General features: G+C 39.9%; 1 long non-coding RNA gene across 1 annotated transcript; it reads right to left on the reverse strand.

Annotated features, from left to right (window-relative positions):
- Positions 1–18079: 18079 nt before the first annotated feature.
- LOC140341025 (uncharacterized) lies at positions 18080–59383 on the reverse strand. The gene is made up of 3 exons (XR_011922789.1): positions 59002–59383; positions 32453–32518; positions 18080–18542 (listed from the first exon to the last, which is right to left on the reverse strand). It is a non-coding gene; the product is annotated as an uncharacterized lncRNA (long non-coding RNA).
- Between the last annotated feature and the right edge of the window lie 12706 nt (positions 59384–72089).

Consider the following 72089-nt stretch of genomic DNA (forward strand, 5'->3'; position numbering starts at 1 on the left):
CATTGATAAAAGTGTATATTTTAAGTAGAATAAATAAAATACAGGCCAGTGCAATGGTCCAAGACTGGAGAAGATAGATCATCATGGGAGAACTTGGGATATCCAGCAAACCTGGATTGGATTTCTTAAACAAATGTTTGCATTTAGTTGGCAAATATTTGCAATCTTGGCCCAGATATATTCTTGGTTTCCTGGATTACTCAGGTTCTCCCATAATAGTTTATCTTCTGTGGTCGTTGATAAATCAGGCCTCATCTTTGAGCACCTATAACTGAAGGCAAACCAAGATATTGAGCATTGGTGATGAAGTTTGAACCATGTAAACCAAAGAATAAGTTTCTCGATTCTCTTTACGATCATCTACCTTCAGATCTCTCACCGTACAAATCTTGTTTATAGATAACCACTCTAGTTACAAAAGAACTGAATAAGATCTTGGCCATTGCTATGGAGAATAGGTAATTGTTTTTGAACTGTTTATATGAAAATTTTAACATAATTTAGGGAAATTTTTTTTTCATGGATGGATAAAAATTCACATGACGCATTTCTCTATCGCTGCAACATGTGAATATTTTCCCAGGAGCCTTTATCTAATTCCAAATGTTTTTGTTGTCAGTGGTTGAATCAGTTGTGTTTGGCATCAATGTTTCTTTCTGGGTTTTTGCCATTGATTTCTTGGTCTGTTATATGACAGTGCCAACATTTTGTTGCTGATGTATTACAGCATAGGTTTGTTTTGGCATTAGAAAGTTTCACAAGAAATTCATTTAAGTGCGAGGTTTATGGCTGTTGTCATAGGGATGGAGAATTAGGGTCAGAGATATGGGAGATAGGGTTAGATTAAGGATAAGGGTGAAATATAATATTGAGGGGAAGTTTTAGAGTTACATTTGAATTTTTAACAAATACATTATTTTTGATTTTCAGAGATTATTTTAGATGTGGTGAAACATTATAAATAATGCCAACACCTGTACCAAACAGGTACAGCAAAGAGACTACTGTGAGGGTATGTATGGGTATTGAGGGTTAGGGTTGGCGTTAGGGACTAAGGTTGGAGCAAGGGATTAGGGAGCATGGTTTGGTGCTATGGGTTATATTAAGGGTTATTGTGAAATATCATATGCATTATAAATTGCAGAATATCAGAGGTGGAAATTTACTCAACTTTACAACCAGAAAACTTTGGCATTGATGCTTCAGGACCAGTAATGACCTCACGTTGAAGGTTTTCTGATATTAGACCACCAGAACAAATAGGGAGTGGTCACAGGAGGATAGACATTCAAAACTCTACAAATGTAAATGGCAGTGGCACTGGGGAACCATCATTTATTCTCATACAAAGAATTACTTTTCTAAGATTCTTCTCTAACCTAACCTACATGTACTGGTATATCCAGATAGGATGTAGCGAGTGGTAAAATAATATGGGAAGGTTGCTATTGGTGCCTTCTCCTTTTGAGAAGGCTTCATTCCTGGATAGTCCATTGACTTTAATATTTTTTGAAGGCTTTGGCTTGGAAGAAATATGCAAAAAAGAAGCCCTGACGGTGGCTTTCTCAAGGTCAGTGTAGTGTTTGTTTTAAAGCTGAACTCATAAATGCTTCCTTATTTTTTGAGGCACACAATCATGTAAATGTTACTTTACTACCTAAGAGAAAAATCAAGCTTTGTGCCTTGTTTTACTGTTTAGCGTTAATTCTATAAAAAGGGGCAGATAAGTCCTAAACATTTCATTAACTATCTTTTCCTGCTTTTACGAGCTTTTAAAGTACCTATTGTATTCAAAAAAAAAAATCCCAGGATTAGCTTGAAATGTAAAAAATTGTCAGTTTACTAACTTCAGTTGTGTGTGGAATGTTCACTTAGATAGAACCTTTCCTTTTGAACACAACAGGAACTTTAGGATTCTATACAAACGAAAGGGAACATGACAGGTATTTCATACTTCCTAAAAAGTTGATGCATTTGCTGTGTTGTCATACAATATTACACAAAGACAAAGTCATGACTGTCACAACTTTTAGCTGGTAGTCGAGGAAGGTTCTGTCTTAAGCTGCGTACACACCTGCAATTTTTCTCGTTGGAAAGGATCTTTCACGATCCTTTCCAACGAGAAAAGACTGCACGATGCATGAACGATGCTGTACATACAGCACCGTTCATGCTCTATGGAGAGGGGAGGGGGAGAGCGACGGAGCGGCACCCTGCTGCGCGCTCTCCCCTTCCCTTTCATTAGGATCGGTCGTCGTCCATCGTCCATGGATCCGCCAGGACGGTCGTCGGACGATGGACGACGACCGACTGTACACACGGCAGATTTTCGCCCGATAATTGGCCGATACCGATTATTGGGCGAGAAAAATTTGCCGTGTGTACGCAGCTTTAGACTGTAAGTCTCTGCCTGGTCCTATGTTCTACAAAGCCATCTGTCCTGACACTCAGCTCAGAGAGAGCTTTTCCCTTTACCCAGGTGGTCTTACTCTATGTAGTGCCATCTTATGACTTTCAGCTGAGAGTCAACGAATACCCTGCCTTAGATTGCAAGCCTCCTCCCGTGAATATCTGTGGTATGTGCAATACCATCAGTCCAGACTCTTTTTCTGGGAGTCAAGTAGTGTCCTACCTTAGACATTAAGTCTCCAACCCTCTGCCTCTGTGGTCCTTTGATGTTATGGGTCATCTGTATTGACTTTCATTTGAGTCAACGAATACCCTGCCTTAGATTGCAAACCTCCTCCCCTGATTATCTGTGGTCTGCCATCAGTCCTGATTCTCATTTGAGAGTCAAAGAGTGCTCAGCCCTAGACATTATGTCACTACCCCTGTGCCATTGTGGCCTCATATGGGTCAGTACCATCTGTCCTGACCCTCATCTAGGAGTCATAAAGTGCTCCGATTTCCACAAACTGCCTTCACTGCTCCTCTCTACCCTTACCAATTTGAATTAATGTGTAATTATTTTTTTAGAACTGCTTGAAAAATTAACCTATACACTTGGTATCTTTTCTCAAAGCTAATGAAAGCTTGGCTTTTAAGCCATGTGACTTTGTAGCACAACCCTTAAATTCACATCAAAATGTTTGCATTCAAACATATCTGCTCTTATTTACTTATATCATCACATGATTACACCAAAACACCTCTCATAAGAAATATTGCATTATTGTCCTACATATAATGCTAGTCCCCTGTCGTGCTGATCCTTTGCCTTTAGGACTTCAGGAGCTTTAGATCCACAACAAGCATGCATCAAATGAAGGTATTAATTAATGATCTTTGATTTTGTTCCCAATCAATAGGATCATTTAGAAGCCAAAGGCAATCAGCAGCTAGTGTTTTTTAGATGGAGGTCAAGCATAGTGGCCTTTGCAGTTCTCCAATGACAGGTTCCCTTTAATGTTTGCTTTCCATTAGGAAAAAAAATCTTAAAGGATCTGATTTCTGTCTGTAGCTCATTGTAAAACTGGTTCTACCAGCTTTGGCACCTTGATGCACTTTTTGGAGGGAGCAGCCTGAACAATGTACAAGAACCCCAGCATCAATGGGAATAATTGCTGCTGCCCTCGTCCATTTTGGCATGACATGGAGAAAGGTGAAATTAGTGCTTTGCTTTGCACTCAGTGTATTGAGCTATTTGTTAAAAAGGCGTTAAAAAACTATTACATGCCTCATTATACCTGGTCAATTCAATGCCCGCAGCCAAAATTGGTATTTCCAAACAGCACATGCTGTATCTAGTAGCAGAGAGAAATGGAAATGCTGGGGGGAATAAAGAAAAAAGGAATGCAAAGGAAACGAAGAAAAGCTGTTTGGACCTTCCTTTAGATACTCCAATTCTCTTCTCACCCTTGCCAGATAAATCACAAACAAGTCTGTTGAGCACTTACATCTAAGGTGATGCAGAAAATGCCTTCTTTGTAGCTACCAACACAGACAGTCTGGTGACTGTAGAAGACTTTATTCAGGGTTTGTTTTAGGTTAGGACAAACTGGCCAATTGCCCAGGGCTCCCACCTCCTCCATGATCCTAATTGTCATTTTAGCCCAGGGCCCTAGTTTGTCTAAAACTGTCATCTCTCAAATGACAACATGAAAAAGACAGAATGTTATTTTCTCAAACTTGCATGATATAACAATATATTTTATAGATTTCGGGTGACAATAGACAAGTAGAAGTCTTCTCCACATCATCCATAACACTAGGACCTTCTGCCATCTCTCTTTGTAACTTTCCTGATGGAATAAAGCGGCACACACATGTGGTTTGGATCAGCCAAGTCACACAAAGGTTTTCCAAGAAATTGGGAAACCTCTGTGAACTTTAATTGAAACATTCATTATTGCTCCATTGCTGATTCTTGACTTGAAGACCATTTATGCCTTCTTTGAGGTGATCTGTTGCCCTAGCTATGGACATTGATTTTTTTACATATAATATATAACAATTCCTCCTGAACATCTGTGGCTGCCTGTACTGTGGAAACATTCATCCCAAAACTTTACAGCAAAAGCACTCAAGCAGATTAGGTCCTTTTCTCAGCAGCTCAGCTCTCCATGGTTCTCCTCAGAGTTTTTGCAGTGTCTACGTTAAGGATTAAAAGCTTGGAAGGATGATGATTTAAAGCTGGAAGATGAAGGGTGGGCTGATTTGAGCTGCTAGAAATGGAGGAGTAGTGGAAGCTGAGCTACGTCTAAGTTACTGATTGAGGGAGGTCATGGGGAACTGAGCTCCTAAGCATCCTCAGAGTTGTCTTCAAACCTTGCTAAGGGCCTGCTGAATGGTTTTGTATTTGACACTCCCAGAAAGAAGCTGCTTAATGGCCTTAAATTTCGTAAATGCTTCCCAAGTGTGGGACTATTACATAAAGACTAAGACTAAAAATACCTTCAGATACATTGTCTTAGAGGAACTTTTCATGATTTCATGTATACTTGGACAGATAGTCCAAACCCTAAGTAGAGTGGGCTTCCTAAATTCTTGAATTAGGTACAAAAACTTGTTAAAAAAATTTTCAGTGATGGGAAAGCAATTGTTGCATATTCTAACCAAAAATGGATCAAAGCTTTCACCACACAAGTACTAGAACCAACAACTGCTCAAATCAAGCTGAATATGACGTTAAATCCCGTCACACCCAGAAGTTGAGCAAGGAGACAGCTGGTCTGAAGGTCCCCATTTTTACATGTACGGAAAACGCTGATTTTTATTTGAAGAGGTCTTTTAAATACATGTATAAAAAACTTCAACATGTTCTAACCAGCTTAGCCATGTGTCATAAAGCAGCATAAAAGCAGTTGTCCCTTTGTCACTTTTTGCCGCAGGGGATATGTTACCGGGAATGCAGTTTCCTAGAATTCAGGCTTCAGATTTAGTAGGATTAAGTTCCTATAACTGGTTTACTGCACTTGGCACCTAACTAGAAGAAGAGGCGAATTCTTGGCAGCTGTAAGGCAAAGGCCTGTAAGGTGACGTCAAGTGGTTGGCTGGAGGCCGCCCTAGTCAGGCATGGGTTAATACACTTGCATGTCTGCAGAGATGTCTTGATTTCCGTATGAAACATAAAATATAGGAGCTATAGTGTACAATAACCCATTGCAGCCAATGATGTGAAATAATCTATAGCAAATCATTGACCTTTTAATACTGGTGACTATTAGACATTGCAGCTATTTGCTTAAATTAATATTACCATCAAGAAAGAGGTAGTGTGGGGTAACTGTATATCCGCCATTTTTAATCGGCTGCAGCAAAATGACAAAAGCTCAGATTGGTTGTCCTGTGCTTCTGTAGTTTGCTTGCTGGTATATTAATAATGCTGATTGTACTACCTTTAAAAAAATAATTATTTGGGGCTGTTTGGTAACTATTGTCCCCCACCTAGGTGAAAAGACACAAGCAGAAAGTCATTTTTATATATATTCAACACTTTATATATTTTAGGTTTTCTCTTGATTCTATCAATAAATAAAACCAACTGACAATAATATCTCTTTGACAAAGGCCCCGTTTTATTGTTAGTATTACAACCACGTGGTATTGGGTGGATGGCCCTAGAAGTAAGCTGTTGCTAAACAGTTTGTGTGACCACTGCTTTCCAGGTTTGGCAAATTTCATAGTTGGAAGTTTGGGGGTGCTCCGACTTTGCTGAATGTTCCTCTAAAGCAGGTGGGACATTAATGTCCTCCTGAAAGCTTCACTGAACGTTCCTCTAATTAAGATGGGACATTGATGTCCTGCTAAAAGCTTCACTGAATGTTACTCTTTAGCAGGTGGGAATTTGATGTCCTCTTGAAAGGTCATCAACACAACCCTGAAATAGGCCCCGTAAAGACCTGCCTCTTCCTATTTCCAAACCAATAGTAGAAACACATAACTTTCATTTCTTCTGCTGCAAACTGCCACAGACTAGTAATTAGTCTATGTCCTGGCTTTGGAACATCTTCTGTTGCTAAGACACAGAAGGTTGGGTGGGGCACAGTCAATCAGGTGAGCTTCCAAAACTGCAGGCAACAGCGATTAATGGGTTCTTAATGAGTTCTTTATTCTACATTTGATCTCCTTTGTTAATGTGCAGATCAGTTGGTACAGTACAGGTGCATTATGGGGTAGCACTGAAGATTGATAAAAGTTTTTGAATGTTTTTGTTCAAAGTGTGTGCTAACTCATATGGAAATGTACTAGAAACGCAGTAATCGACTCACCAAATTGCCCCCTTCGATTATAGACATTTATTTTAATGCATGAGTAAGAACGACTGATGGGCAAACACATAAGATATAGAGGTATGTCATATTTTTGGTTAGTCATATAAAGTTTAAATAATTGTTTTTTGTAAATCTTTCCACTTAGCAATGGACCACCAATAAAAGCTATAGAAAAGGTAACGAAAACCTATGGTATGGTTAACTCTAAGATGACTGCGCAGTCTGGATTGCAGAGAAATATTGCGAGCCAGACAACAATAGAGCGGCCATCTTGGCTATTGTCTGGCGCGGGATTACTGCGCTTCGATTCAGAGGACAGCAGACATAGACAGACATCCACACCTTAACAAATTCCATTGTCTTACCTCTTCCGTCTTGGCGCTGCCCCTTGGAACGCTGGCGGAACACAATCTCGGGAGTCTGGTACTAAGACACAGGATGAAACCAGTTAATAGTCAGCAAGGGTGATGCAATTCATTACAGATCAAGCTGCCTGAGCACAGCGAAACGGGTTAATAAAGTGAAAATTCTGAAATTGCAGCCAGAACCTAAGATAAGTCTTCGGAGTGACCAATTTAAAATCTTGCTTCTTTTGTTATAAGCAAGCTATCCCATAAAGCCGTTTAAACAACCGGTTGCCCTAATGAAGAACTTGGTCCGTATTATTCATTAATAGCCATTCAGTGTTCGGCTCTTGATCAGCTAAGAGCCGTTCGCACCCCACTAATGTGTCCTCATTTTGCCCTGTCTATATTAGTCTGCAATCTAGGGAGTGGTGGCAGGAAGCAAAGGACATAATTGGATGGCCTGTTGCCATATATTCCCCTTTCCTTCCTAAGAGATGCTTTTCGGTCAGCCTTTTTGGGAGATTTGGCGACCCGCACCCTTTTTTTTCATGCAGGCACAATGCTTACTGACCACCTCTGTTCATTGAGAATTGCAATCAAAATTATTTTGGTTCAATTCTAAATGGACTCTAAACGAAATGTCTGCATTTGTGCAATGTCACCCACCCCGTAAGCTTGCATCGTTGGGTGTCTATCTTACCGTCAAAGTAGATGACATCTGTGTAAAAAAAGGATTTATAAATGTGAATGTGATGCTGGCCTCTTTGTGGGAGACGCATTAAAATCAACAGGCTTTTATCGAGCACTGTCTGAGGGTGATAGAAGATTTTCTGCACAGACAGACGCAGTCACACACGCTGCCTTACATACATAATTACTGTCGAGACTGTCGTAGTCGGAGCTCAAAACAATGGCACCAGCAAGAAAAAAATTATCTTGTGGAAAGTCAAAAAAGGCATGTAGACCCTTCTAATCTTTGGCACGTAATGAATATTGGACAGTCTGGGCGCCCAACACCCAGGCACACCTTGTCTGACACTTGCCCTACACTCAATAGACATCCACTTGCATGATAGGGTACACAGGTAACTAAGACAAGCAAGTGCACAGGTAGACAATGGTTAATGGAGAATGGTAAAGGATCGTCCACAAGATGGTAGCAGACACAGAATATTAATAACCACAGGTAACACAAATGGTAAAATCTAGTCAGTTTTCAAGAACCAAACATCTTGCCACTGAATTGAAAAGTGACATAAAATAACAATATAGCAATACAGATAGCTATAGATATATCGACGACATCTCTCTTTCTTCTGTATACATCATAAATCCAATACTACGCACAGCTCTAAAATTATATAACAAAATCAAACAAACTAAAACGAACAATAAAGGGGAACATAGACGCCCCTTTATGCGGATGCATATATTGCGTATTTGACATATACGCATAGCTTTACCGTGTTGCGTATTTGAAAACTGGCAAGTTGGGGTATCGTCGCACAAATCGAGTATGCGTGTGGCTTATTCATAAGAAACTTGAGCTAATCCTATAATCATTGTACATTTTCAAGCAAACAAGAAGACTAACAATAGCAAAAAAATGATAAATAAAAAGAATGAGGGGTTTCTAGACCGTCGCATGAAAAAGCCGACCGGGCACACACACACCTTTCATAAATCTTGCCTCGTATAATTGCAGTTGGAATGATCAGACCATACAGGGGGGACTACAGGGCTCTCAGAGCATGCTTTGCATTGATCAGAGACATTGACACTCAGTACCTGACCTCCAGATCCCAGTGCCACACTCTCAGCTGCTGTGTGTGTGTATCTCTCTCTGTCTCCATCCTTAGTCTGTGCAGCGAGCACGTCATAAGCGAGTGTATCCCACCCCACCTCCTCCTTTATCTGCCCTCACATACACTCTCACCCTTCTACATGCAAAACCTGACAGCCAGAAGCACTTCTCCTGCTGTGCACTGCCTTGCTGCCGTAACAGGTAGCCGCCTCAATCCATCTCCCCTATTGTGTTGCGCGTGTTGCAGGCCTCCAAAGACCCCAGTCCTGCGTCCGATGGAATTATTTACTAAGGCAGTGCAAACGGCGGCGAATGTGCGCAACCTGCCTTCGCCAATCAGATCAAACCTTTTACGAATTGCTTGCTATGCGTTTTTGCACTACCTTCTGCTGCGCTTTATTAAGTAAGCCCGTACATCTTTCTTGTCTACGGTTCCCAGCAATTGATCCCTTTCTTTCTCTGTATAATCAATATCTCTTGTGCGCCCTATTGCGTGTCCTCTCATGCATTTAGCTTTTTTTTTATTCTTTGCGTAATTTTTTTTTGTTCCCATGCACAGCTCCCTGGTGGCTTCTTGGCTTTTGTTGCTTTGCATTCCTTTGTACCTTTTGTCTGTCACCTGCCGCTCTCCTCCGCTACCTCTTTTGTCTGCTTGCCTTTGCCACCTTAGCCCGTCTGTCTGCCATTCCACGCTCTCTTGCTCCTTTGTCTGCCCTGCTGCTAACGCGTTTCTGTCGAATTTCATATTAACACCTGCCGCGTTGGCATTCCAGCTTCCTATAAATAATCGTCTAAAAAAAATATATATATATACGTATTTGTAGTAAATGGCCCCATCTTTTACCCAGTGCCCCACCTTTTATTGCAGTGTTGAGCATATCGCCTTTCCCCAATGATCCCCCTTACCTGTAAGGCTTCTTCATTTCCTTGTCTCTGACCATCCTGTCTTCCTCACTGCTCTTTCTCCATTCTGTTACCCCTCCCGCTGTCTCTCTCGATTCTCCCTTGCTCCATCTATCTCCCCCCTCCCTCCCTGCTCGCTCTCTCCCCGCCCCTGGGCTGCCTTTCCATTCCAGACAACCAGAAAGCGCAATGCGGCTTTGCTCAGGATGGGGGGGATTTATTAAACTTGTCTGGCTCAAGACAGAGAGAGGGAGGGTCTGTCTCTGTGTGTGGGGTGATAGGATATAGGAGACACAGAGAAAGAAAGAAATATGGGGGGTGCCAAGGTAGTTAGAGTAGCAAAAGTGGAGCAATATTCCAAATCCTTTTGGATCTAAGGCCAAATATTTTACCTATTTTCTTTCAGTGTTGATGGCGCATTGCAGAGCCTCGTCCATTCAAGAGTTAACGCACCATGCTAAAAAGACACATAGGGTCTGATTTATTAAAACTCTCTAAGGCTGGAGAGGATACACTTTCATCAGTGAAGCTGGGTGATCCAGCAAACCTGGGATGGATTTCTTCAAAGTCATTTGCTATTTGCTAGCAACTGTTTTGAATCCTGAACCAGATCCATTCCAATTTTGCTGGATCACCCAGCTTCACTGATTATGTTAGCTTTAATAAATCAGGCCCTTTAAATGATGCAACTTTTTTGGAAACATGCAAAATGCGTTGGTGACTGTTACAGGTGGTCAATATCCTCAACACTTTTTTCATGTATACATCTCGTTGTGCAGCATCTGTAGACTGCTGCGTCATTGGCTATATGAGAATCTCTCTCCGTCTTTTTGGCGGTGTTATGTTTGTTTGACGCTGCAAATAAAACTGCCTTGTATGTTCTGTGTCTGTCTGGAAAAGGAGTGTGTTGCATGGATGTGCATGTTTGTCTATAAATCTGGGTTTTTTTCTCTTTTCTCTCTGTCTAGACGGACGTTTGGTTAATTTCCGAAGGTTTGCAAATACATCTGGCGATCTGAATGAGTTACTATTTGTGAATCTTGGTTTTTAGGAATAAGACACAGGTAGTGTTTGAAAATGAAATTGCAGTCCTTTGCTTCTTCGGGGATGTGTGTTGGGGCAGTGGGAGGTACGTCTGCTATTTATCGCCTATTTCTCTGTCTTATACTAGGTAATTGTTCTCCTTCTCTCCTCTCCTATCATTCTTACCTTTCCAGCTTTTCTTTCTTCTATTCTTTCCTTCTATTTCTTTACTCATTTCCCCATATTTCTCCCTCATCCCTCATCTACAGCTCTTCCTTTCTTCATTCCTTGTCCTCCTAATGCCTCTCTCTTTCCTTTTTCTTCCTCTTTCTCCCTTTTCGTTCTATCATTCATTCCTTCTCTCTCTCCTGCCCTTTTCCTTAATTCTTCTCTAGACCCATATTCCTTCCTTGCCTTATTCTTCTCTCCTTTCATTTTCCTTCCTCTTCCCTTTCTTCATCTTCTTTCCATTCTTTTCTTCTACAATCTTTCTTCCTCTCTCTCCCTCTCTTTTTTTTGTTTCTATCTTATCCACCAGTCATGAATATAGAATTGCATTTCTGCAATCTAAGACAATGTGCACCATGCAGTTAGCTATAGTAACCAATCAGTTGAGAGCTTTTCGATAGCCGAAAGAAAGCAATGGGGGAAAGAAAGGAATTAATACGAGGAAGATAAAAAAAAAAAAACTAGTTTAAGACAGATGAATTAAAAATGGAGGATTTCTTATTGCCAGTGGTTGTGTTTTTAAGAAGTCTAAACATCGCTCACTACAGGACACATTATTATGGCAACTTATGGGTTGCTATTGGTGGTGGAACTTCGGGTCCAGCTACAAATGGTTGTTCTATGTCTCTCCTTGTTTTCATTGCCATTTTTAAATATATGATCTTTTTCTATTTATATTCCAATTGGAACCAGGAATAAAGTCTTTTTATTTTTTCATCCAAGGATCTATGAATATCTATGTCTGCCCCTGCTGAAAGCCTAGTGATAAATTTAGCTGGCTGCAGCTTTACCACGCAGGTCCGCCAGGGGGCACTACAGGGATGTCTGAAAAGAGAAGTTTGAGAAAAGGTACTCTGGAGGTCGCCAGCAGGATGAAGTCTGGTGATAGCCCTGTGTATAGATAGTATTAGGACAGCAGGTGACGCTGCAGCACCAACAAGCTGGCTTAGTGATAGAGCTACACGAGGCAGTAATAGAAAAAAAAATCCGCCTTCTACTGCATGGCAGCACAGACACAAAAGATTAAAAATGATTCTGCAGTCTGGGACTCAACTGTTCGGAGACAGCACAAGCTAGCAAAGGGCGCCCCCAAAATAAATAAAACTTTCTAATTAAAAAGTCTGACGGCAAGAAATCACAGCTGGCTTCAGACTGCAGAAGCTCACAATGTGAGTTGCGATGAGTGGTGAAAAAATGAGCCCCGAATTTCATTTATCACGGACAATGCAGCATTTTGCTGTGGTCTTTTTTGGCATAGATACGATATATGATAGGTAGGACATTGGTTTCCCATGTGGGCAGAGCACAGAGGCCTAATGATCTCAAATTTTGTTTAGCTCCTCAACCAGACAACCTTCACAAATATCCTATATCTTTGCGGGTAGGGTCAGGAGGTTTGTATAGGTAGACGTACCACTTGGTAGTTTGGTTCACATCTTTATTATATGGTCAACATGTTTCGGGGGACTAGGATTTCACCTCTACAGGGCTTAAGCTATGAGTCATGTTAAAAATGGAGGTGGTTTCTGGGTATCTGTAGCTTTGTGGTGGGCTATTCTTGCCCAGAAGGCAAAACCTTCTTTCCTCTGTCCGAACAGGCACATCATGAAACCCAAAATACCTGGACATCGACTCTACTTACAATTCAGTTCAAAGCTTAATTCTTTTTTAAAGCCTTGAAGAAGAGGGAGTCCTAACCCAAGGGGACTCATCCCGATGGGTGGCGAAGAAACGGGCACTGAATTTCATTTCGATTCATGAACAATGCAGTATTTTGCTGCGGTCGTTTGTGGTGTAGATATGATATATAATGGGAAGCCATGGACATTAGACAATGGTTGCCCATGTAGGCAAGGCATGGAGGTCTAATATTCTCCAAATGTTTTGAGCTCCTCAACCAAACAGCCCTAACAATTTTCCTATACCTTGTATACCTTCCTATTTCCCTTGTGGGTTAGGGAGCCTTGTATAGATAGATGTACCACTTGGTAGTTTGGTTCTTGTTTTTATTGGCACTCACAAAATGCTATGACCAAGATGTTTTGAGAGATCAGTGCTCTTTCTTCAGGGCTTTAGAGTTTATGCTATGAGCCATGTTGAAATAGATGTGGTTTTGGGGTATATGTAGCTTTGTGGTAAGCCTTGCCTAAAAGGCAAAACCTTTTTTCCAATTGGTCCCAAACAGGTACATCAGGAAACCCAAAAGATCTGGACATCCAGTATTCAGTTCAATGATTAAATCTTGTCTAAAGTCTTGAAGAAATGTGGGCCTTAACCCTAGGAGACCCATTGGGCCAGATTTAATAAAGCTCTCCATGACCAAAGAAGATAGACTATCATCTGAGAGAAGCTGGGTGGTCCAGCAAATGTGTAGTGGATTTCTAAAAAAAATATTTGCTACTAGTCTTTGAAAGCTTTAATAAACAAGTACCATTGTGTGTATCATTTTGTAAATGCCAATAAAGAATGAACACTGCTTAAATGTGGAACTCAAAATTATATTTATAAATACAACATTTTCCTCAGCCTAAGGCCAATAGATGGCCCCAACCCATCCCGCCACCATTGAACCCAAAATTTGGATTCCAAAAATGAGCCAAACCACATCTCAACATGCACACCACTCACACCAAGCAGGACAGTATTTTTACCTATAGCAAACCTTTTGATCTACACTGTAAAACTTACTTTTTAATGTATCATGCAATGTCAGCTGAATGGGTGAATCTGTTTTTTTTTTTTTGGTCCTCTCGTTCAGCAAAGATCATGTGGCCAAATGGCCAGAGTTTTGGTTATATGACCAGCACTTAAGAAAACCCAAAGCGCTTTTCTCCAGGAATGGAAAGTATTTAGGACCTTCTCCTAATCATTATAAATTCTCCCGAGCAAAATTTGAGTATTGCTTAGAGTTGTTGCCTTAAGCTGCGTACATACTTCCAATTTTTATCATTCAAAATGAACGACGAACGAACGACGAACGATCGATTGGGCAAAAATCGTTGTAAAAAAAGTAACCAACGACGCCGACGAACGAGGAAAGTCGTTGGAAATGAACGACCGGACCGGGGGATCGGATTGGACGACGATCGTTGACCATCGTTCGTGTGTACGATCGTTCATTGATCGTCCATGGTCTGAGCATGCGTGATGAACGAACGTTCCTGTGGTGCACGTAACTTCCTGTATCGTTCAAACGATCGCATCTATTGTGTGTACAATATCTACGAACGATCGTGTCGTTATCTGTATGTACAGGATCGGTGCTATACGATCGTTCGCAGATATCGTGCAGGATCGTTCGTCGTTCGTTTACCAACGATAATAATTGGAAGTGTGTACGTAGCTTTAGTCTGCATCAAAGTCGAACTTCAGTCAAAATATTTTATCTGCCAGATTGGCTAAATATGCAATGGTCTACAAAAATGGAAGCTGTTTGGGGCTTAAAAGTACTGCAAAGTAATACAGATCTTTTTGTTATCTCCCCATATTTGGTGGACTATATGAATACATAATATTAGATATAAGACAATAGGGACTATTTATAATGGAGAAGACAAATGGTACCATTTTTCTGTTTGCCCCATTATAAAAGTGGAAATAATTGAAAAGATCACCACATTTTATCAGAATCACCATTGTTTGAAGCTCGCCATCAACAAAAGATGAATAGTGAATTTTTATATAATAACAATCAACTCAATCACCACTTTCACTGCAATTCACTGGATAGCATTGCCATTTGGAAATTAAAGAATGTTGTAGGACACAATGGGAATCAGCTGCACTTAAAACACACTAAACACCTCTTTTTCCGCAATCACAACTTTATAAAAGCCACTTTCTATCACTTTCCATCTAAGAAAAAGGATTTGAAGTACAGAATACACATGTGTGGACAGTGTTTCGTGACTTCCAGCCAATCATGTACTAATCAGAAAATTGATTGATAATTCAGTAAAGTGCAAAATTGGCAATAGATCTGCTTGTGTAAACTCAGCTGATTAGCTGCAATGGTGCCTTTTCTTTTCTGTCTATGCACTTCTGTACAGATTATGAGATCTGATATAAATATGAATTTGAGTATTTGTATTAGTTGTGTTTGATACTTTATTTACCAAAAGTTTTCAAAAGATTAATAACTAGCCAGTTATGTAGTTTTTAAAAATAGATTTAATTTTCAGACTCTTGAAAACTTCTGTACATGATGATTGGGAAAGGAAGGGCAGCACAAGGAGCCAATTACATACATGTGTGTTTGCAGGGAGGATTCTGGTAAGACAAGACAGCAAATAAATGACCTCATCAGTCTGTCCAATCTAAGGCTGAGGGTTGGGGGATGACCAGGCTGCTTTGCTTAAAGGCAGCAGAAAAAATCAGGTCACCAGTCTGGCTGTGATGTGTAAATCTCAGGATGAAGAGAAATGCAAGTCACTTAGCAGGTAAAACAGCTTCTCTATTTACATTCCATTTGAAGTCATCTCATGCAAAGCAGTATATGACATTCTAAACTGCTTTAATTGTCAAACATTGTGTTTAGAAAAAACAAAAAAAGTTTAATAGAGCGGTCATGTGGCCACATTGGCCTTACTGCCCTTTCTTTTTGAAAAATGGCGGTGGTGTCCAACCATTTTAGTGACCTGCCTTAATTAAATGTAGATTCATGTGCGTGTATTAATGTAAAAGGTTAGGATGCAGAGGTGTGAATGGGACCTAATCTGTATTTGTAGGCTAAACCTTTCTTAGTTTTAGATGGTGTGAGGAAGGGTTGGACTTCTCCAGAATAAATGGTAATATGCCAATGGGAACACTTTCAACGGGGACAACTATCTGGGGAATTTACCTTTGGAAGATTCCTTTGATTTTCTTGGAACACAAAATGAATTGTACACATACAGCAAAACTATCTAGCTTCGTGTGGAGGAACTTGCATGGTCTCCGTACTTTATTAAACATCTTTGGAATGAATTGGAACACCAACTGTCAGCCAGGTCTTCTCATCTCACATCCATACCCAACCTCATAAATCATAAAAAAAAGTTGGGCCTAGTGTCGAGTATTTATAAACACTTGAAAATTTGTTGAAAAGCCCATATAGTCAACAATGGTTGGCCTTGTGTTAATGCCTAAAGTCTTTGAATAGAATATCGAACAAGCTCATAAATACTCTCCTTCCTCCAAGTCTTATCAGTCCTCATTATCTAAGGTCCTTATTGTGTGGCTGCTTGGGTCCTGTGCTACCACCAATCCAGGTGGCTTCCAGTAGGGCTCCTTATTCTCCTTTTTATAATAAGGTCTTCTTTATGTATTCCAATAGTGGATATTATTTCCATGGAAATAAATAGAGATTAAAGGATGGCCATTAATAGGATAAGTGTACAAAAATGAAAACTATATAGATAATCTTCAGTATGGTCTTGCATTAAAGCCAAAGTCCAATCCATCCCCAGTTTGTTAAAGGGCTCAACAATGTGACACAAGGTTGGTGGCAGGTAATGATCTAGCTCTACTAAGTTCCCAAAAAAGGTTGTTTTACATGGCCTGATAAGAAAAAGGTCTCCATGCCAAGGGCTAGCCAAACACGCACAATAAAAAGTATAAATATATCCTGCAAGAATGTATTCTAATGTGAACAACATACAATCCTAGTTCTGCTGTTGTCTTGGAATTGAAGACTATAGGGCACAATTCCAATTTTTTTTTCCGCTAATGAATAACCAAAGGGTTCCCTCAAATTAACAACAAAACTGCAAACATCAGGTGTAGGGATGGGGTAGTATTTGTGAGTACCTTACCACTATTAGCTTAAGGGGTAGCAAATGACAACATTTTGGTATATGATATATTTCCGTTTATGGGAAATGTGGGGCAGATATTTAAACCAAGATTGATTGTTTTTGAAGTCCACAACCCTGGCAAGGTGATTTCCCGCAACTTTAGTTCCATCACGGGGTGCCATGATACAAGCTTCCTGGTTCCTCTGTCTTGACTGCAGTCTCAAAAAAATTCCAATTGAAAAATGCATAGAACCTAGTATAATAATATGGCCTGATCCATAGTGTCTTAGAATTCAATGGAGTTATACCAGCAATGCAATCTGCACAGCTAAACCAATAAGTTTAGGTCACAGCTTATCAATGGCTACGAAATCTAACATGAGACTAAAGAAGAGATCTCATCCCACCACAGTCGTAGACCACCGTAAGATCTTAAAAAATGCCTCAAACTAACCCAAAACAAGCAAAAAAAAAAAAAAGAGAAAACATTATTTAGGCATAACACACCAAATTATGGAACATGCTTAAAACTCAAACATTTTTGATTTTACATCATAACCAACTGTTACACATTTTACCATTCTCCCCAATTAACTTACATCTTTGACTTTGGCATTTTAATTATTTATACTTTGTGCTTTAATTGTGTATTTTTTCTAGTGATATGGCTTGGTTTCTGGTAGCATTCCATGTTCGTTGTGAATATTTCAGCTTCGATGTCATGGCAAAACCCCAGGGAAAGATAGGAGGCTGTACAGTTATCTCCTGTGATGTTATCCTCAACTATACAACCTACTACCTCATCCCGGAGTTCACCTGTCTATGAGAGCCAAGAAAGGATTTGACCATTTGATTTGGAAGGTGTGCACGTATATGAGGAACCTTCTAGAAGTAGCAGAATCAATAAAAAATTTAGCAGTAGGAAGACAAAGATAATCCATAAACCTCAATCCTTCAAAATGTCATGACCAATACTGTATTTGACTACAGCAAGTTGAGTATCATATATATGAAGCAGTACCAACAAAATAGTTATCTAGTCAACATGTAAGTTTTCTTTGTCAAAACCAAGTAACAAGATTAAGTGGTATGGGACTTTCCGTGCCGCCGTAGCTAAGCCGACACAGACCCGCACACTCGAGCTTGTGAGAAGGGCACAGCACAAGTTCGGATCTACGGGTTTATGGCAACCAGCAGAAGTTCTACACTATACACAAACTAGCTTGTACATGTACACAATAATAAAAATTCACAACCAAAAATTAAAAGGTTGTATGTTTTATCTACAGCAGGTGCCTATATAATGAAAGATGGCACACATTTTGGATCTGCATAACTGCTCGGATCAAGTCATCTTCATTCTTATAAGCAATTTTCATATTTTGGCCTCACAAGAAAGCTATAGTCTATGAAACAGAAAATAAAGCATAGATCTGTTTGCAGCTGCATAATTTGTAATGTGGAAAGCATGATAATTCTTGCAGAAAAGAAACTGTATCATCATCATCGGCTAAAATTCCCTGACAAAATTGCTTTTTGTATCCTCCGTTTACCTTATCCGCTGCTTCCTATTACCCTGGCGTTTCTATGTGTCCTCTCCCCATGCTTGCTTTGGAAGTAACGGCCATGTTAAATGCTGCCTGGTGGGGGTGGAGGCACTGGGCCCTGTGCCACGACACTGAAGGCGGTGTTGCGTTTTCGCGGCCTCTCTTTCCTTCCTCCCCATCCCCCTGGGCAGTCTCCGTCGCAACTGAAAGGAACAAAGGAAAGCAATGAGCAGGGAAATGCAGGACACACATTGGCACAGACTGGCACATTAGCTTGCCATCGGTGGGCCTACAAAGATACAATTATATATTTTTTTCATCTTCCTCCGTACCAATTTCTAATTTGCCTTTTTCATATTCTTCCATTTTCTTTCGAAAGTGATCATAGATTATGCTGCGGCAGTCTCCAGAAGTACAGTTTCTTCATTTTAACGACACAACTAATCGTCTACTCTAACATCCTCTGGCGTTTCATTACTTACCAGCCACCTCCTAGATTTTCCAATTTTTGCCCAGTCATCGTTGTTTTTTTCGGTACTTTGATCAAACTCTTACCTTCTTTCCGTAACCCAACCAACCTGGGGCTTGTTCAGTATCGAAATTCGGCCTTGCCGTCATCTGTCCGCGTGCCCAGTTGTTTTAATTCATCTTTTTACTCCTCCTTTTTTAACACTGTGTTCTCGCTTTTTCTTACTTTTCTCCACCCATGTCCCCACTTTATTCTACACTTCCTATCCTTTGCGATATCTTTATATTTTTCCTCCACAGCACTTTCTTCAGTGTTCACTGTCCTTTTCTCCTCTTGTCTTGGGTTACTGCCCTCCCCTTCTCCACCCTTCTTTCTTTTTTCCTTGCTTTCTGTTTGTCCTTAAACATTTTTCTTTTCTATCCAGTATGATACTAGACTTTCATTTTTGAGCTTCAAATCAATACAAGGAGCCCTGTGGTCCCACCAACCCTTGCTGTGCCTGCCAATATTAACTAGACATGTTCTGTATTTTTGTAGAATCCATGACTTTTTTATAAAAGTAAATATCCAAGAAACTAACCAAATGTACAACCGGAGCAGTCTCGTTATTTTAAATGTTGCCTGTTCTTTATTGCTAATTAGCCCACTCGCAGAATGGCCAACGTCAACCTCCAGAGTATCCTGGCACACTACATGTTAAATTAGAAGGCATTCCCGAACAAGGAAGATTGCCAAACCTCTCAGCATGTGCTTGTCGGAGCAGAGCCCAAGAACATTCTCTAGCGCTAAAGCTCACTAACGGATAAATATTGTTATCCTTCAATTATATTATGCATTGTATTATACGTGATCATATTACATAGCATGGTACAATCAGATAAATGTATTCACGTACATAAGTTACTGTCCCAAAGGTGATTACTGTCTCAAACTGACCATAATAAAACAAGATGTTTTGGTTTGAAAACCATCCAACCATTCCACATTTAATAATTTCCCCCAGCATGAACATCATCCTGTTCAGAATTCTCAAACTGTGGTTGGTCATGTACAATCATCATGACCTTCACCATGTATGAGTACTTCCTGGAGTCCCGTGTTAACAATTTGGCATCAAGGTCTTTGAAGACTACATTAGTTGAATCTCTACAAAGTCTTTCCTTCCTACCACCCCCACCCTCTTCTCCTTATGAGTCAGTGGTGCAGACCTCCTTCTTAGGCACATGCTTCAGCTTGTATAAGTGCGGGGAGTACAGGAAGCATTTCTTAAGCTTTGAGCAAGACCCTAGCATCTTTGTTGAAGGTCTTAAAAGCATTGAGTTTTAGGATGTTTGAAAAAAGATTAAAATGTAGACCTTGCATTTAAATGCAAGGTCTGCTCATGTGGCTACCACGAGCCTCTGTCAACAAAATTTGCATTATTGAAGAAAAAAAAAACAACACAGTGAAAGAAAATGCAATAGAAAATAAGGCTTTACTTTTGGGTTCCAACCATTTTTTGCTTCATGTCATTGATATCACAGAGGGATCTCGGGAAAGAACTCAAGAATATGCTTGGGAAATACTCAAGAAAGGACTCTACATTACTGTACAGGAATGTCTTGTCATGGGATTTGGGATACTTTTTCAGGAACTCACCAGATGATCTACTGACATCATCTCTTTTAGGTGACTCCAGCAGAAGGGGGACTTTTTTCATATTTTCTTAATGCAGCATTTTAATTGCAGGTATGCTGTTATATGCTAACAGCATATAATTATTTAGATATATATACCTGTGCGCCAACATTTTAATACCCTGTAAAAATCTGCCTTCATGCTGAAATATAAGGGCATATTAACTTACTGGGTGCATATTCTATATATACATCCCAAAACAGGTAGACACCTGTGGGCATGTCGGCAAAGATAAGTGCCTGTATTTTTCAAATTACAGGTAAGGGTGTATTCTTGTATAAGTCAAGCTACAGGTATGTTTCTATGTATGTCTTTTTACAGGTAGGTACAGTTGTATTCCCAAAAGGTCTTATTTTAAGTAGACAGGGTTGTGTTCCCATATTTGTCTTATTAAGGGTTGGCACAGGTGTTTTCCTGTAAAAGTCTAGTTTCCCAGGTGTATGCCTATATGTGTCTCATTGCTGATAGACAAAAGTATATTCTTGTATATGTGTTAATACAAAAACACATAGGTGTAGTCCCACAATATGCATGCCTCTTTAGAGTTAGCTACAGGTGTGTTCCTATATGTTCTTGTTACAGGTAGGCACATGTACGTTCCTAGAGGTTCTCTTTACAGGTGGACACGTGAATTCCAATAGGTTCTTATGACAGGTAGACACAGATGTGTTCCTATATGTTCTTGTTACAGGTAGACACAGGTATGTTCCTATATGTTCTTGTTATAGGTAGACACAGATGTGTTCCTATATGTTTTTGTTACAAGTAGATGCAGATGCAGTCTTATAGGTTCTTAATACAGGTAGACACAGGTGGGTTCCCATATATGTCTTCTTACAGGTGGACAGAGGTGTAATCTAATAAGTTATCGTTACAGGTAAACAGAGATTGTTCCAGTATATGTGTGTACCTGTATGTGTTTTGGTATACTGAAGCAGTAGTATGTTTGTTTGTAAATATTTTCACATATAATGCTTTTAACGCAGAGACACAGGTATGTTATTGCAGGTAGACCGCTATGTTTTCATATTGTTCTCTTTATAGGTCTTAGGTATTTTCCTAAACAGTTTTCAGTACACACAGGTGTGCACTCACTTAAGCGACTTTGTAAGTACACACTTGTGTGTTTCTACATTACAAGTAGACAATTGTACTTCTTTATATGCTTTTGGTAAAGGTAGGCACGTGAGTTCTAATATATGTTTTGTTACAGCTACACAGGTGTGTTCCTGCATATGTCCCATTACAGGTAGACATGTGTGTTTCTGTATGTGTCTTGTTAGACACAGGTGTCCTGTAAATGTCTTGATACAGGTAGACTCAGGTGTGCTCCAGCATATGTCTTGGTATAAATATAGATGCATGTGCTTCCATATATGCCTTGTTAAAGATAGACCCAGGTGTGCTTATGTATACATTACTGATACAGGTAGACCCAGGTGTGTTCCAACATGTGCCATGGTATAGACAGACCCAGGTGTGCTCATTACAGATAGACATGTGCACTCCTACATTAGGCTAAAATATGTATGAACAGTGCCATTGGCTTACATGGCTTACAATTTTTTTTAATTACCAATCTTCAAATTAGTTGCCTTGCTAGGTATTGTTCGGCGGTGTATGGTCATGATTTCAGTCCAATGTGGGAAAAAATTGCTCAAGGTACGCGATTCTCAAGCAATAACTTTAAAATAAATCCATAATGCTTCTGTCTTTGAACATGTCTCACCTTGTTCTGTTCTACAGAACTAATCAAAGTTTGGAAGACTTTTCTTCTTGGAAGTACAGTTGATAGAGCTGCAAGAAGACAATCCAATCTGGCTACCACAGCTGAGGAGCGATAGCAGATTTATTTCCAATTGAGGGAATGGATGGTGGCACGGAGCAGCGACTGAAAGCCCTTAACATTGGTTCAATCCTTGTTGCTATGGGAGCCGAATCATAGTCATCCACTTAACAATGCATTGGGCACATGCCAGATTGTCTCCTCCTATGTGTCTCCCTCCTTCTCTTGCTCCAACACTCCCTCCCTCCCTCCTCCAGGGTCTGTCTGTCTCTAGCTTCTCGCACCTCTGGTTTTACAAAATATCGCACCTTTGTGTCTGGCACGTTTTTCCTGTTCTATCTATTTTTTAAAAATTATCAACACATATGATATCCCTTAGCCAAAATCTATTTTAATGAGTTGCCTTCTTTAGCACTTTATATTGCCTGATTTTCGCAAACCCCGTCCTTTTTGCGTACCTTTTAGTCAAATTTCTGTACGTTTTTTTTTTCGCTTTTTTGTCTCTCGCCCTTCCCCATTGCTTGCCTTTCCTAGGCTTCCCCTCCCTCCCCCTCTCATTAATTCACAACACGCAGTACTGCGTCTGATGCCAGGATACCAGGCTGGCACCTACCACGATCCTCGCCATGCAAGGTGCCACAGAAAATCATTTCTATTTCCGTACGTTGTTAAAGCCATTTTATAAAAAAAAAATGTAATTATTCTGCACTGAATTTTCATGCTTTTTTTGTCTGCAGATGCCAGCCTGGTGAGTACCTTGGGCACGGCTAGCAGCAGATCGTTGCATGGGTTAATAGTACGTAATCGTAATGGTCCTGTTGAGATTACTTGGCACGTTGTCATAAGCCGTTAGCCCTTTATGAGTTATTGCGGCTGCTGCAGTTGCCACAGCAAATTCTAACCGCTTGGTGTGCCCCCGCTGTTGCGCCACTCATACATGACTGTCAGTGTTGTGACAAGAATGACTATCTAACCATGACCTGCAATATCTTCTCCTACAGCTGCTGGCAATCTCTCAGCAACTGTAATGTTTATAAAACCTTGGTGATACACAATGGTTCGCGAAGGCCTATTCTCTATTTTCCCATAATAACCGTGATGGAGTACAAAAGGCAGTCAAGCATCACCAAGTGAAATCGAGTGACTTAATTACGGTTTATACTTGAATGTGCTTAAAAACTGATGAAGACTGCTTCGCGCACCATGGCAAATGCTGTAAAAAAATATCTGACTCAAGCGACGTGAAGAGAAATAAAAATGGGAGGAATGGGGAAGATGTGGGAAACCAATGAATTATGAACCCATATTGCAATAATAAATTCCAAAAAATAGGCACCATAGGCCTGACTCTGAAGGAAGAGCAATACAATAGCTATGAATATTAGCACATATAGCTAAATCATTTGGAATATTTCACTTCGTTGTCTGATGAGAATTGACAGATTTTTCAACCAAATTCGGCACAAACATGGGCAATTCAAAATGAGCGTATGATGGAAGAATGCAAGAGTAGAGATTGCCTTCTCCTGGCACATCAATTAGTAGCTCCTGAGACGTAAGAGGCTCAAGTTCTCAACCTCAACTCAAGCTTCAAGCTCAACCTCAAGATTGGTCTTACCTTCATTAGTCTGTTGTTACTTTGATTTAATGGTCAGTTCGATTGACGGAAGGCTTCATAATGGTAGAGTTAAGATTTAAACTAATTTAAACTTGGCTGTCAATATTTCTAGATCATGTTGACATGAGGTTTTCACTAAAAGTGATGTATCATTATGTATTTATTATTCAAGAGTTCAATTTAAATTGGGTGAAAAAGGTCCACCACACTGAAGAGTAGAATTTACTATGCACATCTGGTCACGTGTAACTTGTCTGTAAACCCAATCAATAAAATTATATGTTGGCTTAGCAATTTAAATATCCTTATTAAATATTCAGGTTTATTTAAAATAATACAAGATGATATTGATGATAATGAAGATGATGCCATAAAGGTCCTACAGATACCTCCTGCTATAAGGTGGCAAAACTTTTACCTAGTATCGCAATTGTGCTCCGGTGTTGCCACCCTTTCCCACATGTTTCCAATGGAGACTACCAGAAAGCCATTTCTATCAGTCATGGTCAATGGGAAGTCCACCCTCGGAATATCATGGAAATATCACTAGAATAAGTAATTCTAGATGAAGAGAGGGAGTAACTGCAAAGAGGCTGCCAAAGGTCGTGAATATGGAGATGCATCCAAGAATGAAAAAAGATGATAACTATTCTGTTTGAAAACATAGCAACTGTTTGACGAATGACCGACAAACTAAAGATTAATTGATTTGGGCTTACATCTACTATTAAAAAGTCTTTCTTTAAAGAAAATTGGACAAGGACAAATGTTTCAACAATCAAAGTTTGGGTGTATAAAAAATTAGGACCTTCTCAGAACTTAAGACTATTGGGACGTGGGGTAATATATTTCCCTACATATGTATACGGGTGTTTGGTAAACCTATGTTGTTACACCTTAGGTAGCTTCAGTCAGATCTTTTAGCCTAAAATTTTTTTAACTTTTGTATGTTTGTTATGAGTTACAGTTATCACCCTCACGAAAGGTAAAAGGAAATTCCAATCAGTATCATGAGGCTTTCATATGGGTCATAATCTCAATATAGTATCATATATATGTTGTTAACTGCAATAAACTACAAACTATTGTTGATCTAAAGACTTGGACCTGGCCTTGGCTGGAGACCTGTGACATATTGCCTCTTGTCCAGCAGCAGCCGACCTAAAGCTTTGAAATTTGAAAAATGTGCAAGCTTATTCATTCTCAATGGGCTGCCCAAACTTCCCAACCATTACTAAAGAAAAAACAAAGAAGGGGACCATAGCAAAGTCAGTGTGGACATTTAAACTCCAAAGTCATTAGGTAATAAAAGAGATCACCATTTTCACCATAATGCTTCTATGGCTTCTCCAGATAGAGATAATAAGATATTTAAATAAAATGTATATCTTTGAATAAAATTGGCCTAAATGATTTAGTGTTGAAGCCCCCCCCCTGCTTTGAAATCATTGGACATTTTTGGGAGCTATGACCCTTCCCCTTATTGCACCATCATGTTCCTGAACCATACCTGCCCATCTACAATATACAATGCTGCACAACCTGCTACCTATGCAAATAAGAGGGATGCAAATAAGTTTCACTTGTTAAAGTATTATTTTTCTTTCCTTCCCAGTCTTGAAATCTACACAGCACTGCCCTTTTATCAGGGGCAGGAGCCTTCATTTTCCAAAGCTTACTAACACTCATGTCTCGCTTGTGAATGGACAGTGCAAGGAGAGGCAGCATGGTGATGAGCTCATAGGCCAATTACGGAGACCTAAACTGCTTGCATTAAAAAATTGTTATGGAGTAATGCATTAATTGCACCTTTTATATCACCATTGAATTTTTATTTAAACTAAAGCTTCACCTCTATAAATGAATATTAAATCAACTCCACCAACACAAGATAACTCTGATGTGTTTGTATGGAACCAAGAAGATGCAGACCTCTCCTCTAAATCTCTATAGACCAAGACCCAATGTGATATTGCACTGTCCTTTTAACGGCCCGGCTGTCATCATCAACAATACATAAAGGGAAGGAGGGAAAAGTACTCTTACATCAATCCAGCCAACAAACAAAGGATGATTGAAGCCTTCAGCGATTTCCCAGATCTGCCAAATTAAAATATGTTTTTTCAGTTTTTTTCTATATATCTCCTCAACTTTTTATTTCTGAGCAACAAATCCTCCACCCAGGAAAAAAAATGCTTGGCTGGGACTGTGTGGTCCAGCATTTAATGTTGTTGTCTTAAGAATCCGCCAACAGTCAATCCCAGGGGCGGTATGACCCTTATTTTTAACAATCCGTTCTTTTATAGCTTTGGCTATCCTGTGTTGTGTATTTTATGAATATTTCTTTTTAAACCATAGTTAAAAAAACAAGCATATTGGGCCATGCCAAAAAATTTTAGGTGGGGCAAAATAGTCAACTTTAAAACGGGCAGTACACAGAGCTGCCTTGATTTTTTAATGGGTATAAATACATTTTAGGAAAAAAAAACATATCTTGGCGCTAATACAGGTGCATAGAGATTTGGGAAATATAACGAGAAAGAATAAGTAGAGGTAAGTGTTATGTGAATTACACTTACCTCTGTGCCTTTCTATCTGAGGTCCAGAACAGCCAGTGTGATAGCAGTGTTGCCAATTTGCTCAATGAGTATTTTCATTGGCTCCCAGATTGTACTAGAGTTGTATTAAGGAATGCAGCCCTCCTGCCATGATGAGTGCAGCCCACATGGTCCTGCACCCAACTTCATCCTAGATCCAGCACTTTTTTATTGTGCAAGACCACTTTTGTTTAAAAAAAGAGTTTTAGCCCCATTATTTCCTATGGGTAGAGCAATAGTTTGTATGACCACTAGAGGCCACCTTAAGTATAGCTCCTAACAGAAAACAACCAGACCATGACACTCGTGTGCAAGTTAAAAAGGGTTGTACTATAGGATTTTATGGATCAGGGTTGAAGGTAGGTATCAAAACAAGCTGATTCTAGAGGTAAAGTCACATTAAAGTGCACCAATGGTGCAGCTGTTTTTCAGACACTAATATGTGAATATGCAAATCACAAAACAAACTATCTTAAAACGGCTAACAAAAGATAGAAATAATAACCCATCAAGGATAAAAAAACAAAACCAGCTTTTGCTGCAATATTAGACTTTAATCTAGAAGTGTCCCCTGCAGTACTTTTTTCTCCCACTAGATGTTCTCAGTCCAAAGGCTGAATACTTTATTCTATTTGCTCTGAGTCAAGGTCATCCTGGAGTCACCCTAGACATTGAAAGAAGAAGTGGAACGGGCTCATCCATCTTCAAATATTTTATCTCTTTCTATCAGCATATGTCCTGTCAGCACATAAACTGATTGGTTCCTTGTGCTACTTCTTCCTCTCACAAAGCAAATAGCTTATATCAGGTCACTTTTGTGTACTTAAATTGCATTAAAAAGTAAATGTATTACATTGATTACAGAGCTGCTTTAATTTTTGCCTCTTATATCAGCCAGTAGTCTAGCTTTAAGCAGGGTTGCCCAATATAATCCTTGCAAGCAGATGGCCATCAGAGGGAGCTTTTATCTGGATATGTAATATTTTAGTAAAAATATGGAACAGCCAGCAGGTACAAAAGGTGAAAGTGAGCTTATAAATTATTTTTTTTGTCACAGTAAATGCTTTAAATGCCTGTACAAGCATGATAAAGCAAAATATATAAAGAATACTAAAATCAAAAGTTGGCCATTCCACTGTTCTGCCCTACCATTTGATATCGAAACGTAAGTTAGGCCTTCATTTTTTTTATTGCAAATTTTTTTTAAATGACGATCATATATATATTGTCTACATTGAACAATGTCTAGTTTGTCATAATTTAAATAAAGATTGAGATAAAAAACTACATAAAAAGAAGTACCTTGGGCAGCAGTGCAGTAAATGTTTCTCAACAGTTGGGGATTTCCGATGACTTGTTGCATTGTCCAAATAATATTTGCAGCCGTCGCAAAAACCACTCCCACCGGGCCCCACTTCCTGTCATAGCCAATGCCAAACGTTTTTTCTTTTTTTTTTCGTAAGGTGAAAACGAGTATCCTGAATTCCGATGAAAGAATGTGGCGTGAAGATGCTGTTTTTGGTTTACTGCCCGTTATCATAATTACTGGGAATCTTTCTCCATGTTTTCTTCGTTGTGCGTCTCGTTATTCTCTCTCTCTCTCTTCCCCCCACCCTTCTCCGCATGCCACCGGCTGGTGTGTCAGACTGCCAGGGGAACCAGCTCCCTGGCAACGCTGTGCCCTGGCACCTCTCCCAACGCTCCCTGACTCAAGCTGTGTTTAACACCTTCAAGCCTGAGCTCGCTCTTGCGCCGTTACCAGGGCAGCTGTGAGGGCGTCTGCCAGAGGCGACACCACCCTTGAAAATGTGCGATGGTAAAAGGATAACCAAACTTCTCTGGAAGAATTTGTATGCTTTGTCAAACATCAAGAGGACTTCAATAATTCCAGATCAAAGAGCTCAGCAACACACAAAAAAAGGACAGGACGCTCTATCTGTTGGCTTGTTCATCCATCTATATCTATCGTCCTATCTGCCCAATTTTGCCTTTTGATACGTCCAGTTTATCTGATATGTCCAGAGGAGGACTGGGGACCCTTTGGTCTGGGGGGAAAACATAATCAGCTAGCCTTTCCACGGGTTTAGGGACAGGTTCCTGTACCCAAAAAGCGCACCATGCCAATTGTGCCAGAGTAAGTGGTGCACATGGTGAAGGGTCGGTGTTCTGAGAACGTTCTTTGTGGCTCTTGGCCTTCAATCACATGAAACCCCAGTTCAGAAAAGGCAAAATTATTGCAGGTCAGAATGTGGTAGCTATATAATGCCCACAATGCGTCATTGACTATGGGCTCTTCGTAGAATAGTGACTGAGTGGATAAAGTCTCCCACTCAACCCAAGCCTTTCTCAACCTAACAACCCAACATTTCCATTACTAATGCCCCAGAAAGGTGTAGTAGCACCCAAATTTGACACTGAGCCTCCATGAAAAACCTAAAATCCCATAAATAAAAAGGGTGCGCCAGGGAAAGTCAGGCTTGAAAGGAAATGATGGGATGACGTTTCCCAACTAAGAAATGAGGCATGTGCTATCTTATTTTCTGCAGCTTCTAATTCATATTATGGAAAGATAACAGTATGCAACCAAATCAAAGTAAGCAACTTCCATACAGGAGATGAGCCTACACAACCATGAAAGACTGAAGGGAAAGCTAGAGGGCAGATGTAAAGATGTCAATTGTCCCATGGTTCCAATCTGTTCTCTAAGGCTGCGTACACAGGTGCAATAATTGTCGTTGAAAACGAACAATCCACGAAAGATCATTCAATAACTGGTAACAAAAAAAGTGCACAACGACGCCGCCGAACGAGGAATCTGGCTGGAAATGAAGGACTGTTCCAGCGGATCTGATTGGACGACCATCGTTCGTAATCTATTGTGAATACGGTCGATCTTTAGTGATTGTGGATTGTTCTGTGATACAATTTCTCCTGTACATGTCACTTCCTGCATCATTTGAACGATCGTTCAAACAAACGTTCCTAGTGTGTACATAGTTGGTTATATTTAACGTTCGTATCATTACAGCATGTACAGAATTGTGCAGAATACGATCATTCAAAATAATCTGGAATGATCGTTAATAGTTCATTTTCAAATGATAATTATTGCACGTGTGTACCTAGCCTAAGAGTGGTGCTCTCACTAATAAATTCTCTATCATAAAAAAAGAAAAACTTCAAAATTCAGAGAGTGACCCCCTAACTGCCAAGGCACTCAGACTCAGACACTCAGGCAGATCAGTCCCTGGATCCCACCACCCATGTCTAGGAGATTAATATAATACTCCAAATTTATGGATGTATTCATTGTCATTTCTAAGCAAGCCATTTTGCAATTTGACCTCTCCATTACAATCAGCAATCAGCTATGAATTGCTAAAAGTGCCCAAAAATTCTAAAATTTCCTGTAACCATAGCAACAGTAATCATTTTGTAGACGGCATTTCCCAGAATCTTCACACCCTGTACTGCAGCGTCTGTGAGTGTCTCACTGCTTCTCCCTGGTTTTCGGAATACGAGAATTCCTAAAGCACCAAACCTTAGCTTTATAGTATTAAAGATTTGTCACTGGTTCAGTGGTTACATGGCCAAAGTGATCCTAGTAATGTAAGATATTTTATTGCAATGCTTGAGTTGATTCTGTATCTGTAGTGCAGGTAGAATCTTCTGCCTTGTATTGATGTTGAAAAAAACAATTGTATTGATATGACCTATCTCAGTATGCGCGGTGAAGTGGGGGGAATGCCTACTACGTCTCATGAATGATTGTTGTATGACCATGTGAGTTTGTGAAGCATGGAAAGGAAGCTTCGCCATTTCCCTAGGGCGCAGCCGTTGATTGGGAAGGAATACCCATCCCACCAAATTGATTTATCCTCCAAGCTGAATTCTGAATTAGTAAAGGCTGGAAGAATGATCTAGTCCAGCTTTTCTCAACCTAACATGGGGGATCCATTGAATTTCAGGGAACCCCTGCTATTATTACTATATATACACAGCTCATAGTATTATAGCATGGTGGCCATTGGAACGAATGTCACCCTTACAGAAGGGCAAAAAGATCATTGGTGTTAATTAAATTTACCTGAGGAGCACAAATAGCTAATTTTATTATTATTATACAGTATTTATATAGCGCCATCATATTATGCAGCATTGTACAAAGTCCATAGTCGTGTCACTAACTGTCCCTCAAAGGAGCTCACAATCTAATATCCCTACCATAGTCATATGTGATTAATGTAGTCTAAGGTCAATTGTTGGGGAGAAGCCAATTAACCTAACTGCATGTTTTTGGGATGTGGGAGGAAACCAGAGTACCCGGAGGAAACCCACGCAGACATGGGGAGAACCTGCAAACTCCATGCAGATAATGTCCTGGCTGGGGATCGAACCTGGGACCTAGCGCTGCAAAGGCTGGAGTGCTAACCCCTGAGCCACCGCGCTGCCCTCAAGGAACCCAAGGGTTCTACGTAAACTGGTCTAGTCCAACTGTAAGCATCTCGTGTGGGCAAATGTTCTAATATGAATGTAACTCTATTGTAATATTATCACAATTCCTTATTTTGTTTTTTTGTAATGTAAAATGTTTTCTAACAGTTACTTGGAACAGAAGCCTATGTTTATTCTTCTTTTTGACTGATTTTGGTCTTTCTTCATTGTTTCTTCTAATGCAGCCATTCGCAACAAAGGCTCTATGGTACTTTAAGGTTCCGTTAGATCAGCTTTTTTCCACCTGTTTAAAATGGGGGAACCCTTGAAATAACTTTCAGGTCTTGGGGGACTCCAGCTATAATTCATATATCCACAGTTCCCAGTACATGGCGATGGTGGTAACTGGGATGAATGCCTCTTACATAGCTGGCCGGTGGGAAAAATGTCACCCTTACAGATAGCTAAAAAGATCATTGGTGTCACTTAAACTGACATGAGGAGTCCAAATTGCTCATTGCTCATTGAACTCCTAGCAGCCTCTCTAGGAGCCCTAGGGTTTATAGAACCCTGTTTGAGAAACACTGTTCCAGAGGTTGCTAGGGATTCCTTGAGCTGTAGCTGATTGACCTCCTATTTTATGGTTCCTGCATGGTCATCACATGGCAGATCAGTGGCATTCAGATCCCCAATGTAACGGCATTCTTCTTACAGGCCACCAATACAAAGGGCATTTTTCCTCTTGATTGACTTTTATTTTAAGGGTTCCTCAGAGGTAAAAAAAAAAAGATTGAGAAATACCAATACTTGGTGCCAACACCATATGGAATTTATGATATCATGAGATGTCTTTGTATATTCCAATTCTGATGAACTTGCAATCTTGAACTAACTTTGTAGACTACATTTCATGCCAATCCGAAAACAAAGTCAATTCTATTTATTAGAATTACTGCTCACATTGTACTCACATGATTGCGGCATAATATTTGCAAAAGATGCAAACACAAGCTAGCTCCTTGTTAAATGTAAGTGTGAAATATGTTTGCTTATAAAGAGTTCTTAGAAATCAGAATTCAACTTTAAAGTGTACTTGCTACGTGCGGGGCAACATATATGCCCAGACCTTGGGTTACGTCTTTTATTTTCCATAATTATTCTAGTGTAACCTAGTTATGGTGTCTGCATAATGTTTAAGGAATTTGTAGTGCAGCAACTCTGGCCAGAATTCAGATCTTCATCACTAAAACCACTGACCTGGAGATAAACGTTTTAAGTTCCTTAATGCTTGCCCCAGGTCCCTGACCTGAATTAGGAAAATAACCCTTAAACTTGCATTTCAGTAATGGCAGCTCTATAAACTTGTTAAGTAGGATACAAATCTAACCGAAACTGCCAAGATCTCAAGATCTTGGCCTGCATTGGACAACTTCTTTGCCCCGGTCAAAAAGTTCTTAAAGTAGAAATTCAAGGAACTTCTGCCCTCTAGTGGTGAGATTGCTAACTACACCCCAAACATTGCATGCATTTACCTGCTTTGATGGGGATTCACTTCTGAAAGACATTTACTTGGTCACATGACTGATTTCTTCGGCCTGCTGAAAATAAAACAAAAAAGGTGTCACATTCTGGTTTTGCAAAGCATAAAGACATAGCAAATAATTAAATGGTCAATTGTGAGATTTAAAATGCTTTTACTGAATTATATTCTATTAAACAAATATTCCATTATCCAAAAGGGACCTCTGACTCCAGACCTTACAGACTTCCTATGTGAGGGTATAAGACAGGATTCAGACACCTACATGGGATGACTGTAGGGTGTGCAGTTGGAGCTCCATTTGGAGAAAATCCTTATCTTTTTCTTATGTTTGATAGAAGCCAGTCTAGACAGGTCATTTATTGGCATTGATTCCTGTTGGAATTATCATTTTTTGCCTCATCCTCCTTTTTGGTAAATATAAAAGATTATTTCCTATGATACATAATTACCACCAACATCTTCATTACCATTTGTAACCTGGTGGCTTCAAAGTAGATCCAAATCAGGAAATTGCCATAAACGTTCTTACATATTAATAATTAAATGTTGTAATAAACTTCTTTAAATCTGTAGTTTTCGTTACAATATTAACTGGTATTCCTGCTATAAAGGTTTTTGTTCAGGTGCTTTCATTATGAGACGACAATGTTCCACCCTCTGGGTGTTTGGTTGCCACCATGTCACATGAACCCTTTGATTAAGACTACAGGGGGTTATACACCTTGAGCAGGCGTAATCCCATATTGTCTCTAGAAGAAAAGGAAGTAAAGAAGGATGATGTTAACATGAATCATTTATCTTTATATATAATTATTTTTAAATAAGCCTATTGTCAAGTTATGGAAGGACAATGGTAGGAGAAACCATCTGCTGGCTTCCTATAGTGAGGTTCCCTGCTTGCTCACACCTTCAGTGTGTCTCACTTCCTGCACCAAGAACAATATGATGATATTTTTGCTTAGAAAAACCTCATCAGGGTGCGCAGCCTGATTGTGATTTTCTGGTGCCCTTGGGACACCACCCTGGATAGACCATGGCTTCAGCACTTCCAAGCCCCTAGTTAGATCATCAGGTTCTCCACCCATTCCAGCCAAAAGTCCATCACCCTTATAGAGTGATCCATATAGTACAGCATCTTATCAGGTAATACTATACCATCACCATCGTGATGGTTCAAAGACGGTAGGGTGGTTTGCCCCTTCATCCTGATAAGAACATATCAACATAACAAGTCCGAGAAGCCAAACATTTTATGATGTTTTTAGCACAATGCCTCTCTTTAGAATGTCTGGCCTTCGGGCTAGCTTAATAGGCAATTTTTAAAACCTTGTCCAGTGTGTTATACAGTGAGCACATTATTTATTCTTGTTTGCATCATTTTTTGTGTTTCACGTTTTAAGTAACAGAGTATGAAGGTACTTTGGGGCTGCCCTAAAGATTGTGGGCCTTATGATCAGTTGCTCTTCCCTTAGTGAGAGTCTGTCTTTGGGAGAGCACTCAACCCATTACTGAATCGTCTGGTTCTGACTGGCCCAAGAAGATTTGGATTCTCTGGTTTTGGCCAGGTGGGTCAAGTTGACCCAGTTCTCCGTCTAGAGGATTACGCCCCAGTAGGGGGGGAATCAGGGTCCCTACCTCGTTTGATAAGGACCATAGCATCCTAGTGCAATTTTTTGTGTTTGTGTTTTAGAAATAATCACTTTTGTTCATACACGAGGGTTTTTTTGTTTTCTAGAGCAAGCATTGTGGACTTCCACAGACACCCCATCAAAAACAATTATAAAAAAAAAAAAATGATCTGCCTATAATACCTATAGCGGAGGAGTGAAGCTGAGGACTCAGGTACAAAGATCACATTATTAGAGGCGATTGATTATAAAATGTCTGTAGGGGAAGGTGTTACGTCAAGAAACTAGCTTCACCTAACACCTGCAGTTCATAAATGAAATATCATTGTTGGTTAGAATTGCCCTTTAATTAAGATTACCATGATTACTTTGAGGTTGTATCAATACCATGTGACACTTCTGAGATCATTTAAAATTCATTGACAGCTCATATTTGACCTCTTTCTGGCCTTAACTTGACCTGCTTTTTTAAAAAATTCCTATAGACTTGTATGGGAATGCAAAACCAGATTGGCATGAACAAAAGCCCATCGACACTGTCCCGAAATGCATAGTTGTTAGTGCTCCCTCTGGTGGCCCAGGTTAGAAACTGCACCCACTGCTTTCCCAGTGGAAAGCATGTTGATGTGCCACCTGGACCGTTTCTCCGCTGGTTTCCATGGCAACAAGCATCAGCCTCGAAACATGCAGTTTGATTGCTCAAATGTTGGACGTGGAATGTCAGATTAGGCAACACTTATCACTCTGACATACAGCCTCGAAGCCTTTTCTTGTTTTCTTTTTTTTTCTTTCATTCAAGCACAGCAAATAAATTCCTAAATATAATTCTCATCACTGTTCTTCACCTGGAACCCAAATCTGTTTATTTTAAAGAGCATATTAATAGGACTGTCGATCACCCTACGGCTTCTTCTTGGCACTACTGGCAACGTGAGTAAAATGATTAGAATAAAAGACATATCAAAGTTTGTCAAAACTAGACTCAAATAACAAATAAAATATTGTGGATATCAGCAGACAGACATGAATAATCAGGTATTACATTTTTGGTAAATGTAAAGTATGAAGGTATGCTTAGATCTGACGTGTACCAAAATCTCCCTCATGTGGGATCCAGTCCTTTGCCTTTGCAATGGCCTTTTTTGTATAAAGGACCTTTTTTGTATTAAAGGCCTATTTAATGCACATAACATGTCGCCATTTTCTTGGAATGGCATCTCAATGCCCAATGGAAATCCACCAAGGTTAGTGCTAGAGAAAAAATGGAAGTATTGCGGTCACCTCATTCATAAAATTAGTGCACAATTGACATGAGCATTATTTCTATGACTAACCACCAAATCATCAATTAGCTGGTTATCTATAAAGTATACTAGAGGTTTTTCTGCTACTGCCGCATTAGTATTTACAGATCTCCTGACAGCATTCACCCCTTTGATAGCTATAAGCCACATTGAGGATTAACGATTTTTGTTTCAAAGATCCTAATTGCCACTTTGGCCATTATCAATGGATAAGAGATAGATATCATGGCTGCAATTGGAATAAATGAGCCACGTAGGTCTTCAAATATGGTGATCAGGTGGAAGAAATGGGTGCTTTGCTTACAAACTTTGTGCTGAAGGTCTCCCTTTTTAGGGAAGAATGAACAGGAGATACTTACTGAAAGGACTATATTCCTCATTGTTGGTTATCCAGCATGGTGGATCGATAAACAGCATTGTGGGCACACCTATGCCACTTCTAAATTTTCACCCAAAATGATCAAGTGAACGACATTGAAGATGACTGTCTTTATCAACTATCATCTGTGCAGCCATTTAGGGAGGGCTTTACTGCTGCTGAAATTCTTGGGAGTCAACCAATAACCAAAAGATCACCTAACCGGAAACCTAACCTAACCTCCCATGTTAGTAAAAAAGTGCAAATATTCCAAAACTTTATTCATAAATCAGGGTTCTAAATAGATTTATGATGGCTGCTCTGTACTATGCTGATAGAGACCATAGAGAGGAATGTATTCCATGTTCTTTTGTACTAGAAATGAACTAATGGTGGAACCAGAAGGACCAGGTTCATGCTATGCATCAGGAGATCAAAGAACGATAGGCAGGAGAGTGTAGCACACAATAAGCTCTATTTATTAGCTCAGCATTTGACTTGTTGAGCCAAAAAAAGCACCATATTTTGTGCTCAAACCTCAAGTTTGAGCGTTTTGTGTCCAGCAAGCTCTTGTCGGCGGTATTATATGTTTGTAGACAGTCAAGTCCTTCAGCATTGCTTGCACAGAATACTACTGAAGTGCCTACATAAAGCAGCTGTGTTAGCAATTTTTTCTGTGTTTTTTTACAGTAAATTCTGTTTTGTTTAAAAATATTGCTCACCTCTGAAGTCTTTGTTTTAAAAGAAAACAACAGGCAGATATATATATGAAGAATGCCATTGAATACTGGCAAAACGCACATAAAGCTCACAATAGAGGTCTGGTATGTGCTGAGATGAAGGAATGTGCAGGACTGTGGCCAATCTGGACACTCAAAGACCCCGAACTCCAATAAAGAGTCAAAGATGACATCCACGTGGGCAAGGCAACCTAAAGACGTTGCATCAAAAGAGGTTAGTTCGTCTTTAAAAGGACACCAAACTCCGATAAAGAGTCAAAGATGACATCCACATGGGCAAGGCAATCTGAAGACATTGTATCAAAGAGGTTAGTTTGTCTTTAAAATGAGGCAATCAGAAATAATCCTTAAAACCATCTAACTCTATAGCAGGAACAGACACTGCAATACAAAATATGAGGCCGTCAACATGTGGTCACTATTCCCACTGCAGACACCTTTATATTTCTACAGCTAGGAAAACATTTGACCACCAAGCTGGTTAAAAAACATGCAATTCTCCACCCACCGTGTGTGTTCACCAAGCATTATTTTACTCCAAAGCACAGACAGTCACAGACTGAGGTTTACTTGTACTAGGCAGGCCATGTTAGTCATGGAAAGGCAAAGATGAATAAAATCACTAAGGAAGTTGTAGAAGGGTGGGAGCTATAAAAACAAGAAGTGAGAGTTGTTTTACTCAAAGCTTTCCTAGTGGTACCCAACCTGAAGACCAGCAGAGTGTACCTCCCACAGGAACGTACCGGACACAGCTCTAATCTCTCCAGCTCTGAAATAGCAAACTCAAAGTTTCCATAACATGTTGCTCAACACTTGTTAGAGAAATGATCCGTATCCAAAATTATACTGGGAGTGGTATGGGTAGTACTAGGGGCCAAAAGGGTGTTCTCACAAGCAATATGATTCTAGGAAAGAGCAGAATCAGAATAAACATGAGCTTTTGCTTCTTCCATATCCAGTCTCTGGCTGTGGGGAGGGGATGTGACCAACCTGTACTGCTTAACTGCAGAAGAAAAGTGAGATCACTAACGTAACTGTACTATTGGACAGTACATTTGTGGACATGATCATAATATGATTCTCTAACTCTCTACAGATAAAACACTATTTCTCCAACATGACTAACCACTGGACATGATCAAAATTCAATTCTATTACACTCTACCGATAGCACACTATTTCTCCAACATGACCACGACCACTAGACATGAACATAATACACTGCTATTACATTCTACACACAGAACACTACATCCCCCAAGATAACTGACCACTGGACATTATATAATTCAGTTACACTCTGTAAATAGAACACACTATGTAAAACACTACACCCCCAACATGGCCGATCACTGGACGCCATCATATAATTTTATCATTGTGTTAATGCGGAGCTGTATAATCATGTCCACAATGATTTACTTTTGGCTATATTTTTATTGTTAGGAACACACAGAACTCCATCAATCCATCTCATATAACCACACAGAAATGACTTTATACCAGCCTTTCTTAACCCTTTTACCCCAGAGGAACACTTGAAAATTTCAGGTCACAACTAACCCTCTATATAATTAATTAATTATTCATTGAGGGTGTCCCCATTACAGTCTTAATCAAGAAATTATGGCCTTTGCCATGTTAGTCAAAATACAACCATTATAGACAGATAAAATATTACTGGGTAACCCATTAACAGCTACTGGGGAAACCCCAGGATTCCACAGAACCCTGATTAAGGATGGGTATTTGTTACATAGAACACTACACTCCCACACATGATTAACCAATGGACACCATCGTAATACAATTCTATGTCACTCTATACAAAGAGCACTAAACCCCCCTAACATGGCTAACCAATGGACACCATCATAACACATTTCTTTGACATTCTATACAAAGAACACTACACCCCCAACATGGCCAACCAATGGACACCCTCGTAATACAATTCTATTACACTCTATACATAGAACACTACACCCTTAACATGACGGACCACTGGACATGAATATAATTCAAATCTTTTGCATGCTGTACAGAGAAAACAACACCCCCCAATATGACCAGTTAGACAGTGGCTGCTGTAAACTTTAAGTAAAAACGAAATAAAATTGGATGAGTTAAAAGAATTATTTTCTCTCCTTTCATTTTATTAGAATTCTCAACCTATTCACCAGTTATCAGCTGAGCTGCTCTATTTATTCCTTTGGGTGTGTCGAGACAACTCTTATAGCCAAGATTCAAAACATTGTTTAAATTCTCTAGACAGTTGTGTGTAAATATTACATAATCAGGCCTATTCTCAAAGCCAGTGAAATGAGCAGGAGTCAGGTATCATTTCATAAAAGTGGGGATGAATATTGGTCACTGGTTGGTGTTGCTTCACTTGCCATTTTATTCTTCTTTAACATTGGAAGCCATTTTCTTCCAAAATGTCTTTACATACACGTTAACTCCATGGGCTCAACTCATATACTCAAATACGTATACTTTAAAAAAGTGACAATTGTCAGTTGAGTCCAATGAAATCTGAAAACAGCAGTCACGTGATTGAAAATAGAGTGCCTACGGCTGGTGTTAAAGCTTTGTGAATTGATCCTATTGTTCCATAATCACTCTCCTGCTGCTATAGAGCTGTTGAGATGATCTTGACTCCACTCATTGGATGGTTCTCTTGAAACAATTTACTGGGTTTTTAAATTAATGTAAATTGCCTGGCCTTGGAATTTTAGAAGAGCTTCGAGAGATGGAAGTCTGTTAATGTACACCCATTCACACAGCATAAGCTTTAAAGCCCAGCTCCAGGCTATTTCTGTTATACTTTTTTTAACACTTTGCCTCCAAAATGACCATAATACAATTCTATTGCATGCAGAACAATATATATAATATTATGTATGTAGAACACTACACCCCAACATGACCGACCACTGGACATCATCAGAACCAATTCTTTTACATGTAGAATAGTTTCAATAATATTTATGTAGAACACTAAACCCCAACATAACCGACCACTGGACACCATCGGAAACCAATTTTATTATACTCTATGCTTAGAACACCACACCCCCAACCTACCAACCACTGAACATGATTATAATTCAATTCTATCACATGCAGAATAATATATATATGTAGAACACTACACCCCAACATGGCTGACTACTGGACACCATCACAATACAATTCTATTACACTCTACATGTAGAACACCACAGCCCCAACCACCGTACATCATCATAATACAAATCTATTACACTATGTACATAGAACACTACACCCCACGCCAACACGGCCAACCACTGGACATGATCATAGTACAATTTCTATTACACTCTTTACATAGAACACTACACTTCCAACTTGATAAACCTCTAGACATGATCTGTGTCCTGTGGTTTATCATGTTGGAAGTGTAGTTTTTTATGTATAAAAGCAACAACATATCACACAGTGCTGTACAATAAATAGAAGTTGTAGATGACAAACCTGCATATTAGACAAAGACAAACAATGACACAGAATCTTAATGTGTACCCAAGCAGGTCCTTCTTGAAGTGGGCATGTCGTATGGACACTTCCTACTGTCTGTCCATTGGTGGGATCCTTTTTTGGAATGGAGGAGAGGACGGGGTATTGATGATGCCACCAAGAGAGGACAGGTTGAGACTAGCGGCCACATCTGGATCTTCAGACCCTCCCACCTGAAATCAGTTTTGCCAATGACCCTGGATAACAAATGTAGGCAAGCATTTGATCATTCATGAAGTAAGGGTTAGCAAGATGGGTTAGTGGGGTTTGGAAGGAGTTATGGGCAGATCATTTTTGGCCTTTATGGGCTTTAAAGTGGAACTAAAGCAAGTCAATACTCAACTGTGCCTGGTCAGCCGTAGGCCCATCATTTTTTCCTATTTTCTCTTCCCCAATCAGATCTTCAGCTATCTTGATCGGCTAGGCCAGGATGACCTACGTCCTGTGCAGGTGTGCAGGAGTTCATTCAGTCCTGGCACCCGAAATAGAATTCAAGATTGCCAGGTATATCTGGCAACAAGTGAAATTTGCTAGCTGGCCAGCAATCAGAAAGGTAAGTATAGATATTGCAGAAGAGAAACCTACCTCTTCACTAGTTTTAGAAGTGGAACTTTAGTTTAAGTAATTTAGTTACCGTAATGTAAATGTGATGAATTATATTTTTCCCCAACAAAAGTGTTTAACACAAAATAAGCTGTTTGTAAAAATATTTGTGTGTAAAAATCCTTGGTGCCAAATTAAACAGCAATTTTCATGTGTGAAATGCGATCCTTATCTTATCAGTATTGCTGGCTTTGACAGGTACTGCGCTCATCACAATGCAGTGCAAAAAGAAAGTGAGCATGCAGAAGCCCTAACCTATAATAACCCCCGGTTCATCCCGGGTCTCTTCCTTCCAGTAAAGTGCACTAACCGTATTATGCATTTCTCCTTTTAATTTGATTGTACAAACGATGCTCTCATACCATATTTATTATATAGACATAAAGCTTTTATCTCCCACATACAAAAGCCAAACCTCATTTTGCTGGATGGCTTGGTTATTAAAAAGTAATGTATACATATTTAATACACTTGATACTTTTACCATATCTATATTTCATGCCATGATATTTTGTCTGCATTTACGTATTTGAAATCTACAATGTATATTAAAAAAAAATGAAGATTAAAGTGTACCTGTTGCATTAAAACTGGCATCATGGATGAAATTTCAGCCATTAGGTCAGACATCACGGGTTCACTTTTAGGTTAAGTAAAAAAAGGTTAAAACAAGTTGCCTGATCTTACTTTTCTTCCTATGATTCACATGAGATTTGTCAATGGAACAGGCATCCTAGTTGGGGGATTATGCTCATCTCCTGTTCTGGGGAAAGTTGTAATGTTTTGGAGTTCCCAGAACTTTCTGTCCCCTTGAATAGTCAACATGATAAATTAAGGTAAATGTCCATTTCTAAATCAATAAAAATAAGTGTATGTATGCAGGCTTTGAAATTTGATCATAGAGAAATTGATTAGAAGGTTTTAAAAGTCTACCAGATACCCACCAGATCCATATTAATTGTTTTTGGTCAATTAAATTCAGAAATAAAGAATTATTTATTGTTGATTCTATCAAACAAAGAAATGACCAGGTCCATTGAATGGGAAATCGACCCATGTGTGTCCAGATGCCCTGCTAGGACTTTCTGTAGGATTTTTTTTGGAGGAGATGGGAGATCAGCTAAGTAAATGAGAGGATGACTGTTTTTAGAATTGGTGTCCCATCACCACCTATTTCTGTTGTTATCAGGACAGATGCAAAAGGTGAAATCTACCTGACAGGTCAAAAGTCATTCACGGTGTCCCGTGTTACACGGTGAAATTATGGAATCTTCTGATGAAATGAAAGCACATTTTCTGCATTACCTATTGGTGTGCTGGCAACATATTTTATGGATCTTATCAACACTATTAGGGGTTGGTCATTGCGCCATTGGAACCAGGTTTGAGCTTGATGTACCTGTAATGTGGCCACAAATAGCAATAAACTTCTGGAAGGGGTAGACATGAGGCACTGGATGTAGATTAGATCACTATATTTAGTAAAGTAATAAAAAAACTCTTGAAATACATGAGCTTGCTGCAGAAACTCTTAAACACGACAATGCTGCTAGGGACTGTTTGGATAACTGGAACTTTTTAATCAAGGTACCATCTAAAGTTGCAAAGTCCAGGCTTTATGCACCCAAAATTTTCATATAGAAAGAGTAGATTATAACTAATAACCTAATTTACTGCAGTCTGTTAGCGAAATACTAAAAATCTATGCAGATCCTGGCCCTCATGAACTGGAGTTGGACACGGTGCTCAAACCCCTTTAAGGCGGTAACCAATCTATTGTTACTAGAATCAGTGAGCCACAATGAAACTTTCCTTTAGAAACCTGAAACACGTTGGTTTGTCATTTTGAAATGTTGGATATTTGGTCTCCTAAACTTTTGGTTTGGACCTCCTCTTCCTTTAGCTCTATTAGTAAAACTTCCACAGAGGTTTTACTCTTTCCTCAAAAGACCTTAAGAAGGTGCTCCCACTTGTTTTACCATCTAGTATCTATAATTTCAAAGTAATAAAGTACAATAAGTAAAAAAATATACCTGACCCCAATCTTTGATGTATAAATACTACTAGTCATACTTGAAAGGGAATGTTTACTCCAAAGACAACTGGTCCCTGAGTAGCCTGGTACACTCAAGCCTAAGCTTGGCAGTATATGAATTTGCTATTGGCTGTTTGGATTATTTCCCCCTGCAGACCATGAAGGGTTTTGGACCAACCCAAGCCATGTTGTATTGGCTGTTTTGGACCCATTTATTTTATGTGAAGGCTCTGACTTGTTTCTTTTATTATCTGATGACTACATAACACTATGCTGGTTTGCTTATTGTCTGTCTATCCTTTCCTCACTTTATTAAAAAAAACCTTTTACCAGTACTTTATATGATTGACTTCAAAGTTCAAACATGGCTTTCTAGATCCTTCAACATTCTTCACAAAGTCATATCAGCAGAACAAAGACGCCGGTGTGCACAGCCTCCTCCACTTATGTCTTTCTTCAGAGTCACTACATGAGGGTGGATATGACCCATGATTACACAATTCAGACCTTTCCTTCAAAACCCTCCTTTGACATTTTAATTTCCCAATATCGACCTTCTGCATCATCATATTGAGCCATACTTGTTAATCTTACAGCCCACACAAAGTCCTTATGGAACCACAGGGAATGAATGTCATGTGTATTCTCAGTTCTGATCAGAGGTGGGGGTGGCTGGTACCTGCTTGTTTTTGGAGACTGAAGCACGATGAATGACTGTACGTCTCAACAAAAGGAAACTCCCAAAAGTTTGTATGTTACAGGGGAAATCCCTTCATTGCAGACTGTCTTCAATATTGTTAGGGGAAAAAAGTGTCGAGATAGGGGATGTTGGTGTCTGATGCCCATAGTGAGCAATCTGAATACCAAATTCGTATGCAGAATGGAAGGAAATTTCTTAATGATGTCTACGGTAAACCCTTTATGTCCCGCACCTCCTCTTACTGTATATAGACTCAGTTCTTTCTGATTTTCAAAAAGAGAATGTTGTCTAAAATGGGAGATCGGTGCTTTTACTTTTCAATACAGGGAGATCCCCCGCCCAGGGATCCCTCATACTGTCATACTGATTTTCCCTGTATGTATCATATAAAACTCTATCTGAAATTGTAAAGTTTCAGTTTATGTCTTTTATAGTATTCATTTTATTTCTTATCTGCTTAAGTCCTTATTGGAGGATTCCCCTGTACTCCTGTTCTGGCAGAAAGCCATTTTTTTAGATTCTTCCATATGTTGGTTTTCAGGACAATTACAAAGAATAAATTGCCGTAATAGGGATACAGATAATAAATAATACCCGAAACTGTGGTTTTAACCCTGGGGGAGTTCAGGTGATTTACATGGAGCCTAAATTGTATTTAGATCCAAAAAGCATAAAATCTATATATATATTTTCTTTTATAGTTTTTCTTTTTGTTTTACCTTCATCTTTGTAATCATGAAAATACCTTAAGACCCCTCTCTTTCTATAGCGGTAGCCATAGCTGTCTCCTTAATGGCTAATATTTCTGTCATCCTTGGTCTCCAATAAAAGGGGGCTAACATTCCCTGTGCTTTCAGTCTATCTCATTACAAGAACGCAGCACTTACAGCAGAAACAACAGAAACAACTTCTGCACTTTCTGAAAAAGTTTTTATCCCAAAATTAGAAAAAGAATGCAACTATTTGCCTGAAGATAGACTATCATAGGAGAACCTGTGTAATCCAAAAAAAACCTGAAATAGATCTCCAGGATTGAAAGCATTTGCCAACTAACAACAAATGCATTTCAGGAAATCCATTCAAGGTTTGTTGGATTACACAGGTTCTCCCATATTAGTCTGTCTTTTCCAACCTTGGAGAGCTTTAATAAATCAGGCCCAGTGTTCTTGGATTTAGAAAACCCTTAAAGTCATGATCTGATGCAGTCTTGATAATTTAAAGTACCTCTTAATGATTAGAAATTTGCTGATAACACCAAACTGGTAATATTTCCTTATATTCCACAATGTTTAAAAAAATTCTATAGATTTCCATTGTAAAATCTTGTCATTCATTTTGTATTTATGATAATAAGCAGAAGGTTCAAGTAGTCCAGGGTTCTGGAGGGGTATGGCCCAAGATCACAGTAGGGCTCTATTTATAAAACAGAGAACCTGACATTCCCTGAAACATCTTCCAGGTCGATGTGTTTCAATGGCAGTAATTGATTTCCACCAGGGAATGTTTGAGGGAAAGTCCGATTGCTTGTTTTATGGATAGAGCCATGAAAGTAAACCTATCACAAATCTGGGTTAGGCAGACGAGCCATGTCAAGACATGCTGTCCTCTCTTCCTGAGTCTCTCCATTGTCCGTTTCGTTTGTTGGGTACCCTAAATGAGCAATACAGAGTCTTTTCTTTCCATAGAAATGTAAAACGAATGCAGCTACCACATCTAGGGACTGGTAAGCTTGCATACATAAACTTTTTCTTCCTGGCTTTCACTATCCTGTAGTTACCCTGCTTTGATTTCATCTCTTCCTGCCCTGCAGGACCTCCAGGTGTCCGGTTGTGTCATCTCTAATACAAAGCTCTTGTGTTGGGCACCTTCCATTGTGTAGGAATGTCCCGTCCTCCCCCACCCAGTTGTCGTCTGCATGAAATATTAACTCTTTGGTAATAATTAACGTGTATGTTAGGCCCTGTGCAGGAAATGGTGATATGGAGCCCATTCATGGAGAGGAGGGTGATGTATGTGAAAGGGGCTGGGGATGTGACCTTGCCTGGTGGCCGAGGTTCAGAGTTACATACAAGGTAAACAAGGTATAGTTTGTGAAGGGAAATCTGACTTTCTCCTGTCCTAAGTCAATATAACCAGAAGGCATGTCTGTTACTAGGCCTCGTTTCCATGGCAGCAGACGGGTGTCTAACCTTACGGTAACCCTGGTGCCCTTTGTCACAGTGACCTGCCCTCCCTGTCTATACATTACATGTGCTAAACAGGGCCAGGTGCAGATAAATATCTCACTTTTCCACAGCAAAAATCTGAGGACTGCGTGTTTTAAAGAGGACCTGATATGCCTGATTAAAGCTATGTACACATACAAGAAAATCAGAATGATAGTAATTGTCTTGAGTATGACAACCCAACTTGGCTAGTTCAGTATCCTCCACCTGTAGTATCCTTAAGAGTCATTAAACGACCATTCAGGGATTACCGATGTTATACCATATGGACAAGAACGAAGCAGAGTGCCTCCTGCTTGTCCTCCCCTTTCCGTTTTCTAAAGAACTGAACATTTGCTACACCGTTGCTTGAAATGATCAAGAACGACCTTTTCCAGCAAATGAAATTGGTTGCCTATAGGCATCTTTGCACCCTTTAAAGCTAACGTGTTGCGGTGACATTAAAAGGAATGCACATGCGTTGCAGCACACATCAACCCACCCCTGCACTGCGGACCTGATTTATTAAAGCTCTCTTAAGCTACGTACACACTTCCAATTATTATCGTTGGTATCTGCGAACGATCGTAAAGCACCGATCCTGTACATACAGATAACGACACGATCGTTCGCAGATATTGTACACACGATAGATGCGATCGTTTGAACGATACAGGAAGTGACGTGCACCACAGGAAGTGAGCGAACGTTCGTTCACCGCGCATGCTCAGACCATGGACGATCAATGAACGACCGTACACACGATAGATGGTCAAGGATCGTCGTCCAATCCGATCCGCCGGTCCGGTCGTTCATTTCCAACCACTATCCTCGTTCGTCGGCGTCGTTGGTTACTTTTTTTACAAACGATTTTTTCCCAATCGATCGTTCGTCGTTCGTTCGTCGTTCATTTCCAACGATAAAAATTGGAAGTGTGTACGCAGTTTAAGACTGGAGAAGATAGACTATCATGGGAGAACCTTGGAGATCCAGCAAACCTGGAATGGATCTGGTCCAGGATTGAAAACATTTGCTAACTAATAAGAAATGATTTTAGGAAATCTGTTCCAGGTTTACTGTATCACTGCATTGTGAACTTAGACGGTGCTGGGATGCAGTCGAAAATTTCTGGGCCCTGTACTATGTCTAAAAGTTCCTGCGTTGCAAATGTCAAGTTCTTTGATTTGGGTCCTGGTATAGAAGTACCCCTGGTCACCTCTTGAATGGCTGCTCTGCCTGGGGGCTCCAGGGTGGGTGACAGCCTGCCAGCTGCCATACACCACCATGCTCAAAAAAGAATAAACATCTTGTGGGGGGGGGGGGGGGATTGATGGATGGATGTCAACCAGCCCCATACTTTGTCTATAGGGTACTATTGCCCTGTAGCTACTTGAGGCAGTTACGAAGCATTAACCTGCTCACTTTCTAACCCTCCTGTTCTATAGAGTGTGGAGGGGGGAGGACGAGCATGTGACACCCAATGTGCTCTAAAAAAAAGTCCAGCAGTCATTTCCACTTAGTTGTTCATCAATCTGCTAGTTCATCAATCTCAAGTTCAGACCAGCATGGCCATTCGTCTCGTGTGACAATCATCCATACAATTTGACTAATCAATAAAATCGCCTAAACATTTACCCACAGTTGCAACACAATTAAACGTGAAAAATGGTGTTTAACTTCAACCGAAATCAAAATTACCCCATCAAATGCAGCAGAAAAATGTCATTGCTCTCAAATCCAGCAATTTTTTAAATTTATTTAAAACTGTCATTTTTCTGCACGGTTTGTACCGTCATCTCGTGATCGATCGGACTGGTAGGTAGAGGATTGCTTACTTTGTGTAGATTGCTTCGAACCATGCTTGTGATTATATTGAAAGTAGGTGAAATTGACTGAAAATTGCCATGTTTGTGGTCATATTTAATGTGAACAAGCATGCAGTCAAAGAGAAACCCTGGATTTGCATACTGATTTCGGATCAGCGGTTCACATAAGTACCAGGTTACTAGCGCTTTCAAACAGTGGTCTGGGTATTTTTTCATGATATGAAAAACCAGGGAAACTGTTTTATTTTTCTATAAAAGAATTTACATGTCCAATAGAGGGCAATTGCAGCCAATCAGAAGGCTGGGTTTTGACCTACACAGAATAAATTATTTTAATAAATTCTCAGCTATTGTATAATTATTTTTCACCCAGAAATATTAAATGAGGTGTAATAGATTCTTCAAAAGCAAAAAGGGAAGGGGGGGGGTTATTTTATGTGTTTGATAGGTTAAAAGGCAGGAACAGGTTGTATTGGTTTGGGGATAATGACATAAGCTAATTATAGGGGTCAAAGGTTAATGAAGTAGGGAGTGAAAGCATGAATGCCTGAGTAGAATTCAAAGAGAAAACAATTAGAGAGCCTCCCCCCTCGGAATAATCAATAGCAGCGGAACAATGGCGCTTCTCATGAGGGCTTCGCCATTATCCATGCTGTCCGTCCCGGCTCTGTCGCGACTGTCACATCCATCAATCAGCGGTGTAATTTGCTGCAGCCCCATTCACGTTCCAACATAAAGCAGGGAGCGCTACGCCACCGCCTTCAAATCTCTTGCTGCAGTGGAGGAAGACTGCGCGCTAAGGGTCCATATCAAGGCATTGAAAATTCACTTTGCAAAGAATAGTCAATCACATGCAAGGAAATTTAAAAACAGTTTATTAAAAAAATGACTTTCGTAGATCACCACATGGTGTCTATGGCACTATGTCAACCATGTGCATCCCTGAAACTGTTTCACCTACCACTTTTTTTATCCAATAGGAGTGTACTTTATGGCCACCTATGCCCTCCCATTGGCTAGGAGATGATAGCTGGCGGGGCTTAGCCCAGGAGTCAAGAAAGTCAGAACTAGTTTTAGAGAGTTTCAATATTCTGTTAGTAATATTGGGGGATTATTGGACCCAGGACTAGTTTCAGAGGGGCCCATTGTTCTGTGTATGGTACTGATGGATTTTTTTAATGGTATTTTATCAGTATGTTAAGCTGTTTGTCTGGAATGCAGCTTTAAACTCGGTACCAATTTCCAGAACTGTATTTAGACCAAAGAACATCCTGTTTTCATTACAGGACTTATTTCCCAGAGAGTTTGGAGTTAAGTCTGACGATAACCCCTCCCACTTTGCGGCCGTGCGTTTGGCGACCCTTCTTGTGAGTAATTTGGGAGTGAATAACTCTGCAACCTCTAATGTGGTGATTCATCTAAAAATCATTTAAGTAAATCCCCGCTAATGTCACCCATTACTCGTCCATCCATAGGAATGAACAGACTCCCATTGACTGGCCAATCCCCAAATGTTTCTGTAAAAGCTTATTAACGGATTCCCGCAAAAGTTACTTCAATGCTGAAACCACAAAATGCTTTGCCGGGAGGCTAATCCACCGTCTTGTAAATGTCAGCTGCTACCGGGGGCTGCACAGCACGCTTAAAGCCCGATTCTTCTTTCCCATCCCCAACCTGGTACAAATAGCCCTTTTCCTATTTATAGTTTGTAAAACAATTCATGCCACAACACATCACCGCGCTCCTGTGGCTCCACCCAATGTGACTTTTATGAATTAATTGTGAAAAAGTTGGGCGGAAGTTTTGGATAACTCATAATAACCTCCATGCCTAATGCATGAATACACAAGTACATTGCCTGACCAAAAAAAAACCTCCAAGCTGGTGGGTGAAGTTTTATGATCTGGGGTGCCTGTAGGAGCAGTGTTATGATCTAGGGTGCCTGAAGGCAAAGTGTTATGACTTGGGGTGCCTATGGGGGAGTGTTATCATCTAAGGTGTCTGTGAGGGCAATGGTATGATCTGGGGTGCCTGCAAGGGCAGGGCTATGATCTAGAGTGCCTGTGTGGAACATGCTATGATCTGGGGTGCCTGCGGGCACTGTTATGATCTTTAGTGCCAGTGGGGGCAGTGTTAGGATTTGGGGTGCGTGTGGGGGCAGTGTTATGATCTGGGTTGCCTGTGGGGGCAACATTATGATCGGGGTTGCCTGTGGGGGAAGTGTTATGATTTCAGATGCTTTTACCGGCAGGGTTTTGATCTGGGGTGCTTGTGTGGCACAAACTATGATCTGGGGTGTCTTTGGGGGCAGGGGCAATTGGTCAGGTCTAGGTCCAGCAATGTTATGTGTCCAAAATTGATCAAATGATGACCAATAAGGGAGTTTATTTATGAATTGAATAGGAGTGTCAATCAATATCTACATACCTTTGCACCTCATTGAGCAGTACAGCTAATACAGGCATAATGTAATGATCAGTTTTCCTCTGATATTGAGTGGTACATGGTGATAAAACAATATTCCCGATCATGGGAAATATTGATTGTTTCCTGGAACGAGCTAATCTAATAGTGTATATCTAGCATAATATATGCAAGGAAGTTCTGTAGACCCTGGGTGCCCATTATACTTGGGTTTGGGTCATACCTTGGTAACATTAGGTATCGTGCTGTAGTTTGGTGCTTTTGGAACCTACTGTTTAGGGCCTCTGGTCCTCAAGCTCATGACTTCTTCTCTTCACCTGGGATCACAACCCCCCCCCCCCAAAGCTTTCTTCAACATCTAAGATCCCCAACACACATATAACCCTAACTTCTGAATACATTTTTACTGACCATACTAGTTTGTGCAGTGCTTGGCATTCTCCGCGGGGATGTCCTGCACTGGCAAAAAGGGTAGCACTCATGCCCCTAGTACCCAGCCTACAGTCTGAGGGCCATTTGGGGCCCTTTTTGTACAACAGAGCTATACGTAGATCACAAAGAAGAATACCTATTGCTTTTGCTACATAGTGCCTTCTTTAAATCAGCACATGACCTGGAACAGTATGAGAAGTGTTCCTGAACTGTGACTATGCATCATATGACTTGGTGAAAGCCTCGTTCTGTGTTAGCAGCCACGAATACTAAACTACCTACAATGCCAGAACTCAGGCTAGTGAAAGGAAAAACATTAGATTGAAGGGTGTTGTTTTTTGCTTTCAGGTTTTCTTTGTCTGTTCTGTCCATTCACCCTGTTATTTGTGATGTACTTTGGACTGCTCTATTCTGTATACTATGCAGCACTTGGCATACTGTAGATTCTTTATATGTTGTGCTATATGTGGCACTCTGCTCTATACATGATGCCAAATATGAAATACTGTGCTGTCTGTAAGTGACATTTTCCAGACCACTTTACTTTATACACTGTGCTGTACATGACATACAAAACCACTCTGCAAACTTTCCCAACTAATCCACTTTTCCATCAATAATATTCCTTGGACCTCTCTACTCTGTACACTGTACTAGGCATTAATTACTATGAACTTTTCTGATTATACTATTATACTGTGCTGTCACAAATTCAGTACACTGTCTACACCAGGGGTGTCAAACTCTGGCCCGCGGGCCAAATCTGGCCCTCAAGGTCCTTTTTTTTTTTTTGGTCCCCCAAAGAATTCAGAATATGAACTACATCTGGCCCGCCGGCGTCTACACCGTGCTGTACATGACATGAAAAAACACTCTGCAAACTACCACTCTACTAGTCCACTTTTCTATAATAAACATTCTGGACTTCACTCTTTATACTGTTCTGGATTTAACATTTTATGTATTGAAACAATATTATACTGTGCTGTTACTGATATATATTCCAGACCACTTTACTTTGCAGGTTGAGTTGTACATGGCATGTAAAACCACTCTACAAACTCTCCCACTCAGCCCACTTCTCTATAAATAACACTCTGCCCTATTCTCTACACTATGCTAGACATAAAACAATATTATCTTTTCCAAATATTATTCTGTAAGTGACATTCTGTATTCCAGCCCAATCTAATTTCTAAATTGTTTGTGGGAGACTCTCCTATTCTATGCACTGTGCTATATGGCCATTTTCCAAAATCTACTAAATCCACCTTCTAAATTATTCTCTGTACACTGGTGGAGATGTAATACTCAAAGCTGCCCAGTGTGCTATATATGTTATAGTGCTACAGTTTTGGTTTATATACATATATATATATATATATATATATATAGATATATATATTTTTTTCTATTCATTTTTCTATTCATATTATATATTTCTATATAAATGGGTATTTATTGGGTATATAAAAGTTAAAATATTTTATATTTAAAACATACAAAATGTTTTTTTTTTACTTTTATATACCCAATAAATATATATAAATGGGTCTATATATATATATATATATATATATATATATATATATATATAAATGTATTATTTTTTTTTTTTTACTTTGTGTCCTGAAGAGTCTCAGCAGTCAGTAACTAGATAATCCTATGCTGTGTACTCCAGATGGTTAATGTTGGCAGTGAATGGAGAGGTATGATAGCGGAGATTAAAGGGTATTCGAGGTGACGGAGTGAAACTCTCAGGGTATGTAGGGTGAATTTGGTTGTTATGTGAGAGGCCGGCAAATGTCAGCTGAGGATGCAGCTCCCCTGAGGCCTCGTGCTTCTTATCTCACCCTCGTTATATAGAGATAGAGCGAGTTTTATTTCTGCTTATTTCAAAGTCATTTGTGGCAACTGGGAATGTAAGAAGTGCCTATGGAACATTAAGGGGGGGTCTTTGTAAGTGCACACTAGAGCGCTGTTATAGCATAGTACAGGGTAAGGGAGGCCATACGTTTTTTTTTTTTAATATTTATAACTTTTTATGTAAAAGAGAACATGTAAACTTCTACTGAATTACATTACTGTATTTTTTAGTGTTACATTTTATTTGTTCACTTTTTTTTACCCTCGTTGCATATTGGCATATCAGATTTCCTGCAGCCTCCTAGCAGCCATTTTCTGTCTACCTATACTCCTATATAATATTTTTTTGCTGTTGATGGTAAGCACTGTGATACAATAAATATTGAACAGCACATCGGCTTGTGTGGCCATTAACAGGGTGACAATGCAATTGTGAAATTGGAACAAGGTGTTGTCACTGTATAACATGAAGTAGAGACTCTGGGACCTTCATGGCAGGATTAAAAGATGAAGCTGCACATTGAAAATGTCTGGATGGAGACATTGCACAGAAGATGCACTAGGCATTTCAAAGAAGGATGGTAAAAGGAAAAGGTAGTAGCATGAGTTCTTCTGCATTGCATGGTGTGGGGTGTAATGGGCTGCAATTGAGAATGGGCCCTAAATGGGTCTCATAACCCTATAGGCTGACTTTCTTTTTAACCATCCAATCAGCAAACAAGGGGTTGGTCCATGACCAGGCTGCTTTGTATAGCTGCACTGGAGAAAAGGGAAGTCACTGACCTTTGGCTGATGGGATTACAAAAAATGCAAAGTACAATTATTCATGGGGAATATTCTGTTTTACCTGTTAAGCTTTTATTGGTTCTCCACTGGGGCTTCCTATTTTTTTAAAATCAGACCAACATGGCACTCACTTCATTTTGTAATAACTTTTTTAGGTTCCCTATGGGGTCTATTTAAAAGGTCATTCACACATATGTGCTCAATGTTCTCCCAGCCCTTTTAGCCGGGCGCACCACCCAGCACTTTTCAGTAACAACCCGGCTCTTTTTGGGTGGTTACTCAAGAGATGGGTCACAATACAGCTGCTGCAATGTCTTCCTATCCAGCTTAAAATAAATTCTGGGTTGAACACTGTATGCTTATTCAGCTTATAGATACGTGTCTGGCACTACTGCAAAGTGCATTGCCCTGCAGTGAAGGTACATTGGCTTGCTATCCAAAACAAATGGCAAAGCATCACACTAATGTCACGGATTGCATTAAACAATAAGTTGTTGCTGCAATGCCAATAAAATGACCCTTATAGGTATATAATGTGTATACAATTAAGACAAGGCGGATGCCACAACCTGCATTCAAACTGACACAAAGGCTTAATGGAACATGTGTGTGAATGTAGCAATTTGGTCACATAGACTTCCTCCAGGCCCCCTGCATTGTCCCTACCAAGAAACATTGTAACAATGACTATTTTAGGACTGTAGGAGGATCCCCTCTGGGATTTGGTGGCTGAAGTTAATGTGGCTGCAGAGTAAGCAAGGTCAAGTCCAGTGTGCTTTAAAATAATCATGCTTATGATTTATGGCCCATGTGTAAACATTTACACAGTGCTTTCTCTATTTAGATAACAAGCCTAATGCTAACACTGGCCTTTAGAAATGTTTCTCACTGACTGATTGCAAAACAAATATTTAGAATTATCCAGCTTGCTTGCAGTTAGTGTACATTCACACTTCTGCCTTTTGGTGTCTTTGGTTAAACCTGTCGCCAGCTTAAACATAATTAATTACCTTGAAATGTGCCGTTAAACATGCCTGCCATAGGAAGAGTCAGTTCCTTTTCACAGATTTTCTTTCCTCCATTTCCCTTCATGGGCAGGTCTGTGCTGTTTCCAACTCCTGCACCCCATCTTTCACTACCCTGAAGACAGAATATTATTGGGCAGCCATTCTCAACCCGGGTTCTTTGGAACCCCAGGATTCCTCAAGGTGTTGCTTGGGGTTCCATGAGCTGTGATCGATTAACCTTATATCTGATAGTGCTCACATAGCTGCAAGCCACTTGGTGGATCCTGTGGCATGATACCAATGTTCTTTTCAGCTGTCTATGAATTTGGTACTCTTACCACCAATGTATGAGGGGATTCACATTGGGGGGGGGGTAAAGGTTATGTTTAAAAGCTGTCTGTGTTGTCCCAGCTGGTGTGCCCCTGCCTTCATCATCCTACATAACCATTAACATAACAGTCAAGGGGAATACAACAAAACAACTTTTCTCAACCTTTTTATTCTTGAGAAAGCTTTGAATAATTTCCAGGTCTTGAGGAACCTCAATTGTTATGAGATCTTTAGGAAAGAAAATCTAATTTTCTGGTGGTCAGTAGGAGGAACACACCCCCCCTCCACCACCTACAGTAATGGCTAGAATAATACCTTAATAAACACCTAAAAACATCATTGTAGTCATTCAGTTGTATTTACCAAGTGGTGTTGGTCCCAGAACTATGCAGGCATTATCCAATAGGACATCAGTCAGCCACAGTTACTGCAACTCTTTTCAACCCTGAAGGAACCCTGAGGTTCGTTTTATATAAGCGTCAATCGTACTTTAATACTTTTCTGTTGCCAGACTAAGTATGACATTCAGAGTCTACTCTTACCAGTCCAGAATAATCTTACGTTCTAAGAACTATATCTTTCTCCCAAGAACACATTGATGCAAGAGATTGATGGGAGTGGACCTCCCATCCTAGACAGTTTCGTTTGGACCAGGGGTCCCAATTGAAAGTCTTCCCCTTGCCTGTTTTAGTGACAGCTGTAACATTTTAGATTTAACTTCATTTTTGTCCCAGTGCCAATGGTCACCAGGACAAATGGAGGACAGGAATCTTCCCAGCGGGACATGAAGGGTGGTTTTAAGGCAGGACAAACCAGGCAAATGTCCAGGGCCCCATTGATAGAATGGCAAAGGGTATAGGGATCTGGAATGCTGTGAACTTAGGGCCCTAATTTGTCTAAAACTTTCCCTGCGGCAGAATGTTAGGTAGGGTGTTGGCTCAAGGAAGTCAAGTAACTCAAATATGAAATCCAGATACATAGAATAAATAAACTATGGCCCATCAATTCCACAGTTTCAGATTTTCTCTGGCGTGTAACTGTAGGGCTTTTTAACACCCGTGCATCGAGGGCAAATAACCAGCAACAGTGCGTTTCCATTAATTTTTCATAGCACCACAATGCACTGCAGTGTACAAGAACAATAGGAACGATCCACGCTCTTTGTTGCATTAAGAAAAGTGTGTCATGCAGTGTTGAACCATTTAAAAACCTGCATGCAATATTACAAGGCAATGGTGAAAAACCTAACAATATGCATAGGGATTCTTTATCTCTGTAGATGGGGGTATGGCTGGGCTGGTGTGTTAATAAACAATCATGTAGTGATTTCTTTCCAACACCACATCAGCATACATAAAGAACCGCGTTCTTTTTGAAGAAAAGTATATATGAATATGGAGTTCTGGGTGAAACACCCACAATAGATCTCAGACCCAACATTGGCAACTTCCCTGGGCCTTCTGTAGGTCCTTCATTTTCTACATTTTCTTTGCCCTGCTTATGACTGTTGAAAAAACCTAACATTTTCACAGTGGGTAGAAAAAGATGGGGTTTCTACTTTGATATGGAAACTCCAACGAAAAGCTGAATATTGCTTTAGAGATCTAAAAAGATGAGCACCATCTTGGGTTCCATATTAAAGTCCCATCTTGGGTTCCTCTAAGATGTACCATATATTCATCCCTGAACCATTTGCATATTTTGTAAGGAACCCAACTGATACATTCACCCTGAGAAAAAAAATCCTATTTGGTGCTCATTTTAATTACCTTTAACATATTGATTAAGTGACACATGTTGAAGACCTCGCTTATAACTTTTTGCCTCAAGGTGAATCCAACATTTTTTTCCTATAAAGATGTGCACTGCCCAAGTCTACAATCTGTTGCACACTCATGGCATATGTGCAGATAATTTGCCCAGTTCCTTCATCTGCATTCTGCCCAACAAATATGCCCAGATTCACCCATCTCTTATAAATAGACCAAATAGTGAAAGCACAATTGTTTCTGCAATCCGCACCGGTTATTCATACCCAATCGGCCATTGGGTTGCCAATATACGTGTAATCTTACTTAAATGATGGTTACAGTCCTGAGATGCCAGCTCCATGAGTAAACATAATATGACCATGAGAAAAGGCCATTGTGATTGGTTCGGGGTATGCATGGTCAGGTTGCATACAGTATAGAGAAAATGGGCCCTACACAACTTCTTGGACTGGTTTTCCTAGTCATTGAGAAGTTTTTACCCACAATGGGCCAATGAGTACCCCCATTTTGCCTTATTGTAATGAGAGAAAATAATCTGTTGTTGGATTAGAAGTCAAGTGTGTTTGCAAGCAATGGGGGTACAAGATTTCTTCCATTTTTGATTTTCTTTAAATGGTGATTATCCACTTGGCAAAATTGTCTACTGGATCTCCTACTGGCCAATATGTTAGAAAGCTAAAGCAGCTACATACACTGATAAAGTACATCCATACAAATATTTATATTTTTCCTAGCCAATTTAAGATTTACAAGGCAGAAGACCTGTCTTTCTCTACTATAGTTAAGTAACACTTTCTAGTCTTGTCCCGTCCGAACCTGTGAATGGACAGTAAATAGAGAAGCTGGTGACTGGAGAGCTAATCCTTCTGCTTTTTTCTTCAATCCACATATCCTTTGTTAGCATATGAGCACAAACGTTTGCACTGCTTCTCCCTCACCCAATCTGAGCTTTGTTGTACAAAGACAGGAAAAGGCAAACCAAGTCCAGACCAGGTCAAATTCAAATACTCTACTTGCATCTAAAATAAACTCAAATGTTGTATTAATGAATATATATCTGCATTCATTTTTGTATTTTTTATAAGCTTGGGGTTTAGCTTCATACCATTGTTAATTGACTATATGTAACATCAGATACATTTGCCTCCAAAAGCATTTTGTTTCACCCGACCAACTAATTTTGTAATTGCGTTTTTTCTACGACAACCTTTTGATTCTTGTAATATGTCCTTCATGATGATATCAGAAGTATTAAAATTAACATCACATTATGTGGTAATATTAATAGAACCATACTTAATTGCAGTCGGGTCCTGTGGAATTTTATAAGTGGATTCCTGGGCCTCTTTTAAATTCGCCTTAAATTCAATTTTAAAAACCAGATAAAGACAATTAATTATCCTTCCCCCTTGGGGGTCTTCTACTTAGCGTTCCAAAAAAAAAAAGGTTTGTTAGAGATGAAGTGAAATCATACAGTTTGATCAAATTTGACCGAAAGGACACTAAAAATGGCTAAGCATTAAACATAAAATGATTACCAAGAATAGGCCAAGCCTCGGCTCTCCAAAGGAATTCAGGCTCAAACTACGGCAGACCAAACCGGCAAAGGGCCTAAACCAGAAAAGGTCAAGAAGTAGCTTAATCCGTGCCTCCCTTCAAAATGTAATACTTAATTAACCATCTCACATAAACCAAGACTGAATACTGATCAGTTAAGTCGTCTCGATAAATCGTCGATTTCAAGACAGAATACAAGAAAATCATTTCTCCAGGCCTAAATAGGTTAATCCATGACCCGTCGCAAGGTCTGTATGAATTCCATACCTTTCTTAAGTGGCCCCCTGGTCTTTGCTACCTCTCACTACTAGCTTGTCTTACAATGAGTTTCGGAATTGCAGCTTCTCAGAAAAAAGGTGGGGGGAGAGGAGCCGGCACGTGACTTGACGATACAATGGAATGGGGGGAAATATTAAAAGAGCATCCCTTTCTGCAACCTTTTCTGATTAACTTCTTCAGCGCCTGAAAGGCTCTGCAGGGTATTGCACTGCAGTGCGGCACCGTCGCCCGGGCAAAGGGTTAATAAGTAGAATATTTTTTCCTTTACTGTACCCGCAGGATACAGTAAGAAAGGAAATCTGGAATTCGTACCCCCACATCTTCACAATACAAGAACCACGTGCTTTGTACAATGGTTGGAATGTCTTTTTATATGAAGAACAACCCCCCCTAAACTCCCCCTGACGTACACTGCGCAGCCCCCCATACGTTGCATCATAAGGAATGCCTTCAATATAAACTCCCCCTTTATCAATGCAACCAGGTACAACCTGATGACCGGAGAAGAATATACCAGCCAGCTATTAGTACGGTACACTTTGCCCCCCTTTGTATATCGTTTCGGATGATTTTAATCCAAAAGCTTCATTAAGCAAGATCTCAGAATACCAGACCCACGTGCCCTTTCCAGTAACAAAAATGGCTGATATTGTCGCACTTCCAAGTCGATTAATATTCACATCGTTCCATGCCAGAGATTATTCACTTTAAGAAGACGGAACACACTCACAACACACGTCGGTCACAAGACATTGCACTTATTTAAACGCTGTTGAAAGAAACTCAAAATTACAAACACAGAAACTCATTCCAGTTTCCACGTGCCCTTCTTATAGATGGCACCGCTTACAATAATGATCTAACGTGCTGATACGCTATGTGGGGGATCCCTGTCCGTACCAGTGACCTAGAAACCAAGACAAGCGCCTCTTAAAAACCTTACCCATCCCAACACGTTCTGGCGACTGCCATCGAGTAGATCGACCGTAACATACATTTTTAAAAAATTAATAAATGCATATAAGTTTTTGATTTAGCCCCTCGTGGTTACGCCCCCCCACCCCTCCCATTATACAAAATTCCAGACCACTCTAATGATTCCAATTTCCCCCTTCAAATCATTATGAAACAATGTAGCAAAACTTACATTTCATTATCTTCACTTCAAAGTTAAAGTGAAATCCACATCGCGGATTGTTGAAATTTTTACAGTCGACAGTCCAGATGTTGTCAGGGTGGGAAAATAGATTTTTTTCTTTTGCGCTTTTACTAAACATAGAAATGGCCTTGCGGCAGGCTTGGCTGGTTAACCCCACGCAGCGGTGCTTCTCTATTCCTCTCTGGCGCTGTATGGGGGTGAAGGAATTTTGGAAGCACGTGTTTTCATCTTGTCTGCTTTCCAACTCCTGGGTTTGGCTGGATGAAAGGAAGAAAAGGATAAGAGCTAGCTCAAGCTCAGTTGCTTTTCGCATGATCTGACTTTGTGGATGGCTGCTAGCTGTGTTTTAGTGGAAGAGGGGGTGTGGGAGGAAGAGGAGGGAGGGATGTGGAGGGGGGGGGGCTCTGAAGAGAGAGAGAGAGAAAGCTATAATGGCATTGGCTTTGACAATGCATCGAGAAGCCTAGAAGGGGTGGGAAGGACAAAAAAAAAGGAGGGCGGGAGACCGGGAGAGAAAAAAAGCAGATAAAGGCAAAGGGAAAAAAAATTGAAGAGGTGAAGGTGACAGGGGAGAGACGACAGGAGTGTAGAAATAACATCAAAAAGGAAAAGAAATTGAATTTTATAAAAAGAAGGAATATTCTGGCCTACCGCCACAGCAGCGCCATTGTGGAAATTTTATCAGCCCACAATTTTCTTTTCTTTAACTCTTCCTGTAAATGTTTAGAGTTTAATCTACGGATCACTCATTATTGTAATTACCTGATAAGGTGTTCTAACTCAAAAGGAAATATTAGAAGATAATAGTAAAGGATATTTCATAAATCTGAGTCGCCAGCGAGGTTGGGGGTAGGGTCGGTCTCTGGAGATTGTCCGCCCGAGAAGAAGATAAGACATTACTAATGGGAACAGTCTGGCACAGTGAATCTCGAGAGGCAGTGAAAGTAACCAGTCACTTGTGGTTAACCTAGTACAAGACTGCAAAAACCTTTCTGTAAGAATAATAACATAGTTGCTTAGGAAGGATAATTAAAGGCAAAAATAGGTAATCTGAGGATAGGAAGACGGATATGAAAAATAGGTAATAGCAAATATTATTGATATAAAACTGAGAGGGTTTTATATAAAATTGGCTATAGGGTGTTCATAGGCTGATACAGTAACTGATAGGGAGAAAATACAAGAGGTAAATTAGCAGGAGGTAAAAAATAATGCAGGTTGTGATATAAATTACAAATAGAATAAATCAGGAAGGGAGTATGGAAAGGATATGGAATATTGCATTGAGGGGTACTGGTTGGATGTAGAGTGAATGTTGAATTATAAAGAGTGGGGTACAGGGTGGATGTTGAATTATACAGAGTGGGGTACAAGGTGGGTGTGGAATTATACAGAAAGGGGTACATGGTGGATGTTGAATTATACAGAAAGGGGTACAAGGTGGATGTGGAATTATACAGAAAGGGGTACGGAGTGAATGTAAAATTATACAGAGTGGGGTACAAGGTGGATGTGGAATTATTTATACAGAGTGGGGTACAAGGTGGATGTGGAATTATACAAAAAGGGGTACAAGGTGGATGTGGAATTATACAGAAAGGGGTACAGGGTGAATGTTGAATTATAAAGAGTGGGGTACAGGGTTAATGTAGAATTAAACAGAGTGGGGTACAGGGTGGATGTGGAATTATACAGGCAGGATCCAGGGTGGATGTAGAGTTATACAGAAAGGGGTACAGGGTGAATGTAGAATTATACAGAAAGGGGTACAGGGTGAATGTTGGATTATACAGGGAGGGGTCCAGGGTGGATGTAAAATTATACAGAGTGGGGTACAAGGTGGATGTAGAATTATACAGAAAGGGGTACAGGGTGGATGTAGATTTTTAGAGAGTAGGGTTTCAAGGGGCATGTAGAATCATACAAAGAGGGGTACAGATGGATGTAGAATCATACAGAATAGAGTTCAGGGTGGATTTAGAACTATACAAAAAGGGGTAAAGGTAGAATAGTCTTATACAGAGAAGGGTACACGAACGATGTAGAATGAAACGCACAGAGTTAAGGAGATGACGTAAAGAATGGGGATAATGATACAGAAAGGGGCAGAGAGGAGTTAGGGTAGGTTAGGGTGTGGATGAATAATACTTCAGAGAGGGGTACAAAGTTAATGTTGAAAGATACAGACTGGAGAACAAATGGATGTTGAATATTAGAAAGAAGGGTACAGTGTGGATGCAGAAAGATATAAAACATGTTACACATTAGATGCAAGGTAATGGCCCTGATTTATTAAATTTCTCCAAGGCTGTAGAGAATACACTTTCACCAGGGAAGCTGGGTAATCCAGCAAACCTGTAATGGATTTCCTAAAAGTCAAGCTATTTGTTAGCAAATGTTTTCAATCCTAGACCAGATCCATTCCAGATTTGCTGGATCACCCAGCTTCACTGATGAAAGTGTATTCTCTCCAGCCTTGGAGAACTTTAATAAATCAGGGCCAATGTATGAAGTGGATTAGGATTCACATAGAATGGGTATGAGGTGGGTACATAACACCTGACAGGGTACAGAGTGCTTGTACAGATATGTAGGTCAGGTATAAAATGATAAAGGAAAAGGTATAGGGAACCTTTAGAATGCTGTAGGTAGAAACATGGGTGATTGTAAAATATTATAAGACTGGGTACAAAGAATTTGTAGAATTATGCCAGGCGGGATCCAGGTATGATATAGGACAGAGAACAGGGAGATTGAAGAATACAGTATTAGGTGCAGGAGGATATATAATGATGTAGGACAGGTCACGGAATTGAGACTGGGACAGGTGAAGGCAGGGAGAATGTAGAATGATATAGGACAGGGTATAGGAGTGTGTAGAATGATACAAAGAAGGGTAGCATGAAGAATTATATGCAGAGGAGTTTAGTGTAGATATAGACTCAGAGGGGTACATGGAGAATGTGGAATTAAAGAAATGATACAAAGTAAGGTATGGGGGTGATATAGAATGATACAAGGAGGGTTTGGAATGATACATATTTAGAATGATACAGGATAGGTTTTTGTGTAAATGAATAATTATTCAGAGGTAGGTACAGGGTGAATATTGAATGATAAATGGTGGCTTACACATGGTTGTTGATTACAAAGAAGGGTAGAAGACGGATATAAAAAGATATACAAGTTACACATTAGATGCAAGATGTTGTATGAGGTGGGTACAGAATGCAGGAATAGAGGTATATAGGTTAGGTATGAGAGGATAAAGAACAAAGTATGAGAAAAATTTAGAATGAGGCAGGTTAGAACATGGGTGGTTGAAAGCAAATGCGTGACTGGGTAAAAGGGATATGTAAAATAGTGCCAGATGGGGTACAGGAAGGATTTAGTATAATATAGGACTAAGAAAAGGGAGAATGAGGAATGATACAGGATGAGGCAAGGGGAGGTTGTAGAATGATATAGGACAGGGTACAGAGGTAGGTAGAGGGTCATGGTACTGGAAGGATGAAGAATGGGTATAGGAATAGGAAGAATGGGTATAGGAAGCATGGAGAACAATACAATATAGGGTAAAAGGGGAATGAAGAAGGATATGGAACAGGGTAAGGAAAAGGAGAAGGGGATGTTGGAATATGGTTGTAAAATGATAAAGGATTTAGTATGGGGAGAATGTAAAATAATACAGAATGGGAGTCAAGCGAAATGCATAATAATAATTAAATACAGGGATACAGTACAATGACATGGGACAGGGTACAAGTAGAATATCAACTGATACAGGTAAAGGTAGTGCAGGCATTCTTCACATAAGGCCAACCCACCTTTCTCCCACACCTTCCAATGGACCCATCACCATGATGTATGAGATTTTCAAATGTGTTTTAGTTTTGTTATCACAAAGAAAATATCCTCTTAATGACCCTTGGAAAGATTTCACAGTCATGCAGAAAATACTAAGATAAAATCACCTAGAGTTTGCTTTCAAGTATGGATCGGCACAGAGCAAACCACTCTGAAGAACAACAGTCACAAATGAGGATTATTTTTTTTACACATGCATATGAAGCATATGAAGAGCCAACACATTTCACAAATCACAATCTAAAGCCCCTTCATCAGGGCTGTGAGATATAATAAGCTCAGGAAAAAGCATAGGAAGAGCTGATGAATTTCATAGATCTGTAGATTCTTTATCAGGGCTGTGAGATATATTCTCAGGAGGAAGCATGCTTAGGTGTTTAAAATAACGGTAGCATAAATGACTGTTATAGATTAATTACGTACAACATCCTTATCAGAGATATGTGGTAGAATTGAAAATGTTGAATCATCTTTTACAGAACGGCGTTGAGATGGTCTGTCCCTTGATGACATACCAGAACATGAAAAACCACCATCTATTCTATGGTTTAATTTGTAGTCATCAAAAAAATAGTGCACCTGTAGGTCAACCACAGGTCAACCCTTCAAAAATCACAGCAGGTATATGCAGATTTTATTCCACCTTGGGGGTTTATCTGCCTTCTTCTGCAGTAATTAAATAGAAGGTCATTACTAGCTGGTTTTCAAACAAAAAGATCCTCAACAACCAAACTAAGCTGAAAGTTATTTATTTTCTTCCCTAGGTGCAAGACAGCTCACATATACAAAGCAAAAGAAACAGAATTCTTTTGAAGGTCTTACTTTCTTTGCAAAAATACTAAAAACGTATATTTTTTGGTAGAGAAATGTATTTCTATGTGCTGAATATTTAATTACAATACGAAAATGCTTGCAAAGTACTTTAAAACCATGCAGTGTCACACAGAGCTAAAAATAATGCTTATAAATCATACAATTGATGTCACTATACAAAGAAAGCACTAAGCCTGCTCTTTATTTCCAACGGGTTTAACCTTTGTCATGCAGATCTTTAGGGCATTGCACAAGGGCAGAGGAGATGTGAAAAGACCACACTTAAGAACAAACTTATGAATAGTACAGAAAGGAGTATTGTGAAGCATGACAGATCTAAAGGTAAGATTTTCTGCTCATCATGCCAAGTTACACCATAAATTCAAATCCACGAAAAGATATTGTATTAGATTTTGATATCTTAGATATTAGATTATACCTTTCACTCTGGACACATTGCTCATTCCAGCCTAAAACACAGAAAATTTATAATTTAGCCCTATTTTCATAACCTAATTGACTCCTAGAACCTTTTTAGTGACCTTTGGAAATCCACCAATTAAAGCACCAGAGAAAATCCTATAGTCTCCTTTTCCCTCAGAAAGTGAAGGAAAATCCTTTATGGCAACAGATGGCACCGTTTCAAGGTGGCGTTCTATCCAAAATGAAAAAGAAAATTGCTGTAAATATACTTTAATTCCCAAATGAGAGCATTATCACTAGACAGTATCAAACAGAAACCAAGCAACTGGCCTTTCCATTGTGTAGGAAGATTGGGTTATAGAGCTTTGGACAGTTTTAAGCTACGTACACATGTCCAATGGTTCTCTCCCGATAATCGGCTCAGGGACGTTATCCGACGAGAATCTGGTGTGTGTACAGCGCCCGTCGTCCATCGTCTGAACGACTGATCCACGGATGATGGACGATGAACGATCCTAATGGGAGTGAAGGGGAAGAGCGCGCAGCAGGGTGCCGCATCATCGTTCTCTCCGTCCCCTCTCCATAGAGCAGAACGGTGCTGTATGTACAGCACTCGTTCATGCATCGTGCAGTCGTTTGTTGGTGGAAAAGATTGTGAAAGATCCTTTCCAATGACAATAATTGCACGTGTGTATGGATTGGAAAGGCAAATATCACTTCAACATAAATCGACGCATCTCCAATTAAAGGAACCTGTACATGCTCATTTTATTGTTGGTTGCTCTCAGCATAGGGCTACATTTATGACTATGACCAGTGATGGGTTTAGAGATAGATTACCAATTTTTGGGCAAATACCAACATTTATTTTCTTTCAAGTCTACTCAAACACAGTCTGATTTTTTGGAACAGATTTTAGTAGGCTTGCAAGTATTGGGTCATATAAAGATTCACAATAAAATACAAAATTTAAGACGCTCCTCTCATTGGCAGTTTTTCATGTTTGAGTGGACTATGATTGAATAGTTTTCTTAGCAAAAAAGTAACCAGACTATAGAACATCTACACCTGTTATCCAAGTTTTTACCCAATGGCCAAATCGGGAAGAACACTTCATTGAGTATGGTGATTGAGCTGTCTGTTTGTAACACAACATCTGCCTGTCTATAGCTAGATTTAAAAATTTCATAATAGAGAAAGGCTTGCTAAAAAAAAATTGGTGCTAAAATAAAAACATTATGTAGTAAATGATAAGTATGAAATACTATTGTAACACCCAATGCACTGCACATAGCATTCAAACACCAATAGGAATGGGGATACCCAATGGCGCAATATGGCAGTCACCCACTTTTACTGTACAGCGTTTAATGCAGGAAAGAGCTGAGCGGGCAGATAAGGAATCCAGTTTTGACCACTGGTTTTCTAATCTTTTTAAACTGATGTTTTTAAGCTGGCATCTCCGTCAAGGAAGTAGATGGTGACCTGAATGTTCACTGCGCATGGATGGTAGGGTTTAGATGGAAAGGTTACTTTGATGAAGCACATGGCCCCAACACACATTCCTAAAGCCCCATGATGTAAATTGGTCCTTATAATATATAGTTTTTATAATGCATTTGAACTATGTTCCTGTGCAAAAAAACCCTTAAAAACTTTAAAAAAAAATTATTGTATATTATTCTACTAAAAATTATGGTGTTTAGGAACCTTCTTTTTACAATCAAGTAGACACTTTTATTATAGTTGTAGGTACATCAAAAGGAAATTGTACAATCAGATTTTAAGTTTATGACCAGCTCCAGATAAACCAACAGCTGACCCAAATTGACATCAGCCCTTTTTTACTGTTGGGTTGCTTAAGTTCATGCTTATTCTCAATATTGAGTGGAACGTGACCCCAGATATCCCCAGAGATATCTATTTTCTACCAGGGAGATAAAACCTCAGATTCTCTACAGATCATGTCTACAAGTAGAAGCCTGCCACATATCCTAATAAAATATATGCTGAGCTTGTACGGGAGGTTGCTTAAGGAGTTATTCCGAATGTATATGAGGAGATGGATGGGTGGAGGCTTTCTAGGTTTCTTTCAGTTTTCGTGATGGAATATTAGATTTTACTTCCACCTCATTGGTATAAGGGTAGGTTAACTGATTACCGCCCAATGGACTCATCCATATTGCCGAGAGAAAGCAATCATGGAATCCACTTGGAACATACAAGATCAGATTTATAGTAAGGTCACAAGACTGGGGTGGTAGGACCCTTACCAAGGTAAGGAACACACTGGGGCTGGCCTTAGGGGGCAAACTGGGCAATTGCCCAGTGACCCGCTTTCTCTGCTTACAGGAGGGGCAAGTACAAGGATGACCCATCAGTGTGCTGCCACTGCTTTACTGTCCAATCAGCAACTAGGACAGCTCCTGAGCTGTTTACCCCTGTGGCAGTCAGGAGCTTTGCAGTTTAGTAATTGTCATCCTCCCTCATCTGTATCCTAACACCCCCCCCCTTCATCTTTTTTGTGCTATACTTTATTCTTTGGGATGCTGAGAGATGTAAACTTCTGATCTTGATGTTATTTTGGCCTATGTAAAAGAAACCCTGGTGTAACAGATATTTGCCAGATTTGTCGCCGTGTATCTCGCCCCTTCATTTGCATTCGGTGTACAGGCAGATGGCGATGTGAGTGAGCATATGAAAGGCAGACTCACAGATTATGCTGTAGTTAAAAGTAATCGCTGGCAGTTATATTTATAAGGGTTATAAATAGACCGAGACGCGCATCAGACCTAGGAGGCTGCGAATGGGGCTGCACAGAATGTACAAAGCTGACCCAGATTTAGGAGCCTACGCGATTCGCAGACAAGAGACAATTCCCACTTTGCAGGGTCTTGACGAGTTTAGCTTAGGGCTTAAATATGACCCCGCCATTAAAGGGACAATCCATCTTTAAAATACACGCTTCATATATGCCCACTTACCAGCTCTACATTTGCAACTTGTTTTTGTTTTTTTAAAAAAAAATTATGTAGAGAGATCACCACTTCTTTGTTCTTCAGCCTTGCAGGTCTAATTGTTACTTTTAGAATACCACATCAGATTTTATACAGTTGTGATTGGTGCTTTGGCCGCCATTGGCTTTGGCCTGATTTATTAAAGCTCTCCAAGGCAGAATGGATTTCTTAAGTCATTTGCTATTTGTTAGCAAATGTTTTTTGACCAGATACATTCCAGGTTTGCTGGATCACACAGCTTCACTGATAAAAGTGTATCCTCTCCAGCCTTGGAGAGCTTTAATAAATCAACTGACCTCCTTTTCTAGCCACTTTGACTGAAGCTTGTGATTGTCCCTTTTAAAACAAACAAGGGGATTAGTGGTGTGAAGCAAAAACCACTGATCCCTACTATGACCCATGGCATTCTGTAATTTTGGAGTGGTGACTGCTTTTCTAAAAAATATGGAGACAATGATATGTAATAGTGGCATTAGTCATTAAAGTGGTGATGTTATCAGTTGATTGACACTTTTATAATTGGAGCTAACTCTCAAATGGCATTTTTGTGTACAACCTGTTGTTCCCATTATAATCGGACCTATAATAATGGCCTATATGATTTTGTAGCTATGATGTACTTGGTTTTTGCTAATAGAGGGAGCTTAAAGAACATCAAAACTCTAACGGGACCCTATTTCCAGCTCATGTTTTCATGGTATCTTAAGAACATAATTTTTATACATCTCAGTGTCCCTGATCACTTCCAGCCTCTCCTGCAGCCAGTGCAGCATTGACTGCACATTCAGCTAGATTGGCTTCCTGATAATGCCAACAGTAGAACATGCCTGTCAATGCTTCCTGGCACCAGGGGCTCATGTGACAGCGTAACAACACAGGAACACAATTGGGAGATCGTTGTCATCCTATGAGAGCCAATGTGTTTCAGGGGGAATATAGACCAACCTTCATCTCCAGCTTTTTGTCCATCAATTTCTCATTACAAGCCCTGATGAAGGGGGATATTTGGTGCCCTGAAATGTGTTGGCTGTTATTATTACTATTATTATTATTAATAATATTATTATTACATAGTATTTATATAGCGCCAACATATTATGCAGCACTTTACAAAGTCCAAAGTCATGTGACTAGCTCAATCATATGTTTATTACAGTCTAAGGACAATTTTGGGGGGAAGCCAATTAACCTAACTGCATGTTTTTGAAATATTGGAGGAAACCAATGCAAACACGGGGAGAACCAGCAAACTCCATGCTGATAGTGTCCTGGCCGAGAATCGAACCTGGGATCTAGCACTGCAAAGGCAGAGTGCTATTCTCTGAGCCAATAAATATTTTTTTGGACTAGCTTTCCCTGGCCTTGCTCTCTCTTGAGTTTTCCTACACATGTATGCCATCTGAGCACCCTCCAAGGTGAATGCAGCCTTAGAAAAGCCATTGAAGCTCCATAAAAACCTGCTTGACCATCCACCTCTCTTAATTACTAAGTGGTTTGGATGTGGTGCCTCCACTGCATCACAATATAGGATTTCTGACTGAGCAGCTAATTTTGCATGCCTGAAGCACACTTTAAGATGCTTGAACCTTGCTGAATCATGGCCATTAACTATCTGGTTCCATTATTAACCGCACAGACTCTTGAAGCATCAGTAGAGATCTGGTGTTGCTTTTCAAATCAGCCCAATGTCATCTGTTACCATGTGGCTAGATCAAGAGTGTTTTTTCTACTGTGCTACCCTGGCTATGTGCACCTCTGCACAGTATAAATAGATCTCTTTGGCTGCCAACATTACTTTGTTGGGTTTGGATTTAGAAACAAACAGGGGGTCTTCAGCTGCTTTACACGGATTCTTGGCTTTGGAAAATCTTGCTGTGCCTTTAAGCAAAGTTGGACTATCTCCAAAGTAAATCTGTTTACAATGCATGCTTTATGAATATATTCTAATTTAGGAGCTCAGATCACTTAGATTTAGGAGACCACACTTTGTGCTTTGACACAGTGGGGCAGCATCCCGTGTATTTGCAAATGTAGGTCTCTTTTTAGCTTATAAGCTGTAGGCGTTTTGTGCTGACTAGCTGGAGAATTTTTTATGGCCTGCGAGTTGAAAAGAATGAAATGGTACAAACTATAACAATATTGGCTATACTCGAGCTAGCCATAGACTTTAGTTTCCATTTAATGTACAGCGCTGCGTAATATGATGTATATATATATATATATTAATATATATATGTATATATATATTAAAAACGATATAAATACTGTTTTTAATAATAATAATAGTACCATTTTGGAATCAATATTGTTTGATATAAATGTGAAAAAAACAACAACTGATTGTACCACCAGGGTACAATTTTTGGGTAGTTTTGGGACTCCCAACTTCTCCAGGGTTACATATGAGAATGACAAGAGTGCACGGAGTTAGAATACTGCGCATTTAGAAGCTAGCTTGCTAGAATGCTAGCCACTTTGACTGAAGCCCATGATTGCTCTTTTTAAAACAAACAAATGGATTAGTGGTGTGAAGCAAACACCATTGATCCCTACTATGACCTATGGCATTCTGTAATTTTGGAGTGGTAATTGCTTTCTTCTAAAATAATGATCACACGTTCTAAATATGGAGACAATGATATGTAATGGCATCAGTTATTAAAGTGGTGATGTTATCAGTAAAATGACATTTTTATATTAAGAGTTAACTCACAAATGGCAATTTTTGTGTACAACCTGTTGTTCCCATTAAAAATGGACCCATAGTAATGGTCTATATGATTTTGTAGCTATGCTGTACTTGGTTTTTGTTGATAGAGGGAGCTTACGGTACATCAAAACTCTAATTGGACCCTATTTTCAGCTCATAAAATGTTTATAAGATACAGTTTTCACTTTATTTTATTTTTATACATCTCAGTGTCCCTGATCACTTTCAGCCTCTCCAGCAGCCAGTGCAGCATTGGCTGCACATTCAGCTAGATTGGCTTCTATTGATTATTGGTCAATTTAATGAAATGATTACATGGGCTGGCCAATCAGACAAATGTACTCATCTAGGGCCAGCTTAACTGTTTTTTTGTAGGTGTTAAATACTGACCCCTAACATATTGGAAATTCCCATTATGGCACCCAGAAAGTTTGCAGCATGCTGAAAAACTCTCCAAATGATCATCAACCCATTCTTCGCTATACAAAGAGTCTGACACAGTGGTGACTCAAGGTAGCAGATCTCTCATCGACCGCTGTTTTGGGCAGGACATCTGCAAATGAACTGCTGCAAAATTTGAAACCGGTCCATGACAGGTACTATTTGTCCCTCTTTGCATGAATCCAAGTCCAAATAATGGAGACCCCTCCCTGTTCTGTTTATTTTAAAGCCTGCTTCTCGATTGTATTTTTACTTGGCCATCCGTAACGCTGCAGCATTGACAGGGTTACTGTCCTCCGAAAAAAACGGTTTGTATATGCACCTTGCTATTCTATTGTAAGTCATTCTCTTGTCGTTTTTTTGTATTTTCTCCCTAATATTTACTCCGTGTTCCTCTCCGTTTAATTATTGCCTTTTCCTCGTTCTCCTATGGTTTAATAACGTCTCGCTATCCTGATGTCTTGCCCGCTGTGCCACTCCTTGCAGTCTGTGCCAGTCTGCTCTCTCTGTGTCTCTCTTCTTTTTTTTTCCTTCTTGACTCATTTATTTCTTTTTTTTTTTTTTTTGCTCATACAATCGGCCTGTCCCCTTTTCCCTCTTTGTAACCACAGAAACCTGCCTGCGTTTTTCTCTGTAGACAGGTCCAGCAAATGCGCCGGGCCTTCGATACTGCTCGCGAAGCCCAGCCCTCTGCGGGCCGTGCCAGGTGGACGCCATTTCAGAGCTCCCTGAATCTCGAGCCGCACAAGATGGTGGCACCCCTCCAACTGCAGCATGGGAGCAGCTGCAGGGAGTCGTCCCTGTGCCCAATCTTCACAAAGCTCTCTGCTAGGCCTTGGTGAAAGCTCTAACACTGGTCGCAATAAGGTTAAAAAAGAAAAAAGTGATGCATACTGTAAGGTATACAAAAAGCGGCACGGATTTCATGATATATTTATACCTTATTGCATGTTCACTGTTAAAGATTTATCTAGTGCTGAAAAAAAGGTGATGAGAACAATATCACAGCATTTTTGGAAACTGCAGGACAGTGCCACAGGTCTTCGGCCCACCCTGGCACCAATCCTGGGTTTACTTAAAGGGCCATGTAAACCAAACTCCCACTTGCCGTACACAAAAGAGTTTGGAATTGCACTTACAGTTTAACATGCCAAGGTTGTGCCATAGGGAAGAGCAATATTTTCCATTACTCAATGACATCCTGTCTAGTAATCCCGAAGAGCGTTCGTCAGCTTGCTACAAGACGTACCCGCTTCATGAAGCCCAGCCCAAAAATGGAATATGTTGCAGCTTACCAGCCCTTAAATATGGTGGCCGCGTTCATTTTTAAGTGTTGATCTCGCTCCTGTTGAGCAGCAACAATGGATAAAAAATATCGAAAAATGGATTTTTGGAATTCTGTGTGATACATGGTGCTTTAGCCATGTGAATGTCATTCTGTGGGGGTTGTGTTACCACCTTTGCATTTGGACACTGCAGCCTGCAACCAGACGCATTCTGAGCCCCAGGGCACACATGTGATCTCCCTTGTATGTAAACAAATCAGACCTACACTGCAGAGCTGACAATTGTTTTGTCACTGAGAAAATAAATGACTTGCCCTGGGGTCATGACACTCAGGATAACCATCAGAGCCTTAAAGACAAGTGCATTGACAATGCTCATGAAAGGCTCAGCCATCCACCTATCCGTCTCACATTTCAGCTTGTTTAGAAAGAATCAGTAAAACATAAGCACAATGTTTCCCCATCTGGAGGACAATACAGAGTGGATGGGGGTAGGGGGACAGGTCTGTTGATTCCTTG

The sequence above is a fragment of the Pyxicephalus adspersus genome, chromosome 11 (assembly GCF_032062135.1).
Source record: "Pyxicephalus adspersus chromosome 11, UCB_Pads_2.0, whole genome shotgun sequence".
NCBI classification, from domain to species: Eukaryota; Metazoa; Chordata; class Amphibia; order Anura; family Pyxicephalidae; genus Pyxicephalus; species Pyxicephalus adspersus.